We start from the raw sequence: 71,175 nt of genomic DNA, 5'->3' as shown, positions 1-71,175 counted from the left end.
GCGTGTGTCAGACGGCGCCGTCAGTCCAATCCCACCAAATCCATGCAGGGCTGTCCTTGTCATGATTATTTTATTAGTCTTCATTTGTGTGAGATCCAGAAGTGTGGCACTATAAATAGAGCATGTTCTCCTCCCTTAAGGGGGTTGGTTCCTACATTTCTCCAAGAACACTTGTAATAGAATAGCCCATATATACAATCTTTCCTTCAATTTCTGATCCGGCCACGACCGTTTTGTTCACGTTTGTAGTGTATTTAATCCATCGAGTATTCTACATTGTTCATAAGCACTTGTGTTCGTAAGAAAATCGCCATCATTGGTCATTTCATTAAAGAACTCTTGCATATACATTTCCTCTATCTCATATATATATTAAGATCCAAGCACATATCCTATACCCGCTTACAAATTCAATTGATTATCCGATTTCGGGGTAAACAGTTTGACGCCCACCGTGGGGCTAGGATAATAGTGGCCTTCGATCTTGACTTATATCACATTCATCAAAATCAAAAACGCCCCTGCCCGTCTCTATGAAAACAGACTAAATGGCCGACGCCGAGCAATCCGGTCATGTCAACAATACCGAAATTGTGGCGGAAAACGCAGGCAGCGGATTACGGAGATTGCCAAACCCCGCTGACCCGAACCCCGTCGATTCAAGGGAGGGACTCGACCGGCAAAATACCGTGGATCAAGAGAATGCCACCCTGCCGGCCACCGATCCTCTAAATACTCACAATTCCGCTACATTGTCTCGGACCCAGGCCCAAGGAAACCCGGATGCGCCAAACGACGGTGTGAACTTACGTTTAATCTTTGAAATGTTGCAGGAACAAAGAGCGGCGATTGCCGAGCAAGCAATAGCGATTGCCCGGCTACAGAGCGGAAAAGGTGAACCGGGGCCGGAAAAGGCAAAGGATACTGCTGAAATCGAATGAAATGAGACACGAATGGTTGAGAGCAACGGTTCCGGAGCCGGCTCCTCTACCGAGGTTCTAAAGATGCTCGAAATTTTGGCAAAACAGGTAGATTCGACCGAAAAGAGGGTCGAAACATACAATTCTCGGGTGGACCAAATACCGGGGGCCCCACCTTTGTTGAAAGGGCCGAATTCGAAAAGGTACATTCAAAGACCTTTCCCACCAAGTGCGGCCCCGAAGCTGATCCCGAAGAGATTTAAAATGCCCGATATACAGAAGTATGACGGCACAACGGACCCGCACGAGTATGTGACCTCATATACCTGTGCCATAAAGGGCAATGATATGGAGGAAGATGAGATCGAGTCGGTGTTGCTGAAACAATTTGGCGAAACTCTGTCGAAGGGAGCGTTGACATGGTACGACCACCTACCCGAGCATTCGATCACTTCTTTCGAAATGCTCGCAGATGCCTTCGTAAAGGCGCATGCCGGTGCCATAAAGGTGCAGGCCCGCAAGGCCGATATCTTCAGAATAACCTAGAGGGACGATGAGCTACTGCGGGAGTTCGTCCATCTGTTCCAGAGGGAACGGATGGAACTACCCCCGGTGCCAGAAGAATGGGCCGCACAAGCTTTCACGAAGGGGCTCAACATGCTAAGTTCAGCTGCTTCGGCCAAATTAAAAGAAAGTTTGCTGGAATACGAGGCCATAACGTAGGCCGATGTCCACAATCGGTACGAATCGAAGATTCGAGTGGAGGACGATCAGCTCGAGCTCTCCTCAGTTAAAATAGAAGTGGATAGAAGTTTCGAGAAACCAAGGAAAGGTTATGAAACGAAGTCTGAATCATCTAAAGAGAGGTTTCGGCCATACTCCCATTCGGAGAGACCAAATTTCAGGTCGGAAAAATCGAGGGAAGGCCCGAGCCACTTCTCAGGTCGAGGTAGCAAGCGGATCGAGCGCCCGTCAAACAGCCGGGGGCTCTCGCTCAGGAGCGATGCCGGGAGCCCTGCCAGCAATAGGGGCCCACCGAAGATTTCGGAGTACAACTTCATCGTCAGTGCCTCGGATCTTGTCTCGGCCATCGGCCGCGTCCCGGATGTGAGATGGCCGAAACCACTAAGGTCAGATCCGGGGCAACGGGATCCGAACATGGTCTGTGAATATCACGGAACCCATGGTCACAAAACTGAGGATTTCCGGCAGTTGAGAGAGGAGGTGGCCCGGTTACTAAAAAACGGTCACCTCCGGGATCTATTAAGCGAGCGAGCCAAAAACCACTACAAGGAAAGGGAAGCTCATCGGAGGGTCGAACCGGTTGAACACCAGCATACAATCAACATGATAGTGGGGGGGGTATTGACACCCCTCGGGGCCTGGTAATGAAGTGAACAAAGATTTCCATTGTTCGGGAAAAGCGCACCCGAGATCATTTATCCGAGGGTTCTATCTCCTTCAGCGACGAGGACGCACAGGGCATCATTCAACCGCACAATGATGCGTTGGTAATTTCTGTACTTGTCTTTAAAACTAAGGTTAAGCGTATCTTGATTGACCCAGGTAGCTCAGCCAACATCATCCGGTGGGGAGTGATCAAACAGCTAGGGCTGCTTGATCAGATCGTACCGGCAACCCGGGTACTCAGCGGGTTTAACATGGCAAGCGAAACCACAAGAGGGGAGATCTCATTGCCCGTGAACATCGAAGGCACCATTCAACAAACCTTGTTCTACGTGATCGAAGGGGATATGAAGTACAATGCATTATTGGGCAGACCCTGGATACACAGCATGAGGGCAGTACCTTCAACGCTGCATCAGCTGCTGAAATTCCCCACCCCGGAGGGGGTGAAAACCATCCGCGGTGAGCAACCCGCAGCAAAGGAAATGTTCGCGGTAGAAGAGTCGGCGCCCCGGCCCAAAGATCCGGGTTACGAAGAAAAAGGTGTAACCGGAGGGGAAGCCCCCCAATAGCAATCAAAGAATACCGGGTCAGATCCGGTGCATGAAGAGGATGACTTCGGGGTACCCAGATCTTTTGTCACGCCGGATGACTCGAGCGGGACCAAGTCGACCGTAGAGGAGCTGGAGCAGGTCATCCTGTTCGAATACTTACCGGACAGAAAGGTATACCTGGGCACGGGGCTTACCCCGGAGCTCAGGCGTAAACTGATTGAATTTCTTCGAGCTAACGCCGATTGCTTTGCATGGTCGCATATAGATATGACAGGTATATCACCGGAGATAGCGTCTCACAAGCTCAGCTTGGACACAAGATACTCCCCGGTAAAGCAAAAAAGAAGGCCCATGGCGGAACCAAAACACGCCTTCGTAAAAGACGAGGTAACCAAGCTTTTAAAAATAGGTTCCATCCGGGAGGTGAAATACCCGGAGTGGCTCGCTAACGTAGTGGTGGTGCCCAAAAAAGGTAATAAATTTCGAATGTGTGTCGATTATAAGGATTTAAACAAGGCATGCCCGAAGGATTCATTCCCGTTGCCTCACATCGATAGAATGATCGATGCAACAGCCGGACATGAAATGTTAAGTTTTCTCGATGCTTACTCTAGGTACAACCAAATCCGAATGCACCCGGAGGATCAAGAGAAAACGTCCTTCATTACCCGCTACGGGACTTACTGTTATAACGTCATGCCTTTCGGATTAAAAAATGCCGGTGCAACTTACCAACGCCTAGTTAATGAGATGTTCGAAGAACAAATAGGGAAAACGATGGAAGTTTATGTTGACGATATGGTTGTTAAGTCCCTGGAAACAGAGGACCATTTAAAGCATTTGCAGGAAACCTTCGATGTGCTCCGCAGATACAACATGAAGCTCAACCCGGAGAAATGTGCCTTCGGGGTAGGGTCCGGTAAATTTCTGGGTTTCATGGTGTCAAACCGGGGCATTGAAATCAACCCGGACAAGATCAAGGCCATCGAGGACATCGTGGTTGTGAACAACATAAAGGGGGTGCAACGGCTCACCGGGAGAATAGCGGCACTGAGTCGCTTCATATCAAGGTCCTCCGACAAGAGCCACCATTTCTTCTCCTTGCTCAGGAAAAAGAATGACTTTGTTTGGACACCGGAGTGTCAGGAAGCCCTACGAGGGTTAAAAAGTTACTTGTCCAGCCCCCCGTTGCTACACACGCCGAAGGCCGACGAACTGCTTCTCTTCTACCTAGCTGTCTCCAAAGTGGCGGTAAGTGGAGTTTTGGTCCGAGAAGAATCAAGTACGCAATTCCCTGTCTATTATGTGAGTAAAATTTTGGGGGACGCGGAGACCCGGTACCCTCACTTAGAAAAATTGGCGTTAGCATTGGTAAGCGGTTCCAGAAAGCTCAAACCTTATTTTCAATGCCACCCCATATGTGTAGTGACCATTTACCCTTTGAAAAACGTCATGCATAAACCAGAGCTGTCCGGTAGGTTAACAAAATGGGCTGTAGAAATTAGCGGTTACGACATCGAGTACAAACCCCGAACGGCCATCAAATCCCAAATCTTGGCCGATTTCGTAGCAGACTTTTCCCCAGCCATGGTCCCCGAGGTCGAAAAAGAACTTTTGCTGACCTCGGGAAAGATCACGGGCATTTGGACTCTGCACACGGACGGAGCCTCGAACCTTAAAGGTTCCGGGCTGGGAATCGTCCTTAGGACTCCAGCCGGGGATGTCATTCGACAGTCCATTAGAACTGCTAAATTGACTAACAATAAAGCCGAGTATGAGGTTATGATTGCAGGTTTGGAGTTAGCTCGAAGTATGGGAGCCGAAGTCATCGAAGCTCAATGCGATTCGCTCTTGGTCACAAACCAGGTGAACGGCTTCTTCGAGGTAAAGGATGAACCGATGCAGAGGTACCTCGAGAAAACCCAAGTGGTACTTCATCAATTTAGAGAATGGACCGTGCAGCACATACCGAGGGAACAGAACAGCGAGGCCGACGCCTTGGCAAACCTAGGGTCCTCGGTTGACGGGGAGGAAATCACCCCCGGGACAACAGTGCATCTGTCGAGCGCGGCCATAGAAAACGGACACGCAGAGATAAACACAATGGGCCTAACTTGGGATTGGCGCAACGGGTACATCGACTACTTGCGTGATGGTAAGCTCCCACACCACGACCCAAAGGAGTCACGGTCATTAAGGACAAAGGTAGCTCGATTTTGCTTGGTGGACGGCCAGTTGTATCGGCGATCCTTTCTCGGCCCACTGGATAAATATTTGGGGCCCGGTGAAACGGAATATGTAATGAGGGAGGTGCACGAAGGAACCTGCGGCAACCACTCCGGTGCCGAAGCTCTGGTCCGAAAGATCATCAGGGCCGGTTATTGTTGGAACCGGATGGATGAGGACTCTAAAAATTTTATCCGAAAGTGTGACGGATGCCAGAAACATGCCCCGATGATTCACCAGCCCGGGGAGCTTCTGCACTCGGTGGTCTCACCTTGGCCTTTCATGAAGTGGGGAATGGACATCGTGGGCCCGTTACCACGGGCACCAGGTAAAGCCCGTTTCATTTTGTTTATGACTGACTATTTCTCTAAGTGGGTTGAAGCGCAGGCCTTTGAAAAAATCAGAGAAAAGGAAGTCATCAGCTTCATATGGGATCACATCATCTGCCGTTTCGGCATCCCTGCCGAGATAACTTGCGATAATGGCCCTCAATTCGTAGGCAGCAAGGTCAACAGTTTCCTCGAAGGTTTGAAGATCAAGAAAATCGTATCAACCCCGTATCACCCATGTGCGAACGGACAGGCAGAATCCACGAATAAAACGATAATCCAAAATCTGAGGAAAAGACTTGAAGCATCAAAGCACCATTGGAGGGACGTATTGCCGGAGGTGCTGTGGGCTTACAGAACCACACCCAAATCAAGCACCGGGGAAACCCCGTTCTCGTTGGTATACGGGGCCGAAGCCCTTATCCCCGTAGAGGTCAGTAAACCGACCCTCCGTTTCAGGTATACCACCGGGGATTCGAACGAGGAAGCTATGGCCGTAAAGCTCGACCTCAAGGATGAACTACGCGAAAGCGCGTCTGTCCGCATAGCGGCCCAAAAACAGAGGATGGAAAGATATTACAACCGAAGAGCGAACCTTCGACATTTCCAAGTTGGGGACTTGGTGCTTCGAAAAGTTACCTTGCACACCAAGAACCCCAACGAAGGAAAGCTAGGTCCGAACTGGGAGGGCCCGTACAAGGTAACTGGTATAACGGGAAAAGGATCGTATCAATTGGAATCAATGGGCGGGCAGCGTCTGCGCAATAACTGGAACGTGGCCCACCTAAAGAGATACTACTGTTAAGGTATGGCCCATATTCCCTCATTAATCTCTCTCTTTTGCAGGGGGTCTAGAACGGGAGGAAAATAGAATTTAGGCTTGAAAGCACGTGTTGCACTCTTTTCCTTAGTACGGTTTTGTCCCAAAAAGGGTTTTCCGACAAGGTTTTTAATGAGGCAACAAGTACAACGTGTTACCCGATGTTGGACATAGCAGCACTCACCCGGCCTCAGATCAGTGCTGGGGGAGTACTATGCCCATAACGAAGATGACAGGGAAACTCAACGTATGCTACGGCAAAGCAAAGGCCCGGCCACCGGCCATAGCCTTCAATGTAAGGACCAAACGATCATAACGAATCGTGTCCCATCCAATATTTGCTACGGCAAAGCAAAGGCCCGGCCACCGGCCATAGCCTTCAATGTAAGTACCAAACGATCATAACGAATCGTGTCCCATCCGATATGTGCTACGGCAAAACAAAAGCCCGGTTACCGGCCATAGCTTTCGATGTAAGGACCAAACGATCATAGTGAATCGTGTCCCATTTCTACACTTGCTACGGCAAAAGAAGAAAGAGTCAAAACTCTCATATAAGCAAACATTTTGCAAAATCAAAGTTGTCAAAATTTACTAAAGTTAGCAGCTTTTACTAAGGCCGAAACTCGGCAAAGGCAACTGGCCGAAATTTGACAAACCCCCCAAATGGGGGCTGCCACATCAAAAACTTTGTTAGCCAAGGCTGAAAAGACACCGGCTCTAAAATACAGCCGAAGAAAAATGTCGGCTTTAATAAAACGCTCCTCGAATATTCGGAGACGACAGAACTATCGAAACATCGGACAAAATCCAAACAGGCCCGATGAATCAATGACTACGAGTCACCTTGTCCCAAAACAGACCAGCAATAAACAGCAAAAATAAAGACAAACAGTCAAATGAGGAAGCAAGAAAGATGCACTTTTCATTCATACAACGAATGATTCTTTACATCAAAAGAAGAACAAAGCCCTATGAAAACAAAAATGCCAAAGTACTGGCCCTATTCTACCCGGCATGACTAGAAGAGGATGAATGCTCGGACTCGGTCCGCTCGGAGTCGTCGGACTCGGACCCGAGGGCAATGTTAGCCTCCTTCTCCATTCCTTTGGCTTCAAGTATCAGGGCCGGAAGATCCTCAAGGCCGTGCTCAGCTTGCTCGAGGGTAAGACGCCGAGACTTCCATTTCTCATATTCGGCGACAATAGCGGTATGAGCCTCGGCCGCCTCCACACTTTTCCAAGCTTCCTCCAAATCGGCCTCAGCCTTGGCCAGTTTGGTTTCCAAATGAGCTCGGTTCCTCTCAAGATCATCCCTCGTAAGATTGGCCGCATCCAGCTTGGCCTTAAGGATATCATTAGCGGTAATCGCCTCCTCAAGTTCAGTTCTAAGGCCCTCGCATATCCGAGCCCGCTCCTCGACTTTCTCTTCGAATATCCTGCTGCGCTCGTTGAACAAAGCAGCCTCGGACTCAAGCTGCCGGTTCCTCTCGGTCAAGCCCGTAGCATCAGCCTTCACCGAGTCAAGTTCTCCCCGAAGTTGGGAAACCGTGGTCTCGAGTTCATCTAATCGCAAAGAAAATAGGGTTTTATCCCGGCTAAGGCCGATCTTGTCGGCCTCGAGACTCCGATTGTAATCAGTCATGGCGGCCAGATCACTCTTCAATCGACGATTTTCGTCCTTAACCGCATCAAGCTCGGGGCGAAGGTTGGCCAGCACGACCGCCCGGTTTAATTCTTCTTCTTTCTCCCGAAGAAGGTGTTGGTATTTCTCTATCTCAAGGCCCTGAGCATCGAGTTGGCCCCGAAGATCGTCTATCTCATGTCGGGCACGGATGAAGGCCTCATTGACCAGCACCACACTCTGCGGATGAAACAAACCAAAAGACTTAGGCAAGGTGAGGATGACATTCTCAAAATGAAATGTATGAGGGTGGCTAAGAATCTTACCCGGTTGCCCGTGTGCATACCCTCGTTAATAAGGCATTCCCAAGTAACCCCAGTCATTTTGCGTCTGTCCGAATCTGATACAAGGGGACGCAAATAGCTCGCTACGCCCACCGGACGTGATAGGAAGTTGCAGTCCTCGGGGACGGTGATTACTGTTGATCGGGTTCTCCTTGGCTCCACGCTCGGGGCTGGGAAAATGTTCACCAAGCTGTCCCTGGCACCGGATTCGGAGGCCCGATAGGCCGGCCTCGTGGCTCGAGGGATAGGAAGATGACCGAATCCCGCTGCTTCGCAGGACGCGGGGGGAGTTCTCGAGAACATATCATCAAAGTCATCCACCCGCGTAGCCGGGGTAGATGAACTTGGAGCAGCCTCGATAAATTCGGCAAAGGCCGAGGGCTCCACAGTTATAGCAGGCTCGTGCTCGGGAGACGAACGCCCGCCTGTGGGGGCTTCTCTCTCCGGTACTGGTTCGGTCCTTTTTTCGGTTTCAACAGCAACCGCTTCCCCGAACCTCTTTCTTTGAAGGGAAGCATCTTCCGAAGAAGTTTCACCTGAAATGTCGACAAAGTCAATCGACCGAAGAGGAGCTGGTGAAAGTATTTCTTCCGCACCTGCATGTGGAGCAGGAACCAAGAGGCCTTCGCCAATGAAAGGGAGGGGCGGAAAGGAGATCGCCTCCTCCGGTATTGAAGCCACGGTAGGAATGGAGCCGACTCTTCGAACAATGATGTCGGGCTCTGCCTCTTCCCTCGAAGGGCGGGCAACGCTCCTTGCCTTCTTCCCTTTCGGCGTCTGCCCCTTTTCGGAGGGCCGCTTCCTTTTTGCGGCGTCGGAGAGGACGCGGGAAGAACCTGCTGTGTCAAATTCGGGCGCCGATGCTGATGGGGCGGTCCCCGACTCCGACCTGGGGGCTACCGAGCCCTTAGGCAAACCTGAAAAGACAAGAGGTTAGCAGAAACCAGAGGGCAAAACGAGTAAAAGGAGAATGCGGTAGAAGAAGAATAGAGGGATACCGTGATTTTGGGCGATCCATCGGCCACGGGACAAGTGGGCCCATGTCCGGTCTTCATAGGGATGCTGGGCGAGAAGCACCGTGACCCAGTCGTTCAGATTCCGGATGACCGGAGGAACGTACCCATTGGCTAGCAAAAGTAAAGAATTTCAAGGAAGAATCAAAATTTGACAAAGCAATACCAAAGCAATTATTCGAGGCTTGGGACTTACGCTTGTTATTCCATTTCTCCGGGAAAGGCATATGCTCGGCTGGAATTATGTCCTCGGTCTTCACCCGGACGAATCGCTCCAACCATCCCCGGTCCATGTCTTCGTCCATTTTCGCAAAGAACGGATTCCGGCTGCGCTTGGCCAGTTTCATTACGCCACCCCGGAACAGCCTCGGGGATTATAAGCGTATCAGGTGGGCTAGTGTGAACTCCTTCTCGGCATTGTTGGCCAATGACCGGAGACACGCTACGACCCTCCAAACATTTGGGCCAATCTGGGCCAGCGTAACGCCGTAGATGCGGCACATATCGAGAATGACCGGATCCACCGGAGGGTTTAGTCTGAGAGTGAAGGGGTATGTGTAAACGTACAAGAACCCTTCACGGTGGTCGGTAACGGATTCATCAGGTCCGGGAGCGAAGACCCGAACAGGACGAGTGTCCCACCCGCAATCGGCCCGGACTATGTCAAGCTTCTCCTCGGTGATAGATGAGGGATACCGCCTCACGTCGAATCCCCTGTCTGAAACGGAGGAAGGCTTTTCGACCTCAAGGTCTTTGTTGAAATTAAATTTGGCCGGTATGATATCCGATGTCGTGGGCTCGAATTTAACCGGGGACGCAGGCTCGGCTCCCGAGGACGATACCAATGGGGCATCATGGGAAGTTGATTCGGACATCCTGAAAATATGAAAGAAAGAAGGCCGAAGAGAGGAATTTAAGAAGAACGAAGGAACTGATGGTTCGATAAAAGGCAAAATTGAAACAGCAACGCTCGAACAGAGGATACTCGACAGCAGCGGTGACGAGGTTAACTCTTGTGCACACAAGATGAAGCAACAGATCAATAGGGAGACCAGATTTGAAGTTTGGTTGTGTGTGGAGCAAGAAGGAAAAAGAACGCAGAATTGAAGTGGGGTTGAAGAGGAGGCAAAACGTAAAAATGGCAAAGTGAAGGGGTAGAAGGCCTTATATAGGCGTGTTAGGAGAGAAACGGTTACCGAGGACGACCAATCAGATGGCGCCACATGCCCCATCATTAATGTGAAGCGACTCGAAACGACGTGAAAAAGGCGGTTGACAGAAGCGGACCACCAGGGATGAGACACGTGGCAGATAAAGGGCATGTGTTACGCGCTCGTTCCCGCCAAAATATGAAGGTGAGGTCGGGATGAGAGAGCCACCGATTTAGGAACTTGTCCACTCCCCGTTACTCCGATAGATCGGGGGTCCGGGGAGTGTGGGGACTATCTGTATACGGTGAAAATCGGATATGAACCAAACCGGTGGCAAGGTAAACCGGTGATAGGAAAGGAGCGAGAACGTACTGGATGCTATCCGGTCCTTTCCGGGGAAGGCGTCTGTACCGTAGCTAAACGAGTCTGTCTTCTCCGTTATCGAAACGGCCAAGTCCGCTGATCCGAGCGTCTATGGCCGTTGTCCCGAATAGCCGTTGGACCGAGTGGCCGTTGGACCGAGTGGCCGTTGGTCCGCATAGCCGTCGCATGCGGACCCCGCACCAGTAGCGTGCTGCCATAGTCAACTACCTACCATGCGTGTGTCAGACGGCGCCGTCAGTCCAATCCCACCAAATCCGTGCAGGGCTGTCCTTGTCATGATTATTTTATTAGTCTTCATTTGTGTGAGATCCAGAAGTGTGACACTATAAATAGAGCATGTTCTCTTTCCTTAAGGGGGTTGGTTCCTACATTTCTCCAATAACACTTGTAATAGAATAGCCCATATATACAATCTTTCCTTCAATTTCTGATCCGGCCACGACTGTTTTGTTCACGTTTGTAGTGTATTTAATCCATCGAGTATTCTACATTGTTCATAAGCACTTGTGTTCGTAAGCAAATCGCCATCATTGGCCATTTCATTAAAGAACTCTTGCATATACATTTCCTCTATCTCATATATATATTAAGATCCAAGCACATATCCTATACCCGCTTACAAATTCAATTGATTATCCGATTTCGGGGTAAACACTTCTCTTTTCCTGTTTTTATTCCATCGGTTTTCTTAAATACTTCAATTCATCAATCGTTTTCTTTTTCATTGAACACCTAATTCATGACATTCGCATGATATGAATAATAATGCACCACTTTCTACTAGAAGCAAACACATAAAGGAAAATTTATCCAAGAAAGTTTAGTTTGATTCAAAATAAGGAAATAAATTTAGTAAAGCGTGATTGTTAAGGACGAAAGAGGAATATAAAATAAAATGGATTCCATTCAAGGTTTTTTCTGTATGTGTGTGGAAGGAGGAGAAAAAAAGAGAACGCGGTGGTTGAAAAAGCCATGGGGAATGGGCTGTTTGAGAGACGAGGAATACGAGGGTTTGAAGGAGAGAGAGGGAAAAAATAATAGTGTTTAATTATTTTACAAAGAAAACGTGACTTGGTAACCTGCTATAACGGGTTGTTGTTATCTGATGGTGGAAAAAAACCATACACCAACAGTCTACCAAACTCAAACCAATCTTCATATTCTATTTTGGACTCTATGATTCCCTTACTCTATATCCAACCAAATCCAGGAAAGTCATTCAGATAACTTTTTAACTTTATGATAAATTAAAACAGTTTCTACCGAAGATATTATCTTCGATAGGAAATAAAATTTCTACAACTAACTAGGTACGACTGACTTGTGACCACAATTCCAAAACAGTACTAATGCAGACAGATCATAAATATGAATTACTAGAAACTCATATTGACGAAGACTTCAGATGTCGACATGGAAAAGAAAATGTCTCTTCAATTACTATCACTTTCTCATAATAGTTAACGTGAGGATGGTGCATGAATACATGAACTACAAGCTAGGAAATTAAACTTAAGTTGACGAAGACTTCTTGTCTCAACTATCACTTTCTCATAACGTGTATAAGGTAATTACGCGAGGAGAAAATGAAAAAGATCCGCAGGATCAGAGTACACTGAAAATAATTAACGGAAACTAACAAAACTAAATTGAAGTGTGAGGTAAAAAGAGCGAGACTAATGAAATGACTTTCTCTAGAAATTTTGATTTGAAGTGGTTTCATAATCAAAATGAACATATTTCGAATTGTACATAATAAGAACCATCCTAGTATCCATCCAATTGTGTACAGCAGTGGTCATTTAAGTATTCTGACCCCATGAAACTTTCATGGCAAAGAAAAGAAAATAAGAACAGATTGGACAAGAGATTACTGCAAATGAAACTATTAATTCCAGTCAATTGATGGACTACGGAAAATAACCAAGAAGCACGTTTAAAGACTCTTCTATGACATAGACATCTTTCCACATTTGTCAAGAGGCGAGGCAGAGAGGCAACAAGAGTTCTAGCAACGGGTCGGTACAATCCAATAGCTTTAATTTGGCCAAAGTTTCTATTTGTGTTCAAAAATCCACTGACTATGTATAAATACATTTATATAGTACTAGCTGCCTTTTCTATAATCCAGAATCACGCCCTAGAGGCGTGGCTTTTGCAATTCGCTATAATAGGTATACTACACTTAATTACAAAGTAGTTTGTGCGATTTGTTATTGATCTGACTACTTAATTCTTTGCATTCAATCTCTGGAAAAATGGATACACATTAGGAAAAAAAAGACTGAAATAACAGTATATTATCCTAAAGAAGAATTCGATCGCTATAAATTGGAGGTATAATCAACTACTCTTAGTATGTAAAGAAACACAGAAATTCCTATAACCCCTCTTCACAAGAACCAAAAATCACATTTCCTTTAAGTCCATTACAATTAATCTCACCATCCACTGGCTAGAATAATGGATTCTGCTAATTTTCACTTGCTTTGCTACTATATCCTCCTCCTCTCCTCCTCCATATTATTCCATTAGTCTCACCTAATTTCATCCTCGAAAGTAATTCTTGGAAATGATACGGATCAGTTGACATTGCTTTCCTTCAAGAAAGGGATTATCTCCGACCCACTAAGCATAACATCCTCATGGAACGAATCCGTCCATTTCTGCAGTTGGATAGGAATAACTTGTTGTCGCAAACATGACCAGCGAGTCATTGGAATAAACCTACGGTCTAACAGATTGGTTGGTACATTGTCCCCTGCAGTGGGTAATCTAAGTTTTCTGCGCCAACTCCGGCTTGACAACAATAGCTTTACCGGACAAATTCCCCCAAGAGATTGGCAAACTATCAAGATCGCAAATATTAGTTCTAAGAAATAACTCATTTTCTGGGGAGATACCGAGAAACATTTCACGTAGCTTAAAACTGACTATGCTTCATTTGGGCAGGAATAAACTATAGGGCAACATTCCTGTGGAGTTTGCTTCACTGAATAAGCTTGACGAGATGCATATTTTCTTCAACAATTTGTCTGGAGAGATCCCATCCTGTTTTGGCAACTTTTCATCGATTCGATTGATCAGTCTAACAGGAAATAATTTCCACGGAACCATGCCTGATTTTCTTGGAAACTTAGGAAATTTAGAGGTTCTTGAACTTGCCCAAACTAATCTCTCTGGAGCCATCCCTGCATCAATTTTCAACTTGTCATCATTGCGCATTCTTGAGTTATCAATTAATCAACTTCAAGGGCGCCTTCCGTCAAGCATGGGCATCACACTTCCAAGAATAGAGCTTTTTAATTTGGGGACAAATCAATTAACTGGAAAGCTTCCTGCATCAGTATCAAAAGTGACAAATCTTCAACTTTTCGCTGTTGACACCAACAAGTTCAGCGGAGAGGTACATAGCTTTGGAAGTTCCAAATATTTGAACTGGCTGGGAATTGGTGAAAATTATCTCGGAAATGGCAAGTTAGATGACTTGCTTTTCATGTCTTCCTTGCAAAATTCTTCTGCCCTGCAACTTCTCCAGCTCGATGACAACCGATTTGGAGGAGTTATTCCGCGATACTTTGGCAATATGTCCAGCCTGCTGTACTTAACCATGTCAAGAAATCTTATCCATGGAACCATTCCTGTAGAGATTTCGCAACTTCACATCTTGCAGGGACTCTCTCTGTGGAAAAATCATCTCACTGGGGAAATTCCTGATTCTATTGGAAAACTTGAGGTACTAAATGCGTTGTCCCTCAATGAGAACCAATTGTCAGGGAAAAATCCATTTTGTTTAGGAAATTTAATAATACTGATTAAACTCAGCCTTGGAGAAAATAATTTACATGGTTCTATTCCATCTAGTCTTGGAAAGATCAAATTTCTGTCACTCCTGAATCTCAGCGGGAATCATCTTAGTGGCAACATACCAAAGGAAATTTGGCAGCTCCCTGAGGAACTTTTACAACTAGACCTCTCAAGCAACCACATCACGGGGTCTCTAAACAACATTATTCGCTTGAAAAACTTGGTGTATATGCGCCTTTCCAACAATAATTTATCGGGTGAAATACCAAGCAATTCAAAACATTGACAAGCTTAACAGAGCTCTACATCAATCATAACGGTCTCCAATGAGATATTTCTCCATTTTTAAGCTCTTTGACAAGTCTTGAATTCGTAGATCTTTCACACAACAAATTTGTGAGTAAGATACCCGAATTTTTTGCTACTCTCAGATCCCTGAAATTCTTGAATTTGTCCTGTAATGATTTGGAGGGCGAGTTACCATCGGATGGAGTTTTCAAAAACAAAAGTGTAGTCTCAATTACCGGGAATAGTAAGCTTTGCGGAGGTATTCCAGATCCAGATTTCCAATTACGAAAATGCTCTGAAAATGATCCTAATTTTGGCAAACCATCTCGAACAATGATTTTAATCATACTACTAATTGTTGGAGGTGTCATGGGTGTCATAGTTGTGGCACTCCTTTTGCGGTTTAGTAAAAAGAGACCAGATCATCAGAGTTCGACAACTATGGACATAATAATCCCTAGAGTAACTTACCAAAGCCTTCAAAAAGCAACGAATGGCTTCTCCGCGGAGAATTTGATTAGTTCGGGAAACTTTAGCTCTGTATACAAAGGCATTTTGGATGAATCAGTTGTTGGGATAATGCAGATTGCTGTAAAGGTACTGAAACTTCAAGTGAAAGGAGCTAGCAAGTCCTTTGTTGCTGAGTGTAAAGCATTGAGGCATATTAGGCATCGAAACTTGGTAAAGCTTTTAACTTGTTGCTCAAGTATTGACCGCCAAGGTCATGATTTTTAGGCCGTAATTTACGAGTTCATGAGCAACGGTGATTTGCACAATTTGTTACGCCAAAGTTGTCGGAGTACTATGGGTCATGAGGAGAATCATAAGCAGCCTTTAAGAAGTTTAAACATTAGACAAAGGCTGGATATTGCAATTGATGTAGCTAGTGCATTGGATTATCTTCACAACCAATCTGGAATGCCATTAATACATTGCGATCTCAAACCAAGTAATGTGCTTTTGGATGAAGAATTTATTGCTCATTTAGGTGATTTTGGATTGACGAGGTTTATGCAAGTTGATGCCACACATGCAGTCGCCTCAATCCAGATTAGCTCAAGCACAATAAAAGGGACGCTTGGATATATACCACCGGGTAACGCTCTTTTTGATGCTTATTTTTTATGAGCTAGTTTGAGTTTAAACACTTGATATGCAACATATCTTACTTTTTTTTTTTTTTTTTTTGAAAAATGATCTGTTAAAAATATCACTTTATATCATTGGTAACTCTTTAGTTGTAACATGTTTCTCACATAGCACAAGATGCAAAAGGCTTTCTCACATAGCACAAGATGCAAGGGGCATTTCGATACATTGTAGACATTTATTTTAAGAGCTCAATATAATATCCATATCTTTTATACCATCTCTCAATGCTTTGGTTTTGTTTGGTTTTATCTTTAGTTTGTTTGTTGGGATTACTCAGCATATGTTGTAATTAACCACAACAACAACAAAAAAAAGCACTCACACGCACGCACACGTATTTTTTTTTTTTTGCTGGGAAAGGTTGAGGGCTGATTTTTTTTCTCATACATAAGAAGATTTTCTATTTGATAAGTATAAATTAATTAGCCAATATGTATCATGCAGAATATGCGACAGGGAGTAAGTCGTCGACCTATGGTGACGTGTACAGCTATGGAATTCTAGTGTTGGAAACATTCATGGGAAAGAGCCCCACAGATGAAATATTCAAGGATGGTCTGAACCTTCATGATTTTGTGAAGATGGCCAAAACCTGAACAAGTAATGAATATTTGTGATCCTACACTTCTCTGCCTTGAATATAAAAATGGCGTGTCCATTAATTGCAGTGAAAAAGTAATTGAGGAGTGCCTGTGTTCAGTGTTTCGAATTGGGATTGCTTGCTCTATGGAGTTGGCAGAACCACGCATGGACATTGCCAATGTCCTCAAGGAACTCCACTTAATCAGAAATGCTCTTTTTTCTAATCAGAGGCGATCCAGGATTTGAAGTTTTATGGGTTGTTCTAGTAACCTCAAATTAATATACAATAATAATTAGGTTAATTCATTAATACATATTTATATAATTTTATAAATTTCTTAATAGAAATACAGGATTTATGCAAAAGCTCGGCGGTTAACTGTGAACTCATACACTATGTAGATCCGCCACTGCCTTTCTTGGCGGAACTCTTGCTATACACAGATTGTGAACCTTCAAGTCTTCAACGTTAATTAGCTGCTTCTTTTTGTTTTATTATATTTTTTTCCTTTCTGTTCCTCTATCTTTGACCACTAAGGCCAGATTTATTTTCATTAAAATTAAGACGTCAGGATTTGAATGCACATCTGAATGATTAAAATGTTTTCTATATCTGAACACTGAATGATTAAGACTGCTTGTTTTTCAACATCTGAATGTGCATAATATATAACAAATAAAAGAGTAACAACATATTAGAAAATAAATACAAATTTAACAAAATAAAAGTATTATTTGATAAAAAAAAAATTGAAACAATATATATGCTAGCTAGTAATGGCTGGGATGCTTTGTAGTGGTGATGGGTGGTAGGTGGGGTTGGGGGTGCGGTGGAGTCAATGGTAAAAATTATTCATACAAAATACCTCTTAATGATATTAATATTTTGCCCAAAATCTTAGTGATTAAGACCTATTTAGACCAAATAAGTGCTTAGATCTTAATATAAACAAATTCACTTAACGGCCTAAGGCCTGAACCATTCAGATTCAGACATCCATTAAGTGGAAAGGCCTGAACCATTCAGATTCAAACATCCATTAAGTGAAAACAGATGAGATCTAAATATCTGTTTTTATAAATATCAGAAGAAAATATGTTAGACATGACTTTTAAAAGTATCTTCCATTGACTATATGTGTGAAATTTATAAACTCTTTCTGAAAGAATCAAATTCTGAGCTAATGATTTCTAATGTTATTTGAGTAATTGTATTTCCTCACGAGATGGAAAAACAAGGAGATGCGATCCCGAGCAATTCGGCGTTGAAAAGATACCGTTGCATGATTTGTTGTCTTAACGCCAAACAATTAATCCAACATCACTAAGGGCCTGTTTGCCAGGTAATTGGAATTGGTATAATTACGCAGTTTGACCTGTTTGTTTGACCAAGTAATTACACAATTAGGTGGAAATTGAATGTAATTGAGAGGGTGTAATTACTCTCCAATTCTCAGGAGGGCTAAGAATTGGGTGTAATTACACCCTGTAATTACAAGATTATATTTTAGTTTCTTTCTTTTTTGTTATATTTTAATTTCATTTCCTTTTTAATTATTTTTTATTTCTATTATTTTAACTTTTTAATTTTTTACTTTTTATTTTTTTTTAATTTTTTTTTATATTATTATCTTTCATTTCCTTTCTTCTCATTCTCAACCTTAACTTCTTGTAGTTTTATGTAATTGCTTGTATTTTTTTAAATTATTTTATTCATTTAGCATAATCGTGTTATTATTCTAATTTTTGAAACTCCACCTCTTAATATTAGAAAGAATGAGTCATTAACAAACTTGACATATAATAAGCAATGTTATTAAAGTAGAATTTCATTATGAACAAGGTTATAGACTTATATTTTTCCTTTCTTTTGAATTATATTTACTTAAGTTACATTGGAATTTGCTTATGTAATGTTAAAATTTGACATAAGAGTATTATGTTAAACTTTTTCTTTTGGATTTTGAATTTAGGTTATATTTTCGATTTTAATTTATTTGTTTTAGTACTATTGACTTGTTATTTCACATTGCATGCTGTTTTTTTTCACTTACAATTGATAGATTTTTTTATTTTATTTTTTGTTAAACATTTTAATAATGTTGTGGCCTTATATATTAAAAACAAAATCGTCAAACATCTAATTCATGATGTCCTCACAAATAAGTCTGCTTTTAAGTTTTATAATTAATTAAAACTAAAATATTATTAATTTGAAAAATAGATATCAATTATTTTTTACAATATTAGTTACAAATATATGATTATTAAATAATATATTTTCAAGAAACATTGTGTTATTAAATAATTAATTTAATATCATTTACAAAGGCACATTTTTAAATATTAATTTTATTTTTTTATAATTAAATTTTATTTTTTTATAATTAAATTTTATTTTTAAATTGAACTAACTATGCAATTACACTTGTGCAACCAAACAGCACGCTTGTAATTACACTGTAATTACATTATGACTAACAAATAGGTCGTTATAATTACAATACTGTGTAATTACTAGGTTATATAATTACTACCCTAGTAATTACACTAATTCCAATTAACAGGTGGCTTTCCAAACAGACCCTAAAAGGTTTACACTTTATCATTAAATTATATGCACAGTCAGTGTATAAGATTTCTTATACCATCAGGTAACTTTAAAGGTAAACATGGTAACTTTCTTAAGTAATTAATACTATACCTTTTTAAATGCAATTATAATTATGAAGAAAGATAGTAAAGGCAAGTTGAGTCCTCTTTAATTCATACTCTAATCAAAATTAATTCCCAGTGTGTTCTTAACCAAATTATTTCCTTTCTAAATTTGAAATTTTTCATTAGTTTTCCTCAACATCATACTGAAATCAGAAGAACTTCTTCCATGCCTCAAATAATTTCTTAGTTGTCGTTGCTTCTTCTCCTTCTGAAACTATGGAATAGGAGTGCAATTATCCCTAACCAAATTCACAAACAATTTGGAAACGTGATTTGACTGAAATGATAATTGAAAGATTAATATTATGGAAGAAGACGCAGGAAAAAACTAAAGAGATTGAAATGGAAGATAATGTTGATATAGGAGATTTAGAGCCAATTTGCTTTCACTATATTAATAAGATTAGATTATCATTTTTCTATTCACCATTTCAGATTTCTAGGAATTAATTAATAGAGATAATGGAACAAAATGGATTTATGGGACAAGCAGTCAATGAGAGACCCGAGGGCTGAGGAAGACCGAAAACTTTGAAGGGGAAAGAGAGATAAGGAAAGAGAAAAGAATATATCTTTGAAATGAAAAAATTAATTAGAAAAAAGTTGGTAACCTGCTATAGCAGATTAATGTTACCTGATGGTATAAAAAAAAAATGCATTGATGGTGCACCAAACTTAAACTCCCTTGTCATGAGCTAAAAGACCAAATTCTGTTCGTGGTACGGTGGCGACACAATCTATCAACAAAAATACGAATATATTTTTCGACAGGAATTATGTATGCATCGTAGACATCCATATATATACATTACACTAGATGGCCTATGCCCGTGCATACTTCGGATTATAATGTATCTATGTATATGTAGTTGTGTTTAAATAATATATATATATATATATATATATACGATTAATATAACATTGTAGTTTGTGCTTCGTATCTAAAACTTTATTTTATTCGTGTTTGCTACGAAAATTTATTAATACTTTTTAAAAGAGAAGACTTGTCTAAAAGAAATTATTTTCCTCTCTTTGAGATAAAATAATAACAATATTTAAGCATCAGTTGATATTTTCAATTTTAATTCGATTAATTTAAAAGTGTAAAATACATATTATTTTTTATCAAATTTTGATTTGGATAAATCTAATTCACATTATTAAATTAATTTTACATGTTTGAAACGAAACAAAGTAGAAATTAATTTTCTATTTAAACGAAGAAATGCTATTTTTAAATTTTTAATAAATATTTTCGGTTTAACTCATTTTACTTGTCATGTTGTCTTTTGCATGGTTTTTTAAGGAAACGTGAATTAGAATTATAATTTGACTAATTTATCTTATTCATTATTTGATCTTCATTTGATATTAATCTCTTTTCACATTTATTAGAGTAAGAATAAAAATAAAAAAGTAATTAAATTGTATCTTATTTTTTAAATATATATATTTTAAGTATATTTATTTTAGTAAACATCATAAATAAATGACATGGCGGAATAGCAAATACAGCAATTAAATATTTTGAAGAAAAGTAATAATATGAGGTCCATGTTTTTTGCTGTGCAATAATTTCATTTGCTCTCACTAATGGGTTAATATGCATGTGGCAATGAATCCACTATTATTGACTTAATGAAGATACTTTGGAACTTACATGAATATTGTTTGATTTTTTAGTATATGGGGTGCACGGTTTTTTTTTTTTTTTTTTGACGTTGCCTTTTTTTTTTTTTTGACGTTGCCTTTTTTTTTTTTTTTTTTTAATATGGGTCCATTTTTTTTTTCAAGAGTATTTTAAGTATGTTGCTGTACAATAATTTCATTTGCTCCCACTAATGGGTTGATACGCATGTGGCAATGAGTCCATCATTATTGATTTAATTGTTTGATGTTCTAAGCATTTGTTTTTTAACATTGTTTGTTTTATTAATATGGGATTCACTTTTTTTTTTAATATTGCTTGATTCTGTTAATATGGGGTCCACTTTTTTTTTCCCGTGAGTTTGGATGTGGTGAGTTCCACTTTTTTTTCTTCCTTTTTTTTATTGCTCGGTGTTATTTAGTATGGGGCCCACCCTTTTTTTAAGGGACAATGGACGATGAAGCATGGGTCTAAACACGATTGATATAACATTGTAATTTGTGCTCCGTATCTAAAACTTTATTATATTAGTGTTTGCTAAGAATACAAAGTCTGTACTTTTTTTTTGACATTGTTTATTTTTTTAATATGGGATTCACTTTTTTTTTAATATATTGCTTGATTTTGTCAATATGGGATACTATGTTCAAAACACGATTAATATAGCATTGTAGTTTGTACTCCGTATTTAAAACTTTATTATATTAGTGTTTGCTACGAATACGCATGGTGTTTAATATGGGGCCCACAATTTTTTTTACATTTATTAGAGTAAGAAAAAAATAAAAAAGTAATTAAATTATATCTTATTTTAATATATGAGTATTATAAGTATGTTGCTGTACAATAATTTCATTTGCTCCCACTAATGGGTTGATACGCATGTGATAATGAGTCCATCATTATTGATTTAATTGTTTGATTTTCTAAGCATTTGTTTATTAACATTGTTTGTTTTATTAATATGGGATTCACCTTTTTTTTTTTTTTAATATTGCTTGATTCTGTTAATATAGGGTCCACTTTTTTGTTCCCGTGAGTTTGGATGTGGTGAGTTCCACTTTTTTTTCTTCCTTTTTTTTATTGCTCGGTGTTATTTAGTATGAGGCCCACTCTTTTTTTTTAAGGGACAACAGACGATGAAGCATGGGTTTAGACCCATGTTTCATATAGTTTCTTCTTATTTTTATTTTTATTTTTTATATTCCCTGGTGTTGTTTAGTATGGGGCCCGCCTTTTTGGACATTATTAGTTTGCACTATTTTTATGCATATAATATATATATATATATATATATATATATATTACTACTATTAAGAAGCACGGGTTTTGTGCTCCGTATCTAAAACTTTATTATATTAGTGTTTGCTAAGAATACAAAGTCTGCACTTTTTTTTTACACTGTTTATTTTTTTAATATGAGATTCACTTTTTTTTTATATATATATATTGCTTGATTTTGTCAATATGGGAAACTATGTTCAAAACACGATTAATATAACATTGTAGTTTGTGCTCCGTATTTAAAATTTTATTATATTAGTGTTTGCTACGAATACTCATGGTGTTTAATATGGGGCCCATATTTTTTTTTAACATTGTTTGTTTTTTTAATATGAGATTCACTTTTTTTTTAATATTGCTTAATTTTGTTAATATGGGGTCCACTTTTTTTTCCCCGTGAGTTTGAATGTGGTGGGTTTCAGTTTTTTTTTTTTTAATATTGATTGGTGTTTAATATGGGGCCCATTTTTTTTTAAAATATTAATTGTTGTTTAATATATATGGGGCCCATATTTTATTTTATTTTACAATTTTGTGTATTTTTTTTTTATTATGGGCTGTTTAATATGAGGCCCAAAATAATTTTTTTTTTTCATGGGGGCCCACAACGGACGACGAAATAGTAGTAAAACCCGTGCTTCTTAATAGTAGTAAAGTAATAATATATAACACTACGTCACCACCTTTTGTTAGTGTTTACCTCCTTAATCCCCTGTACCCATCCCTCTCACACTTTCAGTGCATGCCACATCCACTCGTCACAAAAGTTATTAGGTGATTATATGTTACATACTTTTTTTATTTTTTAAATACTTTAATTTTTTTGATGAATATTCCTCTTGGAATTGAAATTTAACATTCCAGACATGAACTTATTTATTCAACAGCCATACAATTTGTAAGAAAAGTTTATTTTGGCAATTTATTGGCTTTCCATGCGAGTTATCACGCAAAATAAAACATCAAAACCAGAACAAAAGAATTGAAATGTCTATCTATGGGTACCTTTAATTCATATAAAAAAAAAATTATCAAGTTGAATATATTTTAGGGCAACTTGTATGCACACCAAAATATAGCTTGACACGTGGTAAATTAGTATTGAAGCACATGGCGGGAGAAGATATAACGATACGAGTTATCTCATTTAATTCAGATAAAGAACTCCGGTGGTATCCGGAGCTAATCTGCCAAAAGCAGTGACACCGGGTCATTAATGGAAGAACAACGTTATGTGACCAGCCGTATACGAGGCAAACATTACGATTCAGCATTAAATAATATTTATTGTCCATTATTGATATTTATTAGAATGTAATCATAGCATAAGAAGGGGGTTAGCTTGTACTATAAAAAGAGGCTAAAGAGTCCTTAGGAAAGGATATAGAATACAACAGATTACTCTTTATTCTAACAAGCTTTTGCTATTTAAATTTACTTTCTTAAGCTGCTTCCTCCCTCCGGAATATTGTTGTAGCCTGAGTATTGTCCCACCGGATAAAGCTCATCAAAGGATTTGCTCCGAGGATTAATCAAGCCCAAGCTTAATTATTTCATTTTTATTTATCGCAATCATTCTATTTATTTATTATCACATTCATTTTTGTCAATGATTTATATCTTTATTCATAACGAAGCAAATCACGTATCCTTTTGTTCCCTCGGTTTTTAGGTTAAACAGTTTGGCGCCCACCGTGAGGCTAACGATAATAGTGGTATTATTTTGTTGCTCTAACCTTTAAACTTACAATTCTTATTTTGTTGTCACCAGACAAGTCTTGAAAGATGACGAATACGGGAAACCAAGTAGATGGAGTGTTGAAGAATGCAAACACTCAGGGAAAGGCTTAAACCGCGGAAGACGATCTGACCAGGAACAAACAGATGCAAGAATTACCTCATGGATCCAAGCACATTGGTGATGATTTCTTTCCAAATGATGATCATGAAGAAGAGGTGGTTGCGAAAGTAGATTCGGCAATGTCTAAAATATTGGAGTTGTTGGAAAAGCAGCAGAAAGCCATTACGGATTTGCAGACAGGAAGAAACAATGTTGGAGGAGATCAACCTAATATGGATGTGCGGCGAGAAGAAGGCAATAGTGTAGCTCGTGGCAACGGGGGAGCACCCGAAGTAATGTAGTACCTGGAAGCTCTTTCTAACCGGTTAGAGAAAAATGAGAAAGAATTGAATAGTAGGTTGGATAAAAGTGAAAAGGAATTTAAGGCGTTTAATTCTTTAATAGATCAGATTCCAGGAGCCCCGCCAGTGTTAAAGGGGCCAGATTCAAAAATATACATGCAGCTGCCATACCCACCAAGTGCGGCTACTAAACTCATTCCAAAAAGATTTAAGAAGCCAGAACTACCCAAATATGATGGGACTACAAATCCTCAGGAGCATGTGACTTCATACATGTTTGTTGTTAAAGAAAACGATATGCAGCCGGATGAAATTGAGTCTGTGTTGCTCAAGAAATTTGGTGAGACTCCATACAAAGGAGCAATGACCTGGTATTCATTGCTTCCGGAGCATTCCATTCATTCTTTCGAAATGCTCCTGGATGCCTTCATCAAGGCACATGCTGAGGCGAAAAAGGTGTCAGCAAGGAAGGAGGATATATTAAAAATCACCCAGGGAGATGACGAATGGCTCAGGGAATTCGTTATTCGGTTTCACAATGAGCGAATGCTACTTCCAACTGTTCCGAATGAATGAGAGGCATAGTTCTTTGCTAAAGGCAGAAGTTTGAGTGCTTCGTTGAAGTTGAAAGAAAACCTATTAGAATTTCCTGCCACAACATGGGTGGACGTTCATAATAGGTATGAGTCAAAAATTCGGGTGGAGGATGATCAATTTAGTCTGTCAGCTGGTTCAACCAGTTGAAGTTGAAACTATGACAGACCAAGAAGAAATATTGATTCTGATTCCAGAGTTGGAAAAAATAAATATCAGTCATATGATCAACAAGAAAGGTCTCGAACGAGAACTAGAACGAAGCTGAGGCAGTCATTATGAAAGACCATCTAGTCAAAGTAAGCGCGGATTGCAGCCTAAGGTAGCAACGGTTGACTCAATCACAAATAAAATTGAGAACCCAAGGCTATCGGAGTATAATTTTAACATTGATCTGGTAGCGTTGATTGCGGAGATAGATAAAAATCGATGGTAAAAAGCGACCCAGACCAATGAGAACGGATCTAAGTCAGAGGGATATGAATTTATTTTGTGATTATCATGGAACTCATAATCATCGGACAATCGATTGCCGGCACCTCAAGGACGCGATTGCTCGGCTATTTAAGGGAATTCTTAAGTGATAGGGCTAATGATAACTACGAAAAGCACATCAACTCAGTTAAGCGAGAACCGCAGGTTGAGTCTCGGCATGTTATTAACATGATAATTAATGAGCTCGGACAATCTGAAGCAATACCGAAAAGAGAAATTGCCCCTTCGGATCGGAAATTGAAAAGAAAGGTATACTTGGGCACCGGATTAACCCCGGAACTCAGGCTTGGAGTTTATAGATTTTTGTTAAAGAATATTTATTATTTTGTTTGGTCAGGATCATATGAAGAGGGACCTTTACCAGAAAGGGTGCTTTCAATAGTGAGGATGGAGGTACTTAAGCAAGAAACTGCTAAGTTGAAAGGGAAAGTTGTGTTGTCAACAAGGGATAAAAACATACAGAACATTTTGCCTCGTCCAAATGATTTGGTGATTTCGGCTTTAGCCAATGGTATTGTGGTCTCTAGAAGGGCTGTAACTCTGAGGAGCATAAAGAATCTTATTCAGTGGGATGTTATGGAGCAGCTAATTGAAATGGGGGAAATGGAGTTGTACGAAAAAGGAGTTGTTAGCCTTTTTCAGTCCGGAATTGTGGAACTAGTGGTAGCGACTGGAGGTGGAGAAGAAAATGTGGAGTTTTGAGTAATTGATGATGATGAGGGTTTCAAGGCTTTAATAGGGAAGCCATGGATTCAAGATACAAACGTCGTTATATCGGCTTCACTCAAACGGTTGGAATTTTCGGACCCGAAGGGAGTGTTGCATGTTCTTACGTCAAGCTTCATTGAGTGGAATGGCTGGTAACGGAACCTTTAAGGTTGCAAAAAAAATGAAGGTCTCAAGGTCTGATAAAAAACATAGGGGTTTTTCGGGCCAAAGTCGTATGGAGGTAAGTCTAAGGTATGGGTGAATTATTCTATAATAAAGTTTTTATATATTATAGGAGCAAAAAAGGCTAATCCAGGGAAGTTACCTAGCGAGGACGAAGCCGATAAAAAAAAAAAAAAAAAAAAAAAAAGGATCAAAGGATTAATTCTGGAATGCTTATCAATAAAGATGGACCCCAGAGGCAAAGGATTAATCCCAAAATGATTCCCTACATAGATGAAACTCGTAGGCAAAAGAGAAACGGAGCAATAATCCGGAAGACTTAACAAACCACGTGCTATACTCATGTAGAAAGAAAGAAAAGAAAAGGATTAGGAACATATGGGAAACAACAATCAAACTGAATAAGAAAAATGTTCATATAGGTTCACAATCAAGCAAACAAGAGAACATTATTTTCAAAAGACTTAATCTTTCGTTGGTTACTCGTGAAACACAAAGTAAGAATGGGTAATTAAGCTTATGTACAATAGAATCCTTTATATCAACAAGTGACAACAAACTAATTTAAAACAAGGACATTAAAGGGACACATTAATGACGGCCTTCTATGAGTTTAACCCTCAACCAATTCAGCCAGGAAGACACCCAACATCTTTTATATGTTAATTAGGACATGAAAATAGAACACAACCAAACTAACACCATAAACGGGTGTTCTAAAAGTATGCAACTTTCGGTGGTTAAAATGCAGGTCTCGTAACCAATTTTCTCGAACAACTTGACAGAACATTTTGAAAGAGCTTCTTAACATAAATAATAGATAAAACAGTCCAGATGCTTTTCACAAGAATGAAGAAGTTTAGCGACTCAACGTGCTTTACAAGTTTATGCTATCAACAACTTCCAAGCACGCCAGAGAAACAAACAGCTACTAGATCCCTACATATGTCCATGCTTCATTTCTTCAAAATTAAAAAACAAACAAGAGAGGAACTGTTTAAAGGACACATAAGAGAAACACTATAGTTATCGAGCTTCAAATAATATTTTCCATGATCTGCTTTTTTTTTATAAATAAATACAAAACAACCTACGGCCCTATAGTCATTTTCAGTTCTGAATATTCTTAAACTCCAAAAAAAATTAAGCCATCCAAATACCAAAGAGAGGAACAGATTTTATGATTTAGCAGAACGTTTTAAATAGCTCTAGCAACATCAGCCTATATTAAACAGCCTAAAGGTATCACAAGACCTTAACAATTTTCACATGTTTTTCACAAATTTATAACCAACTACAAACCCATCAAGACTACCCCGGAAATCTACCACAGTATCAAACAAAACTGACAGCACACTTCTATCTGTAATTTGACCAGAGACTCATGATAATCAGCGCAGCTTATCCACCTAGTGTTACATGTCCTATTAATTTCAAGAAAACTGTGATCCATTTTTGAGAAAAAGAGGAGGTTCAAGTTTTCCCAAATGAAACATTACAACCTTCAATAAGCTGAACTCATTAAGCGGGAAAATATGAATTACAATTCACTAGTCTTGGCCATTCCAACTAAGCCTCAAATCAAACTGGGAAAAGATTTTATTAAGAGGAAGAAAATTAGTAGCACATGCTTAGCAAGGAGTTCAATGTTCCAAAGACAGTACACTGTTCATCCATCAGTCAAAACATTATTTTAGATAATATGAACAAGAATATCCCAATAATTTTTAATTTTTTTTATTTTTTTAAAAAAAGGACTGATGTAATCCTGACATTCTTCAAGAGGCTTAAATGAAAGAGTACTCCATGCTTGCAAAGTATTTAACAGAAAAGGCATCAGCTAGGAGAACTTGTGCTTGAGTTTCTTAAGTTCATGTAACAATATAACTTATACTTTCACACATGTGATATCCAACTGTCCAAACATATTCATACTTGCTTTTAAAGAATATATGGTGCAGCCACAAGAAATGTTGATCTGGAAGAGACTGACTTAAGTAAATGTCACACCAAAATACTTATTTCAAAGGAGATTCAAGCCTTAAACATTAACAGTCCCCTACTCCCCAGTTTTAATCAGCTTACTAGTGTCATAAGAAATCCAAAAGTTCCGACATCCTAGTATAAAGAAGAAGACAGAGGAAGACACCAGATATTCCCACAAGCAAATAAACAAACATACCATTTAGTCATGCCTAGAGTTTTAACAAGTTGTCACAACTCTACTCAAAAAAAAAGACAAAGCCTTACTAATATTATGTCAACACCTTCCTACCAATATAAATATATTAATCAAACTCATATCTCTTTCATCATGTAAGTAGACATATATCATATTATATCTTGTAAAAGAAGCACACAATAAAAGGGTTAAACTGAAACGTCGAACATAATTCCCCTTTTGGAGCAACAATTTTTACTATTCCAGATTTTTGCCTCAATATCCAAAGTTTTTCCTAAAGCTGGAATTTATAGTATTCTTCTAAGTGATATAAATGATATCATAGATACACTGTCAAAATACCACAATTTGTGGGGAAGGGGAAAGGGACAACACACTTGAGAGAAGAATCTAAACAAAAGAAAACTTGGTCATATGTTCAATCATGTTGGAATTTGAAGAACTGTTCCAAAATAGAAATACACTTCTCCACATATGCATAAGTCATTAAACCAAGTTCTCGAGATTCCACATCCCCTTCATACATGCTAGGCCAATGTATTCTCAGGAACAAAACCAAAAAAAAAAATTAAAAAAAAAAAAATATATCAATTTGTGTACATGAGTATACCCAAGCAGTAAATTACATAGTCGTAAAACTCAATCAAGTATTCTCTATTCTTTTTAACCGATCAATGTTTTTCCTCAAACTGAAACCATAATTCATGTTAATTCTCTACACGCTGATTCTCAATAAAAGACAACAACTACAGCTTCTAATAAATATCCATAGCAAAGATTTATGCGAGTGACATATTTGTTCTCAGGTTCTGCCCATTAGTAAATAGTTTCTTTAAACACCCTTAATCATTATTTCATAGATTCAGAGAGAATAATAACAAACAAGTCCAAGCAGGCATAAATCAAAATAAACAACAAAGCTATGTAAGCGACTACCATTTCCTTTTTTTTTTCTAAAGATAACTGAAAACGAAGTGAACACGAAGACGATTTACTGACCTTCTCCGGGACAGTGAACTGAGGCTAGTGTCGTCTTCGAGTCTCTGAATCCGCTTAAAGCAATCCTTGATTAGCCGAGAATAACCAAAATTATACAGCCAAAAGAACTTATAGTTAAAACAGGATTTTCTGAGAACTTAGAAAGAACTATGGATTTTTAGTTATGAAGACTTATGAAAAAGAAATGGATTCTCCAATTCTAACTTTAGAGTAAATAAAAGTTTTCTCTCAAATTCTCAGCCTATCTTCAACACAGCCCAAAGGGCCCTATTTATAGTCGAAATCCTGGACTTCAACAGCTTCTATAGGAAGCTAAAATTCGAAATTCAAACAAAAGAGGAGGAAAAGGTGATGCTTTTTTAATGGGAAGTTCTGGGAAAAGATTTTGATGGGTAATATCAAGAAAAGGGTGAAAAATCTCACCTTTTCAGTTTTGATTTGAGAGGAGAAGAGCTGTTGGGGTCTAATATTGTCGATTCCTCCATTACCCACTGAATCGAAGGAGAGTCAAGCTTGAAACCGGCGGTTCATTGCACTCCTCTTCTACAAAGGTTGAAATGACCTCTTTGCTGGCTCTTTTTGTTATGGATTCAGCAAGTAGTTAACAGTAATTATCATTTTCTGGGCATTTGTTTTAGCCCCTTTTATATTTTAAGTCTAAGTTTCTATTTCGTCAATTAGGTCCCTTAAAGTAATTTATTGTAAGAAAGTTTAGTCTTGAAAATTTTGTTAGTAGTCAGGACAGGTGTCAAGTAGTTAGAGGATGCAGCTGGATTATAGGTGGCTATATATCCGTTTGTACTGAATGGCATACCTCATCGAATTTATAAAAAATATTCCTTTCTCTCCCTTTTTTTCTTTTCTCTCTCTCTCTTTCCCTTCTTGTTCTTCATTCTTCTGGTAATAAGACCTTAATCTTGTTACACTTTTCAATTCTACCACAACGTCAATCAAAGGGAAAAGGGCACGTGGTGGCAGTGGAGGCGGCTCCCGCGTTTGTCCGGCAGTCCGCTTGGCGTTGGGGCGGTGCAGTGACGTTTGGTTAGGGCGGTTTAGTTTGGAGAGAAAGGGTAGGGGTCATTTGGTTTTGGTTGAACTGAAAGAGGTTAGGGGGTTTTTAGTTTAGATATTGGGCCGGGTTGTTAAATTTATTTTTTGGGCTAGATTGGGGTGTGAATTGGGCCACGAAATGGGCTGAATTTGGTGAAGAGAATTGACACAAATTGTACCTAATTTTCCTAATTCTTTTTCACATAAACTAATTTTTTTAAAAAAAAAATGCTTCTTTGTCCTAATTAATTCCTAAAATATGTACATATATAAATTACAATACAAGTAATATATAAATTACAATACAGGTAATTTAATATGCGTATTTAATTTAAAATAGAGTAAACGATGATTAACATAGTAATAAATTGGATTGAAGGAAAAATGCCAACGCCATTGTTGATATAGGAATATCAACACTATTTTTTCGAGTGATTTTAATTATATAAAAAAAAATGATGTTTAGTCATTTTTAATTATAAAATATGATGTTTTTGGTAATTTCTAAGAAACAATAAAAATGTTCTTAACTTTAGAGAAATATATCTCGAAAAATAGCGTAATAATTAGTGAAAATATTCCTAACTCATTTTGGGGAATTTTCAGGACTAAGAAGCATAGTGAAATTAATTAAGCGAAAAAGAAGGGCCAAAATTGGGTGTCAACACATCTCGAACAAGCAATGGAACTATTTGAAGACCAATAAGGAACGAATTTGTTATTTCACCTGAGGAACTATTGCGCCACTTATAAAAACAGTGAAGGAAATGCCTTTGAGAAACAACATGTTCAGGTAAGTAATGTGTATTTACATAAGTTTCGATTTATTTTACACTAGAATAGTAAAGTCTCGGAATTGTAGACAAAAGTACAACAATAAGATATGCATAAAGGCCATGCTACTTTAGTCGGAAACAGAAGACATCCATTAAGTATGACCAGATAACTGGAGATAAGTACATAGGGGCTACAGTGTGTTGTTGTTTCGTGAATCTATTATCCTCAAAATTAGAGTCAGAAATTCTTCCTACGTAATTATGATAAAAAAAAATGTTTAAATATTACTATTTTTGCAAAGAACTTTTTGACAAGACTAAGTCTATGAGTCGTCTCCTCTTCAAACCTCTCAGGAACCTTCTACGAGGACGAGCAGGGAAAAACTTAACAAGCTCATCGGTAGACATATAGAGAAGAGCATCGAGATCTACTCCTCTGTAGCTGAACTTCTTAAATGTTCTTTTCTTTGGTTGCTATCCGGCAGTTCAGCTCCAGTATTTCTCTTAAGAGGCCTAAGAAGCGAAAGTAGCTAAGGGGTTATCTTGTAGTCAAAAAGGGAAAAGAAATAAAATTGCAGGTATTGAAGAAGTTTAGAGCAACTAAATAGTCAAATTGTCAAGGGCAATCTCGGCGACCGATGGAGATCTGTAGTCTTCATTTCCCAGTTCGTTTGCCTCTGGATCCTGGATGTCCTGGAGAGCCATTTCCGCAGCTTCCAAATGAATTATAGCTTCAAGAAACACCATCGAGAGATCAAAATCAGGAGCGCTTGCCTCTTCATGCATATTCCTCCTAGTCTCGAGAATGACTAAATCACGAAGAAGTCGCAATTTTTGACATCGGGGCCTCAAGCGTTCACGGGAAACTTCAACACTAAGTAGCTGGACCTAGATGTTGTTTAAATCATCCTTAAGCCGGACAGCTTTATTATGAAATCCTACATAAGAGGAAGTCAGAGTTTGTAAAGAGTTTTCCCGATCCCGTAGGGAATTGGCCGCATCTTCTAAACGCATTCTCAAAAAAGCCTGCAGAGAATCAGAGTCCCTGATCTCGGCCTCAATCTCTCTACTTCAGCTCGAAGGCGGTCATTGTCCTTTTGGAGCTTTATTTCCCGGCGAGAAGGAGCAAGTGAGCGTGCAAGTTCACCAGTAGAGATAGCAGCAACATGACCCTAAAAAGCACAAGTTGCAAAAAGGTTATTCAAAGATATTGGGGATTGGCGGAGAAGATCAAAAGAAGCAGGTACTTGAAGAAACAAATTGGCAAGATGGGCTAAGGAAGCTTCTAGGTTGGCAACTAGAGGCTTGGGACGTGAAGACGAACCCGAGGTTCCTTCTTCAATCTAAGAAACAAAGCTTCTTTGCAATGGCTCGCAGACCGGTAGAGTAGGACTTGTTGGACGTTGATTAACAAGAGGGTTACTGACCTCTCCGGACGTTTTGCTGGAGTCATCAGGCAATGGGCATAGGGCACCACCGGCTCGCGTTTGCTTATCATCATCATCAATAAGAACTATCTCGGGGGGGGGGGGGGGGGGTGCCCTGTTGAACCTTGCTTCAAGCTTCCATGAGCAAGTGACGGCTATGCACCCTAGAACCAATGCCCACCAGGGAAACATAGGCATTCTTTGGTTTGCGTTTTCGGCTAGAAGAAGCAGCATTTACAATGTTCGACAGAGCATCCTTTTGTGTGTGGACTCTCTGAGAAACAAGTTTTCGAAATGAAAGATCTGTAATTTCGAAAGTATTAAAAAGGGGAGGGAGAAATCGAAGCAAAGATAAAAGAGTTATGAAAAATTCACCTCACTGTGGTTCTTCCCTCTCCATCAGTCAGACGACATGCTCTTCCAAGGGCGAATCAAATTGGGAGAAGTACTCAATAATGCTACCACCTATTAAAAGATCCCGACTATAAGCTCTGGCTCAACGGGAACCGCTGAAAAAAAGAAGTATGAAACATGACAATGTTAAGAAAGGGTTAAATGAATACAATTCACCATGTTAAAAGGAAAATGAAGGAAAAGAAAATAGCAGAGCAAAGCCTCAAGAGTGGGATTCCAAGCCTCCAGGAAGGGTTCAATCTCAAACCGGTGAAGATGACTAGTCTGGATCATGATAAACCTATAAAGCCAACCTCAGTCAAAGTCATCTTCTCGGTTAACCAGGCTGCACCTTCCCCGAGGGTACAACTGAACTAACCCTCCTCGGAAAACCCGAGGAGCATACAAGTGCATCAGATGATCAAGGGAGAAAGGAACTCCGGCTTGATTTGCCAGAAATTGAATACAATAGATAATATGCCATATTTACAAAGCAACCTGACCAACACAGACTCAAAAGTCATCAATTATTTGTAAAATAAGAAGACCGAAGCCAATTGTAAAAGGATAAGTATAAACCATAGCAAAACCATCTGTATGATTCATCTAAGGGCAGCGATTGCAACTTCAAGAGTAAAATTGCAATCTGTACGAACTTTGGGGATAGTATCATCAGTGATAAACGATTCAATCTCTTCGACACTTTGATGATGATCGACGGCACTGAATTCGTCATGATATTTGAAACCGGCAGGGACAATATCGACAGCAAGAGAATTCAAATCAATCTCTTAATTTGAAGGAGAAACTCGAGCCTTCCCAGAATGGCATCTAGGTGAGGGATTGTCATTAAGAGCAGACATAGTTGAAGTTTGCAAAGACAAAGAAGGAAGTGTTTGTGAAGAAGGAAGTGTTTTGCTTTAAGAATGGAAAATATTTGATTGAGTTTGGTGATTGATTTGTTGCCTTATTTATAACCCAAGCGGGGAAGATAAAACGATCACATTCAAAGGGACACAACTTCTAACGAGTGGCAGCTTTATGTCAATCGTGTCGATTGAAGGGTTGCCCGCATTTTGCAACAGATGCATTAAACTTCGAATTTGGTAGTTGCCCTTTCGAATGAATCGCGGAGACGATTCATTTTTCAGCCATTACGTGATGGCTCCGGTGACGTTTTCAATTCTACTCTCCGATTTCATTTCATTATACCATAAAGTTGGGGGACTATATGTATAGATGCCAAAATACAGCTTGACACGTGGAAAATTAGTATTGGAGCACATGGCGGGAGAAGATATAACAATACGAGTAGTCTTATTAATTCGGATGAAGAACTCCAGAGCTAATCTGCCAAAAGCAGTGACACCAGGTCATTAATGGAAGAATAACGTCATGTGACCGGCCATATACGGGGCAGACGTTCCGATTCAGCATTAAGCAATATTTATTGTCCATTATTGATATTTATTAGAATGTAATCATAGTACAAGAAGAGGGTTACTTGTACAATAAAAAGAAGTTGAAGAGTCCTTAGTTAAGGATATAGAATACAACAGATTACACTTTATTCTTATAAGCTTTTGCTATATTTTCACCCCCCAGCTTTGCTTTAAAAATCAAACTCTCCCCTCAACTATGAAAAATAGACATTTCCCCCCTTTATTCTAGGAAATGTCTATTTTACCTTTGGCATTTTCAATCCTCCATCTATGTAATACATTTTTATATTATATAAAATTTATTTATTTATTTTAATCTAGGTATTTATACATTTTTATTTAAATTCATTATAAGTAGAATAATCCATTTATGAATTTATCATAAAATCAAATATTACTTTTTATGATGGATATTTTAATATTACATGCATATATATATATATATAACTAATACAGGATCCAACGTGCAACACACGTTTTGTGTTGCACGTTGGATCCTGTATTAGTTATTCCGCCCGTCCCAAAATATTTGTATGTTTCACTTTTCGAGAGTCAATTTGTTACATCTCCCATTTCGATACGTCTTTAGTTTATGGTACATTAATCATTTTGGCCTCGAGTTTTGAGGTTCGTCTTCTAAGTTACGGGATGTCGGACATGTTTAACCCTTGTATATGAGTTGCTAAGTTTAAGTATTGTAAGTATTGTAAGTATTGAAAGGATTAAAAATTAAATGAATCGGAAAAAATAAGTTTCGTCGAGGTTCAACATTTATTTGAATGAAATACGGTCCAAGCTATAATACCTCGTATTTTCGGACTAGGAAATTGGACCGTCCAATATGAGCAAATTTACCCCGAGCTCGAAAGATTTAGTCATATTCAAGCATGCAAATCAAGAGCTTGATGTACAAAAGGATGAAGTCCCGAAATGATTTAAGACGGAAAAGTGTGACAACGAGAACTAGAAATAATATTCGGTGTTTGTATAAAGAGGCTATGGACTAGAGTTATACAACACACTTATAATAGTGAGTATATGAAGTGTGCTAAATATGATATTAGCTTGGAAAAATTAGAATTTGATAAGATATAATTTTTATCAATGTCTTAGGCCTCATTTGTTTTCATTAAGATTAAGACGTCTGAATCTGAAGGCACATCTGAATGATTAAGATGTTGTCTCTAGGTCTAAATACTAAATGATTAAGACTGTTTGTTTTTCAATATCTGAACGTGCATAATGTATTTATTATTTAGTGAGGGTGGGGTTGGTGGTGAGGTTGGTAGGGCGTGGGGGTGGGGTTGGTGGTGGGAGGTGGGAGGTGGGGAGTGGGGGTGGGTAGTGTGGGGTAGGGGTTGATGGTGAGGAGTAGGGGTGGGGTTGGTGGTAGGGGTAGTGGGGAGTGGGTGGCAGGGGTAGAGGTTGGTAGTGGGGAGTGGGGGTGAGTTGTGTGGGGTGGGACTGGGGTTGGTGGTGAGATGGGGTGGTGGGGAGTGGGGAGTTGGAGTGGTAGGTGGGGTGGGGTTGAGGTGGATGGGTGGGGTTGGAGTGGAGAGTGGAGGGTTGGGTTTGGGGTTGGGGTTGAAGCTGGTGATAAAAAAGTTCCATACAAAAATACCTCTTAATGATATTAAGACTTGATTCAAGATCTTAATGATTAAGACCTACTCAAACCAAATAAGTGCTTAGATCTTAATGCACTTAATGGCTTAAGGTCTAAACCATTCAGATTCAGACCTCCAATAAGTGCAAACAAATGAGGCCTTAATCTTTATGAAGTATTATTATGTCTCAATTTTATGCAATATTAATGATTTCTTTTTAGATAATATAATCAGAATTCTGGGAAATATTTTTATCCCACAATTTTATGTATCAAATTATGGGATAAGATCAAGCTTGCATACTTCCTTTTTTTTTAAGGCTTGTGTCAAAAATGGGGCAGCCCACCGCCTATACATGACATAATGGGGGCCCATGGCATTTATTGTTGCTAATTGATTTCAACATATACACCTTTGTTTACATTTTTGGAAAGCAAAAGGGGCCGGACGTTTTGTACATATAGATAGCAAACAAGGTCCTTATAAACATTTTACCATACGTATATACATCATCAACAAGGTACTGAACGTTTTCCCTTCAACAAAAAGTGCAAGTTCCACTTTATATGAATTCTCTCCAAGATTTTCAAAGAACTTTGCTTGTTGTTGTAAGCTCAGGCAGAGGTGACAAGTTTCTCCCATAGCTAAGGTATGATTTTCTTCTTATTGTTGTTAAAAAAAAAAAAAAAAGGACGTAAGAACTATATTGGGATGTTTATTTCGTAGGAGTTCACTGGACGGTGATCGGAAGCCGTGAGTTCAAGTTATGGTATTGTATATGAGTAGATTATGGGTTGTTTCCTTATGGTATGGAGATTGGTGGGGGTTTGGTAGCTCATGTAGAGCTTGTTTGTTGTTAAAAGGAGGTCGAGTGTGAAGTACACCAATGTATTATAGCTTCGGGAGCTTGTCTTCCTTGATTGTTGATGGTTGTGCTGGTATATCTGTAGTATGTTGTTTAGGAGTTGTTTTAGCATTCATGTTGTTCTTTATTGTATTGTGTTGTTCAGAGACTGGTTGGTATGTTGAGGTACCGGATGTGTAGATTGATGGTGTTTGTGCATTGTTGGTGTTGTTATGAATTGAGGAAGTAAAGGAAGCAGGGGAGATCCTGTCCGATTCATTATAGAACAAGTTTGTCGCTTAATATACGCGATATACTAGCGTCATCTAAGTTCGTATATACATTCCTTTGTTATAGGATTGGCGTGCTGGTTACAACGAGTTCGTTGTTGGATCGTATTGGCGACTTGAGGTATGTTAAGGCTATCCCTTTTATTCATTTTGGCATGATCTTATGATATGAACGAACGAACGAACGTGTAAATGAGCTTCCATATTACACTACTCTTAGAAGCATTAGGAGTACCTCAGTCTTTGATGATCGTATACCCCTTGTTATGATTGTTCCTTCTGTTCTTGGGTCCTCAGATTTCATACATTGATGATGTTAGCTCAAAAGATGTCTATCGGTGGTAGTACGACCTTATGTCACTCCGAGAGTTCTAGTTACTCATTATGCTTATGCATTGCATTTATTATATATATGCACATGGACCCGTGACTAGAAGGCGTTATATACGCGTATATTATATGTATTTGGGGTATGGGAAAAGGGATAGGAGTTATATACGCATTACCACCTTATCAGTTGGTACACAGTGATGATGATGATGATATATGGATCAGGTCATACGTTCCTCGGCATTATTATATAAATGGATCGGGTCGTACGTTCCTCGGCACTAACATATGGTATATGGATCGGGTTGTACGTTTCACAACACTAACGGTGATATTATGACCTATGCATATCATACGCCCTCAGAGGCATCTTCAGCTACGCAAAGTTATACAGTTATGTTCAGATATTCAGTCATACAGATGTATTCAGACAGCCAGTTGAGCTTATGAGTTTCAGATTCTCTTCAGGATTCTTATATATATGTTACTCTTATGCTTTACATACTCGGTACATTATTCTTACTGACTCCCCTATTGTTTGGGGGGGGGGGGGGCTGCGTTTCATGCCCGCAGGTTCTGAGATACAGGTTGGTGATCCATCTATTAGGATGTCAGCTCAGCGAATGAGGTTGATACACTCCATTTGTTCCGGAGATGGCAAGAGTCAGCATGGTCTTATGTGTGTGTGTGTGTGTGTATATATATGCACATGTGTATGGGTATGGCGGGGCCCTATCCCGGCCATGTCGTGTTATGTTTTCCAGTAGAGGCTTGTAGACAGTTATGTATTGTCAGATGATGTCCAGACTTGTGGTTTCACATGTTGTCACAAATGGTTATGATAGCCTTAACGGCTTATGCAGTATGTCCAGCATATTCGTAAAGATGAGTCTTCCAGATTAGTTGATTCGTGCATGTTCCTTATGAGTTTATCGAAAGTCATATGATGGCCTTATCGGCCCACCTATGTTTATGTTGATGTTACAGATGTATGTCAGATGGTGCTTGACTAGTATGGTCAGGTGCCCGTCATGGCCCTCCAGTTTGGGTCGTGACACAATTTGACTAATCTTTTGAGCAAAAGTGGATTAAATTGATTTACTATTTTAAGATTAAAATTTAGATATTACAAAATTATACGAAAATTATTATTAATTGCAATTCTCTCTTATCAATATGGAAAAAATACATCTAAAAAATATTGATCAAAATTCATGTAGTTTGACTTTCGAGAAGCGAAATGTGACAAATATTCTGGGACAGGGGAACACTAAGTATAAAATTTCTATGCATAAAATATTTCTATAAGAATTTAACAAAATATGTGACGTTTCTAAAGAACGTCTCTGCATGTTTCGAAGAACATCTCCTCAGGCATATTCTTCAACCGATTCTCTGACGTTCTTTTGGAATTTGATTTCTCTAACATTATTTCCTTATCACCTTTATTTTTTCTGTATCATTCCGCCATAGCAATATCAATTGTGTATTGGTATAATTATCTTCTCATGGTTGTATGCTCTTTCTAAAATAACATTCAAGCATCGCTTTTTCGGTTATAACTTTAGTAAGGAAAAAATTGTTGTCAAAGAAAATATTTATTTAACTCACCGAAAGTTAAATAAAACTCCATCACCACGATTTATTTGGCATAGGTTGATTAACTTAAGTCGAAAAGTAGTTTCATCACTGACTAAATCCCATAAAGAAGATCTTGATGGGTGAATTAATTTTTCTAGTGTAAATCTATACAATTAGGGAAAAGGACACTATGTGTCCACTCAGCCAAACTAATTTCACATTTAACCACTGTTTGGGCTTAATTCCACTAGATGTCCGGTCGGCCCAAATTAATGCCAAAAAATGGTTGGTTGACCCAAAATAATGTCAAGGCTGGCCGGCCCAACAGCCCAGACACTAAAAAAAAACACGTCGCCACTAAAGGGCTGCTACAACATATATACAGATGTTAGAATTATATATCCACTTTATATACCAGAATTATACATTTTATATACATATGCTGGATTTAATCATACATTTATTATACATAAATTATACGTTAATTATACATTTATTATACACATATTATACAATAATGATATGATATTTATTTTTAACATATACAATAGTGATACATATTATATACCACAATGATACGGTTTCTATAATACATTTTTTATACGTATAATACATTTTTTATACAAGACTGATACAATTTATATACACATGCTTGAATATATATACACTTTCTATCCAAAAATGATACATATTATATATAAAAAATGATACAATTTTCTATTATTTACAGGGCAGTTGCACTGTGCTGATACACATTATATACACAAATGATACATATTATATACAAAAATGATACATACCTTAGTGATTCATATTTTATACGGTTTCTATACATTACATATAGGCACTGATACATATTTTATACACAAATGACACATATTATATATAAAAATCTCCTCAAACATTTTTATGTTTGGATTTTTATTTGAAAATTTTCTTATTTAAGTTTTGACTAATGGATGAGATTAGTTTAATTGCTACATTTTGAATTTGAGAAAAAATGGGCTAGAGGTGGAATTATTTATGGCCGACCGGCCATATATGTCCTTTTCCCTACAATTTATTCTAACAATTGAACATTCATATGTTCAAAAAGAAAAAGCAAAGTAAATTTGAGTATCTCTTCAGTAATTATATGTATATATTATATATCTTTTACAAGATTCGATACAAAAGGATGTCCACAACCTATTTCATTGCTAAGAGGATAATCTCAAAAAGCAAATCCACAAGTTCTCATAATTTTTAAACTTTTAATGGAGTCGGACTTAAAAGGGTTCATTATTTATTTGAGTGACATTATTCAATTATATGTTCTTTTCTTCAGTTGATCAATTGGTTATTAATGGACCAATGCAAGATTGGTAAAACATAAATTGCTTCGTCAATATTGAAGATTTTTTCAAAGGAAAAAAATCAGAAATATTAAAATTAAAATTATTGATTTTTAACAAAAAATAATAATTTAAGTGATGCCAAGAGATTAAAATAAGTAATGTATACATAATCATTAATTAAATAAGACAAGATGCATATGGATTGAAAAATTATATTAAAACTCACACATTACTAAGATATAGAAGGTTTATTTGCTAGGGAAGAAAGGACTTACAATTCAAAAATCCTTCCACAAGAAGAAATGAAGAATGAACTCCTTACTTGGGAATGCATGCGCAGTGATAATGTCCTCTAAATAAGGACAAGTCATGTCCTTCAGCAATGTCTCTAATTGCGAAATCTTTTAGGTTGAGGACATTTAGTTATTAGGAGCATTTATTTAAAAGGCACAACTGTTTAGAAATGGCACTTCAGATTAGAGTTATTTTCTTTTTCTAATAAACAATTAATTATAAGAGGGGTATTTTTGTAATTTGACTTTAAGTTAGGGGTTTCATTTATATATATATATACACACACGCGCACACACATATATATACACATATACATACACGTGCATTGCACGTAGATGTCAATGCACGTGTATGTCGAGTCATGTAATAAAGATAATTGGATATGCTTGACGTTGGATTGTACACATTTTTGTGAAAAAAAAGTATTCAGTTAAAGTTTATATATGAAAGAATAAAGTACAAGTATGTGTTAATGATAAATATTAATCAGTCTTATGGTGACTTGTTTGTCGATGTGAAGATAATTGAATATTGTTTGAACTTATGAAGATCAAAGTTGGGATAAGGCACTATTACACCCCCCCCCCCCCCCCGGAACTATACCCCAAGTTGCTATGACACACCTTACCTTTCCCTGAGTCCAATTACCCCTAAACTTATTTAAAACGGAATAATTACCCCCCTAAACTTATTTAAAACGGAATAATTACCTCCCCTAAATGCTGACGTGGCAAGGAGAGTGTGTTTCACTCTCTTTGAGAGAGTGAGAAACATAAAAAACGGGAAAACTTAATTTTTTTCTTAAAAATCTGTATTTTCTTAAAATATGAAAATAAATCTAGTTTTCCAAATTTAATTTTAAAAAACGGCTTTTCCACATTTTAAAAAAATAATTAATTTTTCCAAAATTTTATAAAAATTTAGTTTTTCACATTTTGACAAGAAAAACACTTTTTTCAGATTTTGTTTGAAAAATAAAAGTGTATGAAATCATGAAAATCAAGATTTTTTAAGACATTTTAAAAAAATATTTTTGGGAAAATACATTAAACCCCCCCCCCCCCAACGTATAGCCAGATTAATTATGACGCACCCAACCTTTAAGGGCCACCTATTACCCCCCCCCCCCCCCAGTCTTAATTTTTCAGTATTTTAATACCATTTTCGACTGACGTGGCAAAAAAAAATTATGGCGAGTGAAAATGGCAGTGACGTGGCGGTGACGTGACAGTGATGTGGCGGAGAGTGTGCAACACTCTCCACTGTGCAACTGGGCTTCAATTTTTTTTGCCACGTCAGTAAAAAATGGTACAAAAATACAGAAAAATTAAGACTGGGGGGAGGGGGGGGGGGTAATAGGTCGCCCGCAAAGGTTGGGTGCGTCATAATTAATCTGGCTATACGTTGGGGGGGGGGGGGGTTTATGTATTTTTCCATATTTAAAAAAATAATTATGTTTTCAGTTTTGTTTTAAAAAAAAAAACAAAGAGGTTTTTAAAAAAAATCAAATTTTCATTTTTTTTTAAAAAAAGGTTTTTAAAAATCATTTTTTTTCTTAAAGAAAATTTAGTTTTTTAATCCATGTTTTCATTTTTTTAAAAAAAAATTGTCAATTTTTGTTAAAAAAAAATGGTTTTAAAAATCATTTAAAAAAAATCAGTTTTTTTTTTTTTTAAATTGACACGTAAGCTAAAAAAAATTTCGAAAACAAATAAATATACATGTGGCAAGGAAAGTGTATGTCACTCTCCCATATGAGAGTGGACATCAGCATTTAGGGGGTAATTATTCCGTTTTAAATAAGTTTAGGAGGTAATAGGACCGAAGGAAAGGTAAGGTATGTCGTAGCAACTTGAGCTATAGTTCAGTGGGGTAATAGTGCCTTATCCCATCAAAGTTTAACATTATATTTTGGTTGAGGTATTTGGCTATTCGCTATATTTGATCTAGGATTTCAGAATGAGATAAAGCACGACTAAAATCTAACTATTTCGAAATAAAATTTCATACTCAAATTCGTCAAGTTTTGGTTCCTTATTCATTCACCAATATTCTTTGATTAATTCCACGAGACAACTTATTTTATGAAAAAGTGTCCACAATTTGAAATAGAGTAGACATAAGAAAACTTTTACTCAAACTCCATGAAAGCAGTTTGTTAACAAACAGAGATTCCAACACAAAGTCAATTCATTGGAGTAGTAATATAAAGAAAATTATATCAATAGACACATTTAAAGAAACTTCATTATAATTAAAGGAAAATTAAATTATATGAAAAGATACAACTGGACGAATGGTTACATACAAGTTGTTTCAAAGGACAACAAATTAAAATGACTAAAACTATAGGATATAATTTTCACAACTGAAATTATTTTCTTTAAATAACTTGAGATGAATGAAGTAAAAAGGGGGTGAAATCGTGTCAAGCGTGAACATACCCCAAAGGAAGTCCCGATCAATTCTGAAGCAAATTTCTCCCGGACCCAAAATAAAGGCGCTACCAAACTGCGCTACATCTCTTTCCATTGGTCTACAACAGTGTCATTGTAGTACTTTATTCCTAATAAACTCAACGTCGCCTTATCTCTCTACCTTTATTTTACTACTCCGCCACTATTCAAACAATGAAAAGAAGATTGATTAGGCATATATGAGATCAAAGTACACGCGTCAGATTTCAGCTTCCATAACTTCTTCGGATTCTCCACTGGTAACATTGAATCCACATTATCATTATCTATCCAAAAGAATGAATCAATTGACACACCGAACTAAAGTCAAATAAATAAAACTGACAGAACCTTTTGACACATTGGAGAAGAAGGTTTATCTTCTCGCCAGGGGCGGAGCCAAGTGGTAGCCAGGGTGTTCACCCGAACCTCCTTCGGCGAAAAATTATCATGTATACACAAGGTTAAAATTATTTTTTATGTATAAATAGTAGATGTTGAACCCCCTTAGCTTTCTCGTTTTTTACTCTTTTATATTTTTGAACCCCGTGATGAAAAATCCTGGCTTCGCCACTGCTTCTCGCGATATTCGAGATCAACTTCGTCTTGTTGGTACTACACTGATTGAAGTGGGTAAGAAAATAGTAGCAGGTTGAAACTAATTTGATGAGAGGAGAGAAAAAAATTTAGTGAATGATTGTGATTTTAACGAAGGTGTATTCAGCCTTTTCTTTTAATGAAACGTTTGCTTTGGTTTGTGGAGTTGCACATTTGCCTGAAGCGTTGTGTCTCTTTCTAGAGGTGGTCTTATGTTTTAATTAATTAAGTATTGTAGTTAGATTAATAGAGGGGTATTTCTGTAATTTAACATTCATGTTAGGGGCTTCATGTTTTTAATAACTAGTGTCTGTACCCGCGCGATGCGCGATTGTAATAAATTACAGTAATAGTCATATCCTATTTTAGTATTATATCTAATTGCTTCAAGTTTGAAATTGACATTTTTGCACAGATCACAATTTTTTCTTTATAAGTGATTATACTCCTCTTATACGTGAAAAAAAAATTGAAATTATTTTTATAGTGATTATATTATATAAATACTATTTTCAATTATTTAACTATTTCAATCTATAAAAATATTCTTTGAGAAAAATCTACTCTAATATTTAAGACTTTCCAAAAATATTACTCCAACCTTATTTCCTTTTTATACTAAAATTAAACTTTTTTATATTTTAATTAAATAAAGAATTAACTACATTCAATTTAAAAGGTTTATATTTCAGATTAAATTCAAAATTTAAAAAACAACACTCAATTCAAAAAATAACCAGAAACCATGTAATTACATTGCTTGTCAATGGGATATTATCCAAAACTTGTCGTTTGATAATGTAAAAGCCACTCGACTAAAATTGTTATACACTGCGCACACACATCCCATACAGATATTATGATTGAAACTTGTTAGATCTCCTTATATAATCAATATGGTTATCACATATTCCTTGACATAGTAAAGCAACAAAAATAGTATAAATTTTATTGAATAAGAAAAAAAGTTTCTTTAGTAATTGAATAAATTTGTATACTGAAAAATTAGAGTTTACATTTTCAAACTGTTAAATAAAAGATGAGCACAAATTGCTTAAAATAAAAATGCCAATCAATTTCGATAATAATATATATACATTTTTTGGACTCAATCAAGTTGAAATCTTCTTAAAAAAACACATAACTTCCCATCATCACTCTTATTCTTTCTTTTCCTAAAATTCAAATAATGTTGGTCCCTTCCCTTCTAAAAAATAATAGAGAAATCAAAGATGGGCTTATCAATGCAAAAATCAAATTAATTAAGCCAAATTGAAAAGTATAATGAATACTTCCTCTGTGCCATATTAGTTGTCCATATTACTAAAATTATTTGTCCCAAAATTCTTGTTCATTTACAAAATCAAGATAAAATTAATTAAATTTTTCCTATTTTATCCATAACATTAATTATGTTTTAAAGTAACCAATAATGATTAGAGTGCAATTTATTGAAGAGAGATAAGGGCGATGTTGTACAAATACATTTTTATTTGTGATTTTTTAAATAGCGTGCAAAGGGGAAAATTGACAAATAATATGGGATGGAGAGAGTATATGTATTCATTACTAAATTTTTATAATTTCTAGTCTCAATATTATAATTTCTTTCCTTATATTACACGTATAATATAAATATGAAAATCTTAAAATTAACTCAAAAAATCTATGATATGTATTCGCCAACTTAAAATTAAATCTAAGCATCTTTGATACGTATTCACCAACTTAAAACTAAATCTGAAAATCGTTTCCAAAATACTTTCGTTTGTATTTATTAGGAGAACTCTTCCTCTCATAAGTAGATCATAATGTATGTTTCAATTGTAAACAGTAGACCAATAAAATTGTATCTTATTCAACTGGTATGAACTATACTACCAAATCAATTATAAATTCTAACTCCAAGATATTTACACATCTGATTATTTTAGAGAAATCTACTAAAATAATACATAAATTAGAACATATAGCATCACTTATGTAGTTATTTCATTTTAAATATACTTTCTATTTTCAATATAAAGTTTGAGTTTAATTTAATTTATATAAATTTCTATGTGACGTTTCTTTTTTAATTAATTGTAGATTCCATTATTTATTTGTATGTGTAATTGTCTTAACAACTATCTAAGCGGAGAGATTATCCTAGATTTTATAATGAGAGGCATAACTTAAAAGTAATATTTTTTGTTATCTTTCAGTTTTATCGCAATTCAAATTGTATGTTATATTATTGCTCATAGTAAATATTATCGTAAAATTAGCAATATTACACGTATTTCTTCATAGCTATTGTAATGCTTCAAAGGTAACTCCGTCAATTGTGGTAATAATGTATTAAACTCATTCAGTATACACCTGCAAAATGCATTATTGTGCAAAAGGAAAGACAATATATACGTTCCTCTAACTTATCTAACTTCTTAGCCAAACCAAGTTTTTTCAAGCTCGGCATCGGAACCTAAACCTAACTAATTGATTGTCATACATTAATAACAGTTTTTAGATAGTTGACAGAATTAGTAAATTTCTAAAAAGGACATGTATATCAATATATCATTGTTTCAAAAAAGGAACTCCATAATGATTCTCTCTTATTTTAATAGTTTTAGATTTCAATAGTCATTTTCGAAGGATTCCATAATACTTATGATATGGAATAAATTTGTTTGTTTTCTTGTAACTCCAAAGAGAAATTATGTTAGGAGGTTCTCCATTACTTAGACCGTGGCACAAAAAAAAATAATTCCACTGAATATGCTTTGAACGCAAATTACTTAAAAAGAGTAGCAAGTATACCTGTAGGAAAAGGGGCTACTGCTTGTGAGTGTACTCTCACTATTGCATAATGAAAACATCAAGTGAATGAGATATCCGTTCCAGGTAATGTAGCTCCAACAATATAATTTTTGCGACCTATACCATAAATATTTCAAGAAACTTGTAAGGACGAACGAAGAATAAAATAATGAAGCTAAGAACAAATAAACCAACTAAACAAATTTCTTAACATTAAAAAAAAATCGATTTCACAATATGATAGACTTCTCTAAGAAAGTTGTGTTGAAGTAGAGGTAAGTAACATTTTTATAGTGGCAAACTATAATGCATTATGAAATGATAGAAAAGAGTCCTATTAATAAAGAGTTTATCTGTGAAATTTTGAATTTGAAAACTACTATTATGGCATCTGCTGTTAGATAAACGATAGAATTGAAGGATAAGCTTAAAAGAGTTTTAAAATAAAGTAAATAATTTGGTTGAAATTTGATTTTGAATACTAAAATGGAATAATGTACGTAAGGCTGTGAAGAAAAAACAATAAAATTAAATCATATCTAGTTAATTACGATATTACTACGGATAAACTTCACCACATTTTATCTTTTAATTTAAATTAAATGTGGCATTTGGTTAATGGATTACTCCTTTTTTTTTCAAGGATATCTTTGAGTTTGAATAGTCCTATAATTACGATAAATTTAGTTGTGGCATTTGGTTAATGGATTACTCTTGTTTTTAAAAAGACATCTCTGAATTTGAATAATCCTATAATTACGATATTGTTAAGGATAAGTCTAACGCATTTTTATCTTCAATTATATTTTAATTAAATGTGAAATTCGGTTCAGAAATAACTCTTTCTTAACAGATGTATTTGTATAATCCTATTGAGGTGATATGTGTTAAGGATAAAGCACAAAGCTTGCAAAATGCGGATAAATATGGTTTGCTTTAAATTCAAATGCTTAAACTTTTTTTTTTTTGTGAAACAAATGCTTAAACTTTATTTCTCACAAAACTATTTTTCGTTTTTGGAATTTGATAAGAATTGTTAGGAGCTTTGTCCTAATTATTATTATTATTATTATTATTATTATTATTATCATCATCATCAATGGTCGTGCATTTTCATGAATGTGCAGCATATATAACACTTTTTGTTTATCTTTTTACTTGTTAAGTTAATTATATTTTTTGAATTTGAATTGAGTGTGATTTTGAATTTAATGTTGTTAGTGCTTATCTTTCAATTCAAATTTAATAACTTTATCTTTCAATTGTACAAATTATCTTTAAATTGCATTGTCCTAATTCTCTTTAAGTTTATCTTAAAATTGTCAAGTGGTTTGTTATTAGCTTGCCACTTGGCTTAATCACATTGATTGTACCTCTCCTTTTATATATATATTGTATGTACACACACACTCTACCGTTTATGTATGTGTATATGTGTATGTATATATTTATATATGTATATGTAAAGTTAAGTCTCACTTTTCTCTTATTCTCTATTGTCAATATATAGAATAAGAGAAAAGTGAGACTTAACTTTACATATATTGACAATAGGGAATAAGAGAAAAATGAGACTTAACTTTACATGTACATATATAGATGTCATTAACGGAACATTTTAAATTATGAATTAAAATTCATTTGTGATATAAATAGATAATCTTTTAGTAATTTACTATAGAATATATCTCTATTATTATTAGTAATTTTATATTGCCTTCATAGAAATATATTTATAAAATTATTATTATATGTTATTTTTACTTTTATAAATAGATATGAGATTTTTGATTATTATTAAAGGAAAATGGCAAAATTCATCAAAACTACCCCGAACTATACCCGAAAAGTCGATATCACACTTAAACTATCCTGACGACTCATTACACACCTGAACATCTAAAAACTGAATTTATTACCACCCTTTACGCTGATGTGGCATAAATTATAAAAATAATTAAAAAAGAAGCGCGTGTTTTAATTAAAATTTATTTATTATTTTCTCTTTTTAATTAAAAAAAATATTTTTTCTAATCCCCACCCCAATCCTCCCTTTCTCCTTCCTTTTTTCTTCATCTTTGTCTTCAATTTTTCAGATTTGCAGCTTCATTCCCTTTTTCTCCTTTATTCAGTTTCTTAGACATATTTTAATTACTTTTGCAGATCTGTTTCTAAATTTCTAGATATTATAATACAAGTTGAAATAATGTAAAACAGAATAAAACAACTTCATCGACCAAATCGAGTTCTTGATGTTAAAGATGGAAGCTTCATTGTTTTGCAGAGAAGAGAAGCCATAGTTTTTGTTGAAGTATTGTGCTTTGTTTTGTAAAAGCAGGTGATCTTTGTTGTAATTGTTTTCCTTTTTTTTTTCTTTTTTCGGTGAGAATGAAAAATCATGGCGCTTTTTTGGTCCCCTAGATTTATTTGAAAAAGGAGGTTCTTTTAAGATTTTCTTGTCATTGTGTGGTTAAAATTCAGTGGAGATCAACAGATGGGAACTGATTTTTTTTTCCAGTGATTTCTAATACTACTATCGAGTTGTGTAGCATCAATGACAGACAGCAGTAAATTCCGTTTTCTGTTGGTTTCCGCTTTTGTGTTGTTGGCTGTTGTAGTTAATGTGACATCGGCGCAAAACTATGTTTCCGGTGATGATATTCGAACTGCCCTTCAAATGGGCAATAATGAAGGCGGTGGTGGTGATGGTGAAATGAAGAAGAAAAAAGGTTTGGGAAGTGGGGGTGGGGGTGGAGGTGGCGTGAAAGTGGCAGAAGAGAGGGGTGGGGTGGCAGTGAGAGGAAGAAGAAGAAGGGTTTCGGAGGGTGGCGGGAAGGTGGAGGAGAAGGGGGGGGGGGGGGGTTGGCGGAATTGTGGAGGAGAGGGGGATGGGGGAGGAGGGGAAAGGAAAAAGTTATAAAATTAAAAATTAGATGATTTTTTGACGTGGCGCTGATGTGGGGAGAGAGTGTGTACACTCTCCCCTAGTGCAACTGGTCATATTATATGAGGGAGTAAAATATCACTTTTTCATATATTAGATGTGTAATAGATTGTCAGGATAGTTTAAGTGTGATATCGACTTTTCGGGTATAATTCAGGGGTGTTTTGATGTATTTTGCCAAGGAAAATTCTTAGTTTTCTCATTTATTTTATTATAGAAGACCTAACAATAGAAGAAATTATAAGTCATTTTAAATTATGTGAAGCCAGAATTGATAATTGGGGATATAGAGTAGAGAATATATATACCAAAAGAAAGTGGACGAATTTGATAAAATATTAGAAGAATTACAAGACATTGATGAAGAAATAGGGATAGACTCAATAATAAGTCAAAAAGAATTAATGGAATTTAGTGCGTCTAGTTCTAGTCCATTTCAAAGAACAACTATTGGAGAACAATACACAGTAGACACAAGTACAGAAAATGTATCTAGAAGACGAGTTTTTAGAATAGAAGGTGAATCCATAGACAATATAAAACCATCAGGAAAAAGAATGTCTATAGAAGAACCTATTATTCTTCAAGAAGGAGGCAAGAAAGGTAAAATACTAAATATAACAACTCATGATCCATAAAGATGAAATTCAGCGATAGATCTTTGGAAAGGAATAGTAGTAGCAAACTATATAAAAATATATAATGATACAGTCGCAGAAACAATGTATAAATATCTAGAAACATTCTTAGCAGAGTCAGCCAAAGTATTGTGTGAAGCATACAAAGAAAATTTCCCAATGAAATTCCAACACTTAGTATCCATGGGAGCAAACCCATATAATTTTACTAAAATACATACTTTAATCACAAAAGAAGATCCAAATAGTGGATTACTAGTATTATAAAGATATGCAGTAATAAAATTAGAACAATTAAGTATAAGTAGTTAGTTCCATATTAAAAAAATTGAATGATTATTTTTACTATTGTACTATTAGCTGAAATGCTTTTGACCAAGAGTTAGGTAAAAAAAAACTATTTAATAAATTACCAGGAGCCTTAGGAAGCTAAATATAAGATAGATGGAATAAAAGAGACGGAGTAGTACAAAACCCTAATTTAAAATGGTCAATAGGACATAGAATACAACATATAATAGATATATTACAAGAAAAATGTACACATATAGAAATACAAAAACAATTAAAATAAAATGAAATGAATTTCTGTAAAAGTGTGGTTTATACCACCCAAAGCTATGATAAAGACAATTATAGGAAGAAAAAGCATAAAAAGTATAGAACTCAATACACTAGAAATTATCCTCAATATAAAAATAAATATTATCTTAGAAAGTCGGCAGCTAGAAAACCTTATTTAGATAGAAATAAACATGTAAGAAAATATAGAATAGAAAGAAATTATAAGAACAAACTGGAATGTTTTACTTGTGGAAGTGTAGAACACTTAACAAATACATGTCCAAAGAGAATAAATAATAAGACAAGAAATTCACAGCTAATTGAAGACTTTCAATAAACCTTAATAAATGTAGATGAATACATGTCAGACACAAAAAATATATATTCCATAATAAGTGTAGATACTGAAGAAAAGATCAAAACAAACTCATCAGACTCAGAAATAGAAGAATTAATCAATAAAATAGGATTAGAAAATTTAGACTTAGAAGCAATTCAAGTAGATAATCTAGCAAATATATCGGAAGATTGTAACCATTAGTTCGAACAGAATAAAGGATTAGATAGTAATGCATGTTTATTTTGTAAATGGTATTCTAGTAGAGATAAACGAGTTAAATGTAAAAATTATTATATAGAAGGATGCACAATACAGAATTAAGACAAAAATAAATAAAGGAGAAACTCATAAAAAATAGAAGACCCTACTATTAACTTAAGAATGATAACGTTAGAAACAAGAATAAATGAATTAGAAACTAAATTATGTAAATTAGAAAAAGGAAAACAAAAAGAAGCAGATAGTGAAGATGAAGAAATAGGTTTATCTAATATACAACCAATAATGAGACCATTAAGAACAATACCAGAAGATTCTCAAGCAGAACTAATGAGTATAGAAGATCATGAAACACTAGTATGTAACGAAGATAAGAAATTAGGAACAATAAAAATACTCGCAAGAATTAAAATAGATGATTATGAAATAGAGACATTAGCATTAGTACATTCAGGATGCATGAAGTGTATAATAAATAAAATAATAGTTCCACCCAATTTAATAAAAATCTTAGAAAAACTAGTTGCAGCTATGCATATGTACGGAACTCATAACATATATAGACAATATGTTCATAAGGCATACATTAGTTTTATAAATACATGTTCAGAATTTTACAAACATAGCTATAAAATGGATAAAATATGGGTAAGAGACTTGAATATGAATGTAGATTTTGTCATCGGATTATACTTTATGTTACATACTAATAGAATGTCACGACCCAGCTAGGGGCCGCGACGGGTACCCGGGGCTAACCACCGAGCACCACTTGTTCTATGTCTCATCATACTCATTTCATACTCTTTTATTACTTTTATACTCAAATCGTAGGAAAATCATATTTCATATAAAACATAAATACTTATATATAAATGCCTCTTGGCCATCAACATAACATTTATACTATATAGCATCTCGTGAGACCATCTAACCCACACTGCGTATCTACGAGCCTCTACTGGAGAACTAGACATATACATATATACACAAAAACATAGTCCGACTGGCACCTCCGAAATAGTGGAGTGCTCCTGTAAAACCGCTGATAGCTCCTATAAGTCTGCGCCGTCTCCCTGTCTACCTGTGGGCATGAACACAGCGTCCAAAGAAAACGGACGTCAGTACGAATATAGTACTGAGTATGTAAGGCATAACAATGAAAATACGTAAATGAGATAAATGAAACATCAATAAGGAGAAACAGTATGTGACTGTCTCGTATAGAAGAAATAGCACATGCTGACTTACTTCATATCCATCGTCATATCATATATTGCTGCGGAACGTGCAGCCCGATCCATGTATCATCATATATAAACATATTGCCGCGGAACGAACGGCCCGATCCATATATATATAGTATGTTAGTGCCGAGGAACGTACGGCCCGATCCATATATAATATAGTATGTTAGTGCCGAGGAACGTACGGCCCGATCCATATATAATATAGTATGTTAGTGTCGAGGAACGTACGGCCCGATCCATATATAATATAGTATGTTAGTGCCGAGGAACGTACGGCCCGATCCATCACCCATATATCCCGCGTCCAGGCACCCCGCGTCCGGGATGAAATCATGATATGCCAGCTGTACAGGTGGCTATGCGTCTATAGCGCCTCACCTTTCCCCACTTCCCCTGAAAACATTTTCATATCATATACATATACATATACATACATAATATACGTAGCATGCATGAGAGCCCAAGGAAAGTTATGTTCCAATCGGAGTGGCGTAAGGTCGAACACCTCCGATTATATTATGGATTAATCCTGATCGTCATGTCTCGCCTTGAAGGGACAATCATCATAAGGCGAGACTATCAACGAAATCTAATATAAAAAGAACAGAAAGTAGGGTCACAATCTTGTAAAAAGCCACTCCGTATACTTTTGGAAATCTTAAAGGAATTATAGTCGTCATCCATGAATAAAATTGAGAAATCAAGAAATAGCTCAATATTCTTATATCGTTATTGAAAACATAAACTTGGAACCTTTAAACATGAAATCGTCTCATCGTAGTCATCATAGAAAAATATTCTCATCTTTGGCATCATTGTAATCATGATAAAAAAAATATGTCCATTATTGTCCTCATAAGAGCTTACAAACTCGTAAACCTTCGTTTTGGAACGATGCAGGCATTTGGAAAACATTTACGGGTTATCAAGGAAGAAATCATGCTTTGGAATCATAAACTTCTAACTTTTGAAATTAAGGAAGTCATGGAAGCATTTATGAATTCACAACTTAGGAATCATGCCTTTGAAATAAAGGGACAAGCCTTAACATACCTTTGTCGTCGAACTATTCTACACTTGCACGTACTCCTCCGATGATCACGTTTCCACCTTCATTAAGGGCATACTATCATTAGAATCGATAACTAGCACATATGGCTAAAGCTAAAGAAAATCGGGCAGCATCTCCTCTATTTACACATCATTCACCCATTTCGTAATTCAACTCCCAAACATCAACAACAACCACCATATATCAAGTTACCATCATCATTCGATCACATTTGGCAAAATCCACCATTTCTCTCTATTTTCCCACATTTATGGTTTTGGGTTCGCTAACGTATTTTCTCATATATCATGCTTATCTCGTGGTCTACATGTCATTTACAACGCATTCATAATCATAGTATAACAACATTCATGGTTCAATCAAGCTATCTCCCAATTATGTCACTATTCACTCAGTAATGGTCCATTTTTTTATGTCTTGCTAAAATTCATGCATTTTAGCTTTACAATACCTTAAGCATCATGGAATGATCATAAAACTCACCTTGGATGATGGTTGAACAAGCCTTGAAATAAGATGCCTCCTTAGCACCAAAACCCTACTTCACTCTTCCTTGAATTTCCTTGAAGAAGATAAGCTTTTCTTGAATCTACACACTTGATTTCACGTAATTGATGTTGTTGATCTTTGATTCCCTTGGTGTTCTTGTGGTTGAAGGGTTTAGAGAATATTCTAGGGTGTTCTAGAGAGAGAGAGAGAGAGTGGAGAATGAATTAAAATGGAATGAGAAAAATGATCCCTTAAGTGAAATAAAAAGCTGGCCGAGGACCATTATACGGACCAACATACGGTCCGTACTATTTATACGGACCAACATACGGTCCGTACTATTTATACGGACCATATGTACTGGCGTACATCTGGTCCAGAGGCTGGTCTTACCCTTGGCCAATTATACGGCCCGTACAATTTATACGGTCCGTAGGTTAGACCGTATAATGCCCAGTGGTTCCGTTTTCGTTCTCGTTGTCTCGTTTGATCTCCGATCCTTATGGAACCTTCTTGGCACTTGTTTAACATCTCAACACCAATCTTAGGGACATAATTACACTTCTCTAAGGCATCATTATCCATCACCAATTCGTTACTCGTTATTCTTTGTCCGATACACAACATATGGTCCCCTTTCCTTAGCAACTTTCTTTCCTTGCGTCGTATGCTTTTGAAACCTCGTTGAGGGCCATCTAATACCCCTTTCTTACTCGTCAAAACATCATATACGCTACGTCATCTGTTAGCCTATTCACTGTGCATGTACGGGGGATTTTCCGAGGTGTAACATTCTTCCCCCCTTAAGAACATTCGTCCTCGAATGTTAAAGTGTTCGGGGATTCTATAAAAATTTCACCAGAGTTTCCCCTATAATATGGCAATACCATCCTGCCACAACAACCCATAATATCAATGCCTCACAGGGCCACAACACAATAGCATAAAAATTTGGCCACACACGACCCAAAAGCAAAAAGGAAAGCATTCATACCTTATGATTTTGACGTCTCATCTTGGACCTCTTCCAAGGGCTGAAATAAATGGGGGTATTTGGATCGCATATTCTCTTCCGCTTCCCATGTCATTTCCTCTCGATTGTTGTTCCGCCACAGGACCTTAACTGAAGCTACCTCTTTGTTTCGAAGCTTTCGCACTTGTCTATCTAAGATGGAAATAGGCACTTCTTCATAAGTTAACTTTTCCGCTATTTGCACATTGTCTATCGGGACAATCTTTGTGGGATCTCCAACACACTTGCGGAGCATTGAAACATGAAAGACTGGATGGATTGATTCAAGCTCTGAAGGCAACTCTAGTTCATAGGTACCTGTCCCACCTTGCGGATGATTTTGTAGGGTCCGATATACCTCGGACTTAGCTTCCCTTTCTTGCCAAATATCATCACCCCCTTCATTGGCGACACTTTCAAGAACACCCAATCATGAATCTGAAACTCCAAATCTCGTCGGCGGTTGTCCGCATAGGACTTCTGGCGACTTTGAGCCGCTAACAACCGATCTTGTATGACCCTGACTTTCTCTATGGCTTGCTGGACCAAATCTGGCCCTATTAACTTGGTCTCTCCAGTTTCAAACCACCCAATCGGGGATCTACACTTTCGCCCATACAAAGCTTCATACGGTGCCATTTGAATGCTAGAATGATAACTATTGTTGTAAGCAAATTCAATGAGCGGTAAATGATCTTCCCAATTTCCTCCGAAGTCTATCATACATGCCCGTAACATATCCTCAAGAGTCTGAATAGTACGTTCAGCTTGCCCATCGGTCTGTGGGTGGAATGCCGTACTGAGGCGCACTTGGGTCCCTATGCCCTCTTGGAAAGACCTCCAAAATTTTGCCGTAAACTGAGCCCCTCTATCAGAAATAATCGATACCGGGATGCCATGAAGTCTTACTGTTTCTTTAAGGTAAAGCCTTGCATAATCTTCTACCACATAGGTCGTCATGACCTGTAAGAAGTGAGCTGACTTTGTGAGCCTATCAACAATCACCCATATGGAATCATACTTATGTTGAGAACGGGGTAACCCTGTAATGAAGTTCATATTAATCACTTCCCACTTCCAAGTTGGGATATCTATGGCTTGCAACAATCCACCCGGCTTTTGGTGCTCGATTTTCACTTGCTGGCAATTAGGACATTGAGATACAAACTCTGCTACATCTTTCTTCATCCTATCCACCAATATATATGGGCTTAAGATCATGATACATTTTCGTCGCTCCGGGGTGAATGGAGTAATGGGAACCATGAGCTTCTCTCAAAATCCGGTGGCATAGACCTGCCACATCAGGGACACATAATCTGCCTCGGCATCGGAGAACCCCATCTCCGGAATTATCCAACGACGACTCCTCTTTCTGAGGAAGTGTATCTCTGTACTGCATCAGCATGGGATCCTCACATTGTCGCTCTTTTACTTCCGCTACTAGCGATGAAACTGCTAAATTCTGAATAGTAGCTCCGCTGCTCCCTGAGTCCACTACTCGGACTCCTAGGCTAGCTAACTGCTGAGGCTCACGGGCCATCTCTTTCCTTTCTGGTCGTATATCACTCAGGATTTCCATCGATCTACGGCTAAGAGCATCAGCCACAACATTTGCCTTTTCGGGATGGTACATAATCTCGACATCATAGTCTTTGTATTCGTAACCGTACTCATTTACCCGTCGTATCAATAGTCATATTCATAAGCATATCATGTACATATTCTTGTTCGTAATCATATCATACACACATCCTTTATATAGCATACCCGACCATGAAGGTTCGGTGTTCATACATACTTAAACCCTTTTTGTCTATCTGTAGTAACTTGTCTCGTCATGCTCTCTTCTCCCTTTTTTTTTTTTTAATTAACATATCTTGTGTTCTACCGTAGAAACTTTAAGTCTCTTTCTTCATTGTCACTTATAAATAGCAATATCATTAACAACAACTATACCGTTGGTGCCCTTGCCTCTATTCTAGTATCACATCGCCATCCTTTGCAATACCCCTTGAGTTATTTACTCATCGATGTCACCTGGCTCAAGGTCTTCGCAAATGATTTCCCATACAGTGTCAGATGCTTGCTTGTTTCAGGTTCGTTTATTTACTCGTTGTTAGACTTATTTCTACGTAACTCTCATTCTTTATTCTAGAGTACCACTTTTGGTCACACCTTGGGGTCCATCATTTCGATCTCTACACTTATATTCTCTTTACTCGCTCCCCCCCTTTAAGGGTTTTACTTGTAGACACAACAATCCCGAACCTGCACATAGCCCAGAAAGCACGTCCGATGTCTCAACGGGACATATATCGGAACACACCTAATACGTAAACGAACAACATAAGATCACTTACCATTAAAGGGAATAAATAACAGTACTCGTCTCACAAGTCGTGCCTGCGCACTCGGTCTAGGATTCCAATATCCATATACATACACATATTATTTATATTCACTCGCTGTCAATCAACTTACTCGTAAATCACGATTCTGGCAATCACTGGTTTACTAACAAATATAGACATCTCAATTTGCTTGATTGGCCCAGTCTTTTACTCTAACACAGTCAATAATATCTGAAGTAATATATGACGGCATAAGGCCCAAATCAATCGATGCATACATATCATAAAAGGATACTGACAATATACCTGGAACAATATCAGGGAAGGACTCAAGATCTTGTCTCTCAGTTAATTCATGGATATGACGTCGGGGTCTACTCGGACTAGGCGTCCCTCTTTGGTCTCTACCAGCACCTACTAACACATGTGGCCGTGGCCTTGGGAGGCGTACCGATGACGAAGAGCCAACTACCACTCTCGTAGTCCGAACCTTATCTTTACCACGTAGTGATGGGCAATCGCGCTTTAAGTGGCCTGGCCGAGCACAGGCTGAACAAACATCCAAGCCAAAACGACAGGGTCCCCTATGTAACCTGCGACACTGAGAACATCGTGGTACCGAGAATCTCGCCTGACTAGAACTACTCTGAATTCTGGAATTGGAAACTCTGAGACTTTGGGGTGACCTAGAATAGGTAGGTCCATCAAATCTGAGTCTAGGACACTGCGGAGGAGCACCACTTGTGAAACGAACTGAGTGCCTAGAGAATTGTTGCCTCGAATCACCCCTAAACTCATGATCAAACACTGAAGAACTATCTCCCTTTCTCCAACCCTTGTTACCGTGGCCCATATCCTGCCGCTGAGCTTGAGTGGCAACTAATTGAGTCAGTAAAAGAATATCTTGTCTCATCTCTTGGCCCAAGGCATCTGGGGGAGGAACGGGGAATGCTAGAGCTAAAGTTGAGGCTCCCCATTGATCTTCTAAAGTTGGTGAAGTATGGGACAATCGAGGTGGGGCCTTACTCTGGGGTTCACCCTCCTCCATATACATAAAAGGCTCTCGATCGAGCCCTTCTTCAACCACCATCTTGCCCTTCTGGGCTGCTGTAGCTTTTCCCTTCATCAGCTTCGCTGAAATTATAGCGCACCGTTAGGGAGGGGATAATCTTATAATACAGCTCTATCGCACGATTTCTTATAATGAAAGATGGTCATTTTTCCTAAATGCCCTGTAGCCTCCTGTTTATTAATGTGGCGCGCAACACACCATAAACAAGACTCTACTAGACACGGCTCGTAGACACCTCCTAAAATCGAACTGCTCTGATACCACTTTTGTCACGACCCAGCTAGGGGCCGCGACGGGTACCCGGGGCTAACCACCGAGCACCACTTGTTCTATGTCTCATCATACTCATTTCATACTCTTTTATTACTTTTATACTCAAATCGTAGGAAAATCATATTTCATATAAAACATAAATACTTATATATAAATGCCTCTTGGCCATCAACATAACATTTATACTATATAGCATCTCGTGAGACCATCTAACCCACACTGCGTATCTACGAGCCTCTACTGGAGAACTAGACATATACATATATACACAAAAACATAGTCCGACTGGCACCTCCGAAATAGTGGAGTGCTCCTGTAAAACCGCTGATAGCTCCTATAAGTCTGCGCCGTCTCCCTGTCTACCTGTGGGCATGAACACAGCGTCCAAAGAAAACGGACGTCAGTACGAATATAGTACTGAGTATGTAAGGCATAACAATGAAAATACGTAAATGAGATAAATGAAACATCAATAAGGAGAAACAGTATGTGACTGTCTCGTATAGAAGAAATAGCACATGCTGACTTACTTCATATCCATCGTCATATCATATATTGCTGCGGAACGTGCAGCCCGATCCATGTATCATCATATATAAACATATTGCCGCGGAACGAACGGCCCGATCCATATATATATAGTATGTTAGTGCCGAGGAACGTACGGCCCGATCCATATATAATATAGTATGTTAGTGCCGAGGAACGTACGGCCCGATCCATATATAATATAGTATGTTAGTGTCGAGGAACGTACGGCCCGATCCATATATAATATAGTATGTTAGTGCCGAGGAACGTACGACCCGATCCATCACCCATATATCCCGCGTCCAGGCACCCCGCGTCCGGGATGAAATCATGATATGCCAGCTGTACAGGTGGCTATGCGTCTATAGCGCCTCACCTTTCCCCACTTCCCCTGAAAACATTTTCATATCATATACATATACATATACATACATAATATACGTAGCATGCATGAGAGCCCAAGGAAAGTTATGTTCCTATCGGAGTGGCGTAAGGTCGAACACCTCCGATTATATTATGGATTAATCCTGATCGTCATGTCTCGCCTTGAAGGGACAATCATCATAAGGCGAGACTATCAACGAAATCTAATATAAAAAGAACAGAAAGTAGGGTCACAATCTTGTAAAAAGCCACTCCATATACTTTTGGAAATCTTAAAGGAATTATAGTCGTCATCCATGAATAAAATTGAGAAATCAAGAAATAGCTCAATATTCTTATATCGTTATTGAAAACATAAACTTGGAACCTTTAAACATGAAATCGTCTCATCGTAGTCATCATAGGAAAATATTCTCATCTTTGGCATCATTGTAATCAAGATAAAAAAAATATGTCCATTATTGTCCTCATAAGAGCTTACAAACTCGTAAACCTTCGTTTTGGAACGATGCAGGCATTTGGAAAACATTTACGGGTTATCAAGGAAGAAATCATGCTTTGGAATCATAAACTTCTAACTTTTGAAATTAAGGAAGTCATGGAAGCATTTATGAATTCACAACTTAGGAATCATGCCTTTGAAAGAAAGGGACAAGCCTTAACATACCTTTGTCGTCGAACTATTCTACACTTGCACGTACTCCTCCGATGATCACGTTTCCACCTTCATTAAGGGCATACTATCATTAGAATCGATAACTAGCACATATGGCTAAAGCTAAAGAAAATTGGGCAGCATCTCCTCTATTTACACATCATTCACCCATTTCGTAATTCAACTCCCAAACATCAACAACAACCACCATATATCAAGTTACCATCATCATTCGATCACATTTGGCAAAATCCACCATTTCTCTCTATTTTCCCACATTTATGGTTTTGGGTTCGCTAACGTATTTTCTCATATATCATGCTTATCTCGTGGTCTACATGTCATTTACAACGCATTCATAATCATAGTATAACAACATTCATGGTTCAATCAAGCTATCTCCCAATTATGTCACTATTCACTCAGTAATGGTCCATTTTTTTATGTCTTGCTAAAATTCATGCATTTTAGCTTTACAATACCTTAAGCAGCATGGAATGATCATAAAACTCACCTTGGATGATGGTTGAACAAGCCTTGAAAGAAGATGCCTCCTTAGCACCAAAACCCTACTTCACTCTTCCTTGAATTTCCTTGAAGAAGATAAGCTTTTCTTGAATCTACACACTTGATTTCATGTAATTGATGTTGTTGATCTTTGATTCCCTTGGTGTTCTTGTGGTTGAAGGGTTTAGAGAATATTCTAGGGTGTTCTAGAGAGAGAGAGAGAGTGGAGAATGAATTAAAATGGAATGAGAAAAATGATCCCTTAAGTGAAATAAAAAGCTGGCCGAGGACCATTATACTGACCAACATACGGTCCGTACTATTTATACGGACCAACATACGGTCCGTACTATTTATACGGACCGTATGTACTGGCGTACATCTGGTCCAGAGGCTGGTCTTACCCTTGGCCAATTATACGGCCAATTCTACGGCCCGTACAATTTATACGGTCCGTAGGTTGGACCGTATAATGCCCAGTGGTTCCGTTTTAGTTCTCGTTGTCTCGTTTGATCTCCGATCCTTATGGAACCTTCTTGGCACTTGTTTAACATCTCAACACCAATCTTAGGGACATAATTACACTTCTCTAATGCATCATTATCCATCACCAATTCGTTACTCGTTATTCTTTGTCCGATACACAACATATGGTCCCCTTTCCTTAGCAACTTTCTTTCCTTGCGTCGTATGCTTTTGAAACCTCATTGAGGGCCATCTAATACCCCTTTCTTACTCGTTAAAACATCATATACGCTACGTCATCTGTTAGCCTATTCACTGTGCATGTACGGGGGATTTTCCGAGGTGTAACATGGAAGTTGTATGATTACAAGAGATGAAATAATTTTCCTAAAAAATATTACTCATACACTAGTACATTCTCTTTGAACTGAAACTAGAGTCCGACATAAAGAGATCCCTACTCTAGACCAAATAAACTTGCAAAAGAACGAAGATAGTTGTAAAGACTGTCAAGAAAATAATACATGTTGTAAAAGCAAGATAGAAATAAAGAATCTAATTCTAGAAGAAGAACACGAGGATCTAATAGAAAAAGATTATACTCTAATAGATATAGAAATAGAATTATATAATTTTAAAACAGGGATAGAAAGAATATGAGTGATAAAAATTCAAAAAGACCTAGATAATATAATAAAAATACTAGATGAAATAGAAATTATAGGAGAACAACCTTTAAAACATTGGGAAAATAACAAGATTGTATGTAAATTAGACATAACAAATCCAAAGTATGTAATTAGAACAGCCTTAATAGAAGCAACTAACCAAGAAGTAGAAGACTTTAAAGTGCAAATAAAAGAATTAATAAATCTAGGAGTAATAAGGAGATCTACTGTAAACATAGATTTGCAGCATTTATGGTAAGAAAATCATAGTGAGATAGTAAGAGGGAAAGCTATAATGGTAATAAATTATAAAAGACTTAATGACAAACCAGAACAGATGGATATAAGTTACCCAATAAAACAGAATTAATAAATAGAATACAAGGCAAAAAAATATTTAGTAAATTTGATTGTAAATCAGGATATTGGCAAGGTACGAATGCATGAAAAAAGTATAGACTAGACTGCATTTACCTGTCCTGAAGGACATTTCGAATGGTTAGTAATGTCATTTGGATTAAAGATAGCTCCACCAATTTTTCAAAGAAAAATGGATAGTATATTTGGAGAATACAAAAGGTTTGTACGAGTATATGTAGACGACATATTAATATTTAGTAAAGACATGAAAGAACACTTAGGACATCTACAAACGATATTTAGACTATTTGTAGAAAATAGAATAATAATTAGCAAGAAAAAGATGGAATTATGTAAAAACCATATAAAATTTTTAGGAGTAATACTAGGAGATGACAAGATAAAATTACAACCTCGTGCAGCTAAAAAAGCCTTAGAAACAGATTATCTAATTATAGAAACAGACAGTAGTTTTGAAGGATAGGGAACAATATTAAAATCAAAACCAAATAAATATAGTAATAAAAGTGAAGAAAAGATATGTGCTTATCAAAGTGGTAAATATAGAGAGAAAGGAAATATGAGTAGTATAGATGTTGAAATTTTAGCTGTGATATATGGACTAAATAGTTTTAGACTACGGAAAAGGGTCAAAATTACCCCTGAACTTTGAAAAATAGTTTATCCATACCCTTCGTTATACTTTAGGGCCAATTATACCCTTAAGTTATACTATGGGGTCAATTATACCCTTATTACTAACTGCTGCCACGTGGCATCATCCCAACCCTTCAAAATTATTTTACCCTCAAAATTTTTTACCCACTAAAATAACTCAACCCGACCCGATTTTTTTTCCAGCAAAAATAATACGAATACTTTTTCCAGGAAAAAAATAAAAATAATTTCGTATTATTTTTGCTGGAAAAAAAATTGTTTAGTTATTTTAGTGGGTAAAAAATTATTTGAGGGTAAAATAATTTTGAAGGGTTGGGATGATGCCACGTGGCAGCAGTTAGCCATAAGGGTATAATTTACCCCATAGTATAACTGTAAGGGTATAATTGGCCCTAAAGTATAACGAAGGATATAAATGAACTATTTTTCAAAGTTCAGGGGTAATTTTGACCCTTTTTCGTTTAGACTATATATCTTAAACAAACTGGAAATATTAGTTAGAGCAGACTGCGAAACTATAGTTAAATTCTATCAAAAGATAAATGATAAAAATAGTAGTAGACGAAGATGGCTAAATTTTATAGATACCATTTCAATTTATAACCTAAAGTTTGAACATATAAAAGGTAAAGACAACAATCTGGCAGACCAATTAAGTAGATTAAAGATTACTACTAACTAATTATATGATTTCCTATTTGAACAGTATGAGACCATCCAGTTCTCAGACAGCAGACAAGGGAAAAGGCATAGCCTCAACCCAAGACACTTACAGACAAAGGTATTAAATAACCTTCATTTTAGACCTACATCTTCATTAGAAAGAAACACCTTAGAAAGAATACATTTTGGAGCTAATAATTTAGTGTTCTTTTCGCCATCAAATTGGACTTTTAAAGTATTACCAGAATATATAATAGACAAACAACAGACATGTTTAGTAGACAATTTGTGGATATCACGCAACAAAAAAGATTTGAAACATTTTATAGCCACTTTAAATGCACCTTTGTCAGTATTTCACAGACAAAAAATTTAAATTTTATGTTGTATTTCATGGTAGAACTAATGGTGTTTTTCAAACTTGGATAGAAGTTTTAGACTCTATTAAAGACATAAGAAAACTTCTTTTTAAAGGATTTAACAATTTTATTGAGGCATTAGATTATGCTAGAGGAGTGTTAGGTCCAAACTACTATATTTCTCCAGCATTCAAACAAAATCCAAGAAAAGATCCCTCCGTATAACATACAAAAAGACACAGACAAGGTGATTTTTTGTGATCACTGTTCTACTATGACCGAAGCATTCAAAAGATTAAACCAGTAGAAAGAGACACTATTCCAAGAAAAAATGAAACTCTTGGAACATGTAAAGATGTTAGAACACATACTACAGGCGGTCGAGTTCGAGTTAGCACAATCTAAGAGTTTTCCATCTTAGACAAAAATGGATGAGACAGGTGTGCATTCCCCCAATGAATGTAAATAGATCCACTGTATCAGATAAGGATACAACTAGTCCGACTCAAATGGTAGCCGGTAAAGACTCATCAAGTCGGTTGATAGCTGTCACTTTGCCAAAAAGTGAAGATGAGGGATGTTCAAATCTCCAAACAAGACGAAGACTAACAAAGACACTTATGCAAGGAGCTACTTCTACCAATAAAAGCACACTTGCTAAAACGAAAAAAAAAATGACAAAATAGAAAGCATAGTTAAAGAAACTTTGAAAAGATTTTTCCAGACAAGAGAAGAACAAGACAAACATATAATCAAGAAACATAATCCAAAATTATCTCCAAGTCTAGGGATGTCCCCATTCCATAGTTCAGATGAAGGAGATATGGTAAATTTTCAGAACAGTGCATTTCAAGATTCACAAGGTCCAAACAATGACGATTCGGGAATGAGTTTTGATTCTATCGCACTGCATAATTTAGACACATAAAAAAGTTAATAATATATATATATATTAGTGGAAGAATTAATCTCATGACAATACAAAAATATTCGTTGAACGAAGCAGTGACTAGAGGACATTTTTCAGAAAAAGAAGGCTTTATTAAAAGTATCTTTAATAAAGCAGCCACAGTAAATGGACAGATCAGCAAACAGACAAGAATATAAAGCTTCTTTTGAAAAGTTTCACGTGACGATGGGACCCAAAGAGAACCCGACTGAACTCAAAAGATTCTTTAATATTTTGAAATCCAAAGTTGAAGTACGCCAGACGCCTATAAATAACAACATTTGTGGAGAAACAAAGGCATCACCAATAAGAGCATCAATAACATATCTTAAGAAACACTCCATATTCCCCTTCTTTTTCAAATGCCTCAATCCCTCTCTCAGTCCAACACCTCTATAAACTAAATTTCCTTGTAAAATAGTATTAAGTTTTCAGTAATTCTTTTCGTAGTGTGAAGTAGTTTTTGTGTTCCCCGAAAGGGAAACCTCTCTCCATCTTCAAGTCATGTAAGTTTTTAACTACGTTTCTATACTACTCTCCCTACTATGTAAATTATTCCATGTTTATATGAATATCATGTTTAAGTAATTACTTATTATGAATTATGATTATTCTCTTAACTTCTTAATACACTTGATGGATTAACCTGTATATTCTTAGGTGTTAAGAGGCTGTTTGAATGTCTGAAAAATGATAAAGGACGATGTTTTCCATGGTAACCGGGCTGTGGTTAAAGAAGAAGGATATGAAGAACAAAAGTAAAGAGAAAGAGATGAGCAGTGTAACAAGATTCATTACTGGACAGAGTCCAAATAAAAAAAAACAACGTAAAATTTGGGAGATAAACAAAAACTTAGAAATATAGCTACATGATAATAGGACATCTAGGAGTGAGAAAGTACCGAGTAGGATTATTTAAAAAATTGATAACAACCCCTTTATATTCTGTACTGAGTTCTTTAGAATTCGAAATATTGAAAATATTGAAAAAGGGTAACCCACCTCTTTACACACACACATATATATATAGGTATATTGTATGTACAGACACACACTCTACCATTTATGTATGTGTATATGTGTATGTATATATTTGTATACGTAAATGTAAAGTTAAGTCTCACTTTTCTCTTATTCTCTATTGTCAATATATTAACGAGTTTTGGTTGTCATTAACGGAATATTTTAAATTATGAATTAAAATTCATTTGTGATATAAGTAGATAATCTTTGAGTAATTTGATATAGAATGTAACTCTATTTTTATTAGTTATTTTATATTACCTTCATTGAAATATATTTATCAAATTATGATTACATGTTATTTTTACTTTTATAAATCGATATCAGAGTTTTTATTATTATTAAAGGAAAATTCTTATTCTTCTTATTTATTTTATTATAGAACGGCATTAAGTTATATACTCAACTAGTGTTTCTCACTTTTCTTTTTCCGTCTCGAAAATAGAATATTTATTTTTTTTCATAGAAAAACTGTTACATAGATTAAAGAGATTAAAAAAAATTATGATTTTAAAGAAGAAAAAGAAGAAAAAGAAAACTTGATAATGTAGGTAAAATAGGAATTTAAAAAATCCAAATAGGATAAAGGGGAGAGAATGACTATTGTTCAAAGTTGAGGAGGAGTTTGATTTTTAAAGCAAAGTTAGGAGGTGAAAATGATTTTCACCCATTTAAGTTCAGGGAAATTTGCATGATTGTCCTTCGCTGGCGGTGGTCTTTAATTTTTGCCCCTTAAATTGGTGGTCTTTAATTTTTGACCTTCGCTAAAAATCCCTTGGATTCGGGTTTGAACCCCCGCTCAGTCAAAAATGAAAAAAAACCGCAAGGTAGAGTTTTGAAGTAAAATTCTGCCTTGCGATTTTTTTTTTACTGAGATTGGGTTCGAACCCACCACCTCGGGGTATTAGGCGAAGGACAAAACTTAAAGACTACCAATTTGAAGGGCGAAAATTAAATACCACCCCAAATGAAGGGCAATCCTCGCAAAAAAAAAAAAAAAAAAGGGTTAAATCTACTCTCTTAAGTTGCTTCCTCGCTTTGGAATATTGCTGTAGCTTGAGTATTGTCCCACCGGATAAATCTCCTCAAAGGATTTGCTCCGAGGATTAATCAAGCCGAGGCTAAATTATTTCATTCTTATTTATCTCAATCATTCTTTTTGTTTATTATCACGTTGATTTCTATTAATATTTTATATATTTATTTACAACGAAGCAAATCACGTATCCTTTAAACCCCTAGATAAATTTAAATGTGCCCTTGGTTTTTAGGTTAAACTCAACTTACATAAACCAGTACCTTTAAGAGCTTTTAACAATCTGTATTTGAATACACTGTTTAGTTGTATCCTACCTTATTTGAATGTATTTGAATACATGCAACCTTAAGTTCTTTGACTACATGTGTATTAAAAAATGATTGTATTCCAGTGCATTTAAATACAAGACGGAGCTATGTATTTTAGTGTATTTATATATTGATCTATCCTTTTGTTGTGGATGTATTTGAATGTATTCGAACCCCGATCAGCAAAGTCGTTGTCGGACGTCGCAAGGTTAAATGTATTCGACTCTATTTGAATGTATTCGGCTAGACGAATACACTCAGATCTGAGGAAAAAATAATTAAATACATTTAAGAATCGAATGGAAATTAGTCATATACATCTAGTTTTGCCCAAAATATAATCAAATACATCTAGTTTCTCAAAACTATCTCCTTCGGAATACATAAATACTACATTAAAAATGCATAATACACTCACATACACTCAAGTTGGGCCTCGACATCGTCCGAAAATTACACCAAATCTGGCGGAAATACAAATAGAGATCTGATTTTCAGAGAAGTACAAAAGTGTGAACAATATATTTTTGGTTTTACACCAAATCCAAATCGTCGGAAAATACAACGAATCCGGAAACTGTGATCTGAGATCGTCGGAAAATACACCAAACCAGAAACTATGAGATGAGATGGTAGAAAAATACACCAAATACAAATCTGAGATCGTCGGAAAGTACACCAAATCCATATCTGAGAAAAAGCCATGGATTCTGGCATTATCGACGTCTAAACTATGATCTGAGATCGTCGAAAAATACACAAAATCTAGATCTTAGAAAAAGCCATCAATTTCGGTATTACCGGCGGCTATGACTGCTGCCTTAGCTGTAGCGGTGCAACGGAGACAAAGTTGAGAGATGGCGGAGAAAAGAGAGGGAACAGAGAGAGGGAGAAGCTTCATACAGTGGAATAACTCTATATATTTGGTATAGCTACAATATGTAAATTACAAAATCACTGTAGCTATGAAATATAAATAAATAAAATAATACTCCCTCTGTCCCAAAAAGATTGTCCTTCTTTCCTTTTTAGTCTCTCCTAAAAAGATTGTTCTCTTTCTATATTTAGAAACAATTTAACTTTATGAGATGATTTACAACCACACAAATATCTAAGGCTTGTTTTGGACCACACATTTCAAAAGTCTTCCTTTATTTCTTATACTTTGTTCCAAGTCAAAATAGGACAATCTTTTTGGGACGGAGGGAGTAGTTATTATCAATAAATACCACTTAGAGATAGCTATGACAAGTAAATTTTCCTATATTTTATATTACAATCATAGCTATTAGGGGAGGTAAAATTAGTCTATAGAAACATGATCCGCCAACTCGTCCAAGTTTGGACGAATCAATGACCCGCTGGTTCATCAGCTCAGCCAATCTAAAAATTGGGCTTATATATAGCCCAAATCGACCAATGAGAAACCTTATCAAAATATTTTCAAAGAGATCTTTTTTGTTTGATATGTTATATATTACTATTATAAAGCAATATTCCCTTTGTTTCAATTTATGTGAACCTATTACTATTTGGAGAGTCTACAAGGTGGTACTTTGACCACATTTTTTTCCTTACTTTATTTTTAAATTATTTGAATTTATTATAAATTATTAAGACTTATAGTACTTTTTATGTAGTTTCTAAATGGAGTATAAATTTTTTTATTTTTACAAACTTGAAAAATCTATATCAAAATTTACGGTCAAAGTTATAAAGTTTGACTCTCGTATTCCGAAAAGGTTCATGTAAATTAAAATGGGGGGAGTATTATTTATTAGGCACTAAAAAATTATAAAAGTACAAACAAAGAAATAAAACTTAGGAAGAATTTGATTACCTCAATCCATTTTGACCCTTCCAAATTCAACTCAATCCGCTCATTTGACACCTCTATATATAATCATATTTAGTTGCTCAAACGATATTTGATCATATAATTACGTCGACAATTAAGATGATCTAATGACTCACCAATTTAAGCTTGCATTTCCCCCCTTCAGTTACCGTAGCCCATCACACATATATTCTCACAATATCATTTTTACTGTTAAAAATATTTGTACTGATTAATATAAGATATAAGATACACGTACAATTCACGAATTCAAAAACTAGTTCATATATACTAATATACGTATCAAAGTAACGAAAGGATAAAGAGAAAGGAAAATAAAATAAACTAGAATCTAAACAAGATCTTAATTTATTTCCCGTCCTGCGGAAGTAACCATGGGAATTTGTTTAAGAAAACAAATCTATTGACAAGCAGTCCCACCCTGATGCTTTTCTTCCTAAAGAAGCAGCAAATTCCTAACAAACAAATATAGAATCGCTTTCTCTGCTCATCAAAAGCCATCCCTTTTCTTCTATTCTCATTCTTGATTTTTTTTTCTTCTTTCTAAATCATCTTTACATATAAAACTAACCATGTTCCTGTTTCTGTTTGTACATTCACAATATTTCCCTTAAACTAAATCTTTCACCAAACAATGTCCTCAGGAGAAAACCTTGATAATGGGAACAGGAACTTCCAACGTTACTGGTGTTATCAATGCCATCGCACTGTCAGGATATCACCAGAAAACCCGTCGGAGATCGTCTGTCCTCGATGTTTCGGCCACTTCCTTAACGAAATCGAGGTGGCAAACGCTAGACAAATCTTGGACTTCACTGCATTTGATCCTTCCCCAGAAGCTAGAATTCTTGAAGCCCTAACTCTCATGATTGATCCTAATTTGTTCAACAGATCTCAAGGCAATGCAGACCCCATTTTCCCACGTTCGGACGGAACTGAAACTATAGTACCGCCCGATTCTCTCAGGCGTACACGTGAACGTAATACAATCCGAGACTTTTGGTTAAGACCGAGAAGGAGATACTCATTTCTAAATAATGACGAGGATGAGTGGACCCCGGAGAGCGGCATTCTAGCGCGTCCACGTCCGGTGATTATCATCCGACCATCAGGAGATAATTTCCCGGGTGGACCTAACCGCCTGCCACCCGGGGTGAATGATAGAGATTATTACACAGGTCCAGGCCTTGAAGACCTGATAGAAGAGTTAACTGAAAATGATCGGCCCGGTCCAGCACCGGCACCCGAGCCGACCATTAATTCTATTCCGACGGTGGTGATTGCTCCGGCACATTTAAAGGATGATTCAGAATGTCCAGTTTGTAAGGAAAATTTTAAAGTAGGTGGAGAAGCAAGAGAGTTGCCATGCAAACATATATATCATTCTGATTGCATTGTGCCTTGGTTAAGACTTCACAATTCTTGCCCGGTTTGCCGGAATCCGTTGCCGGTTTCTTCTGAAGCTGAGTTGGATAGTTCGGATGATTGTCTTGAAGTACAAGAAGAAAGGATAAATACACAGAGGCGTTGCATCAGACTTAGACACATGGCAGCTTCTCTTTGGCCATTTCGTTCGAGGTATCGCCCTGTGCGCAACAATGGTGAGAGTTCATACATATAATTTAAAAGAAAGGGTTGTGAAATGCTGCATGCATGCCCACGTATGTTAAATTTGACTGTTTTATTGTAATCCAAAACAAAATTCTAAGTGAACTTTTAATT

At 36.9% G+C, this 71,175-nt stretch overlaps 1 protein-coding gene, 1 long non-coding RNA gene and 1 pseudogene across 3 annotated transcripts in view; 2 read left to right on the top strand and 1 right to left on the bottom strand.

Annotated features, from left to right (window-relative positions):
- The first annotated feature begins 13,781 nt into the window (after nt 1-13,781).
- On the top strand, nt 13,782-17,109 carry LOC132628842 (probable LRR receptor-like serine/threonine-protein kinase At3g47570; annotated as a pseudogene).
- A 4,918-nt stretch (nt 17,110-22,027) lies between these two features.
- Nucleotides 22,028-30,720, bottom strand: LOC132627023 (uncharacterized). Of its 2 annotated transcripts, XR_009577745.1 has the most exons (3): nt 29,977-30,669; nt 29,554-29,618; nt 22,028-27,334 (listed from the first exon to the last, which is right to left on the bottom strand). It is a non-coding gene; the product is annotated as an uncharacterized LOC132627023 (long non-coding RNA). The 2 variants fall into 2 exon arrangements; XR_009577746.1 differs by having other exon boundaries at nt 29,554-30,720.
- A 39,259-nt stretch (nt 30,721-69,979) lies between these two features.
- LOC132621805 (E3 ubiquitin-protein ligase RZF1-like) overlaps nt 69,980-71,175 on the top strand; it is a 1,667-nt gene continuing 471 nt past the window's right edge. Inside the window, exon 1 of the mRNA XM_060336237.1 lies at nt 69,980-71,054. Coding sequence (XP_060192220.1) covers nt 70,088-71,054 — 967 coding nt within the window. The 5' untranslated portion in view covers nt 69,980-70,087. The remainder of the gene's footprint in view (nt 71,055-71,175) is intronic.

Source organism: Lycium barbarum, chromosome 2 (genome assembly GCF_019175385.1).
Source record: "Lycium barbarum isolate Lr01 chromosome 2, ASM1917538v2, whole genome shotgun sequence".
Lineage (NCBI taxonomy): Eukaryota > Viridiplantae > Streptophyta > Magnoliopsida > Solanales > Solanaceae > Lycium > Lycium barbarum.
The sequence above is the reverse complement of the archived record's forward strand: the minus strand, read 5'-3'. Positions and strand labels throughout refer to the sequence as shown.